Source organism: Zosterops lateralis (genome assembly GCF_965231275.1).
Source record: "Zosterops lateralis genome assembly, chromosome: 2".
NCBI lineage: Eukaryota > Metazoa > Chordata > Aves > Passeriformes > Zosteropidae > Zosterops > Zosterops lateralis.
Genome location: NC_139763.1, coordinates 5,631,914 through 5,704,002, shown reverse-complemented (window position 1 = coordinate 5,704,002; position 72,089 = coordinate 5,631,914). Strand labels below are relative to the sequence as shown.

General features: G+C 44.2%; 1 protein-coding gene across 3 annotated transcripts; it reads right to left on the bottom strand.

Annotated features, from left to right (window-relative positions):
- Positions 1-33,100: 33,100 nt before the first annotated feature.
- PKNOX1 (PBX/knotted 1 homeobox 1) lies at positions 33,101-69,432 on the bottom strand. 3 transcript variants are annotated; one of them, XM_083854659.1, is made up of 12 exons: positions 69,353-69,432; positions 58,635-58,714; positions 54,244-54,345; positions 52,018-52,145; positions 50,640-50,811; positions 43,221-43,391; positions 41,724-41,823; positions 40,803-40,900; positions 38,530-38,658; positions 37,449-37,525; positions 35,782-35,954; positions 33,101-34,824 (listed from the first exon to the last, which is right to left on the bottom strand). In XM_083854659.1, the coding sequence occupies exons 3-12, from the start codon at positions 54,292-54,294 to the stop codon at positions 34,613-34,615; spliced, it is 1,311 nt and encodes a 436-aa protein (XP_083710785.1). In that variant the 5' UTR covers positions 54,295-54,345; positions 58,635-58,714; positions 69,353-69,432; the 3' UTR covers positions 33,101-34,612. The 3 variants fall into 3 exon arrangements, with proteins under 3 accessions (XP_083710785.1, XP_083710786.1, XP_083710787.1); XM_083854660.1 differs by lacking the exon at positions 69,353-69,432 and adding an exon at positions 59,929-60,125; XM_083854661.1 differs by lacking the exon at positions 69,353-69,432 and adding an exon at positions 58,979-59,002.
- Between the last annotated feature and the right edge of the window lie 2,657 nt (positions 69,433-72,089).

Genomic DNA, 72,089 nt, shown 5'->3' with positions numbered 1-72,089 from the left:
CGAGAGGCCTGGAGAGCAGCAGAGATGTGGAGATGGCACCGCAGCCCAGGGCACAGGAGTCTCGTCCCTGTGCCCAGGCCAGGCACAGGAGGCTGCAGCCCGGGAGGGGCCAGGGCAGGAGGCAGCTGGGCCCCCTCCCAGAGATCCACCAGAATCACACAAACGCTCACCTTCGCTACCTGCTGCTTCTCTTCATGGCAGTGCAGGAAGAGGGGGAGCAGGCTCTGGCTCACAATTCTCTCCAGGGGCTCTTTTCCCTCCTTCACTACCAACTCCATGATCTTTTGAAAAAGTTGCATGGAGAGCAGCTGCACGTGGCTGTTGTCCTGGAGGAAAGGAAGAGTGAAAGATCTAGAAGCACCAAATTCACCAGCCCACATGGGCAAAGGTGTGAAAATCCACCAAGGCCAAACTTTGCAGGCAGCAGCCAGTGCCCGTGGCTGGAGGCACAGAGCCTTACATTTTCAAAGAGTTGCAGGAGTGGCTTAGCAAGCTTTGGGGCAGCACTGCTGGCTATCAGGCTGTACTTGTTTTGCAGCACATTTATGAGCACAGAGAGGCTCATGCTGACCACCTCTCCATCTGCATCCCCCAGCAGCTCCACAAGGCGTTGAGACAGGCTGCGTTCAGGTCGGGCCTGTGTGGAACACAAGGCTGTGCTGTGAAGCCATGAACGGCTGCAGCACCAACAGCGCCCTGGCCCTGCAAGGCCAGCCTGCTGCCACAGGGCCCAGGGGCCAAAGGCCTGTCCTGAAGCACTTGGGCAGCTGAGCTGGGAGGCAGGAGAGCTGGGAGCAGCTGCCTCAGCTGCCAAAAGGCCAGCCAGCCCCAAGGGCTGCTTTCCCCAGGGCAGCTTCAGCCACTGCCACCTTCTTACCATGGCTGGATCCTTGCTGAGCACCACAAGGCCTCTGAGCGCCAGGCGCTGCCTCTGCCTGCACTGGCTGTGCAGGTACCTCGACATGACCTTCATGATGCTGTCACCCCATTCAGTCAATTCCAGGAAATCCAGGACCTGGAAAGGCACAGGGCAGTGACAGGGGATCCAGCCAGCAGGAGCCCAGAAGCGCACAGGGCTGGCCCCAGGCAGCAGCACAAGGTGTGGCCACTGTCCCAGACAGCTGCAGCTCCAAGAGGGCAGAGAGCTGGGAAGCAGCTCAGCAAGGTAGTGCTGGCCATCATGCTCACCTCCACAAGGTATGCCAGGAAGGGCAGATCCCAGTGTGGATCCTCCTCCATCCTGAGCAGCTGGATCAGGTGGTTGGCGATGTGGGAACAGAGGGGGATCAAGTCATGACGCATCTCCCTGGCAGGGGGAAAAAGACAGCAAGACGCTGAGGTGGGAGGGGAAAACTTCTCCCAGGACTGACTTCAAGAGGCACAGTTTTTTCTCAGCCCCCATAGAAGGGATGTGAGCGCTTTGGAAGGCGGCCCTTTCTGGGCACCCTCCTCTCCCAAACTTTTCCAGTCTGATGTTCGGCCATCATCCCTCTGGCCCATGAGCACAGAGACTTGTGGGGCACAGGGCACAAATGCCAGGGGCGGAGATAAAAAAGGAAGGGGGTGTCACCTGGCCAGCAGACCCACGGCATAGTGCTGGGTGTCGGCACAGAGCAGGGTGTCCCAGCCACGCTTGAGCTCCATTGCCATCACCTCTTGGTCACGCTGCTGTTGGTAGAGCAGGGCCTTCATGGCCTGCACTGCAAACCTGTGTGCACAGCAAAGCTCAGGTCACACTGCCAGCACTGGTGCTGGCCACAAGGGCACGGGAAGGACAGGACAAGTGAGACCTGTTGGGGTTGCTGCTCAGGTGGTGCTCCTCCTGGCATGCTCTCCAGAAGTTATTGACTTCCTCCGGTGGCATCTGCTGAGTGGTCATGACAACAAGGTAGAGCAGAGCCACAAACAGGTAGGGTAAATAAACCATGACGGCCTTGCGGCACTCGGGCATCTGGACAATCACCCAGAGCACCAGAGTTGCCTGCAAAAGAAGGAGCCCAAGAGAGCGCTCAGTGCCGAGGTGTCCATGCGGCAGGGCCCAGGGGAGATGCAGGGGGAGAAGCGGGCGTGGTGCCCCCTGAGCCTGTCCCTAGCCCAGCTTTCAGCCCAGTGCCTGAGGCAGGGAGAGGATGCAGAGTTGCTGAAGAGGTGACCTGGGGTTACACAAACTCACAGCCAGGGCAAAAACGTCCTTGTTGTCCCCATCGGAGGTGCTCATCCTGCACACTGGCCAGTGCTCCATGACACGGAGCAGTGTTAGCAGCACCTTTTCCATGGTGGAAGCCGACGAGCCTATGGCTCTCCACATCATTGCAGCAGCTCTGTGAGATCAGAGTTCTGTGTCAGGGGCGTGTCAGTCACGGCACCATGCCCTGTGCAGCTCTGGGGGCTCAGGTGACAGAGCCCCAGTGCCCTGAAGGGCATGGAGGGAGCATGGCAGCAGGGGCCCAAGGGTGATGCACCTCTCTGCCTGTCTGGCAGAGCCCATTGCACAGGCTGTGCAGGGCCATGGCCCTAAAGGCTGGTGAGCCCTGAGCTCTCAAGGCAGCTGGGGCCCATACCTGTCACACGTTGAGGCACAGCGCAGGAGGGTCAGCACCACGTCAGCTGGGTGTTCTCCAGCCAGCCTCAGAATGTCCATGTGCAGCCTGACATCCACATTTGCATGGGATGCCAGACTCTGGTGAATGTTCCTTACAAGGGCTGGCACCTGGAGGAGGAATGGGGAAGACTTGGAGCGCTGTCCAAGGGAGCAACTTGCCCAGCTTCCCCCCAGAAGTGCTTCCCTTCCCGCCACACTCTGCTGGCCTCAGAGGCTGACAGGGCCCAGTGTCTTGAGGGGACACGCAATCCTGGGAAGCCTCCAGGCCTGGCCTCAGGCTGTTTACCTCCTTCTGAGAAGAGACAACATTCTCCTGGAAAAAATCCAGACTGGGAGCAGGAGTCATGAGAGTGGACATGGTGTCAGGATTTGCCATGCCCTGAGTCTCTTCGCTTTCGGCGTTGGTGATGGCCATGTCCTCACTCACTGCCATGTCAGCCTTTGTCCTGGCATCATTCCCTGCAGCCTCAGAGGCTTCTGAGGGCTCAGCCAAAAGTGGGCAGACATCAGGCTCTGCGTGGACCTCAGCCACCACACAGACAGTCCTAACACCATTCCCTGCAGCCTCCGAGTCTTCTGAGGGCTCAGCCAAAAGTGGGCAGACATCAGGCTCTGCGTGGACCTCAGCCACCACACAGACAGTCCTGACATCATTCACTGCAGCCTCCAAGTCTTCTGAGGGCTCAGCCAAAACTGAGCTGACATCAGGCTCTGCGTGGAGCTCAATCACCCCACAGTCAGGCTCAGCTGTGCCCTCAGTTGCAGTGGTGCGGGTCTTTCTACACCCAATGGGCACAAACCTCCGCAGCGTCTGCAGGAGAACAAGGGACAGGCATGTGAGGGATGCTCCAAGCGTGCTGCTGGGCTGAGCAGTGACAGCAGGCCCAGCCCAGGTGGGGATGGCTGCAGGTACCTTCAGGGCTCTGCGGAAGCGGCCACGGGCGGGCTTCTGCCCTTGCGTCTGGTCCGTGACTGCATCTGGCAAAGAGTGAGAGCAGCCAGAGCTGAGGGGCTGCAGGAGAGGCTGGAGAACACAGCCCAGCCCTGCAGTCCCCAGGCTGGAACTGCCCCAGGATGCCCCAGAGGATGGAGCATGGCCACTGCAGAGGGCAGCCCCAGCTCCTTTTCCATCCTGTCTGGGGATATGTTGACATTGGAAGGGATGGGACAGGATGGGAGGGAGCCAATCTGGCTGCAGCCCTCAGCCCTGTGGCCTGATTCTGCCACTCACCATCCTGCAGTGGCTGGACCTGCTGCGGCTCTTCAGGCTCCTGTGCTGGGACAGCTCCAGTGCCTTTCTTTTTTTTCCCTCGGAAGGCTTTGAAGAGGCTGAAAATTCTGCCCACCATGCCGCAGTCTGGCCTGGAGGGCACCTTCTAGAGAGATGCCTCAGGACAACTCGGAGTCCACAAGTCGGGCAGTTGTGCCTTGAAGGCACCTGCGACACAGAAGCCTCAGGAAGGCTGCAGGACAGAAAGTCCTGCACTCTGGTCTTGAGGGCTCCTGTCACAATGACAGGAGATTCCTCGTAAACCGTTCAGGTGACCAAATCCCTCAGTCTGGCCTGGAAGGCACAGGACACAGGGATAGGAGATGCCTCGGAAAGGATCCGAGTCACCGAGTCGCGCAGTCTGGCCGCGAGGTCAGCTGCAGGAACAACACCTCGGAAAAGCTCCGGGTCAGCAAGGAACGAGTGTGCTGTGTGGGAGCTCCTCACAGCACCGCTCTGTCCCGTCCTCTCCCGTCGCAGGCACCGAGCGGTGTGGCGTGCTGTGGCTGCGTCACCGCCAGCACCTGTGTCAGCAGATGTCACAAAGGGCCCTGTGACACCCTGTCCCATCTCATGTCACGGTGACCGTGCTGCACCGTGTCACAAAGGCCCAATGCACACACTGCCCCCTGCCCTGGGGCCACCCCCAGCCCACCCAAAGTGGCCCAGCTTGGAAGGAATCCCTCACCCTAAGTGTCTCCCTGACATCCCGACAGGATCTTTAGGAATGGTTCAAACCATCAGCAAATGCTGCCCTGTCCTGTTCTGCAGGCTCAGAGACAGCCAAAGCCAGCATGCACTGGGGACTGTGCTCCTTCCTACAGGGGCTGTTGGCAAGAGCACCTGGAGCAACTGCTGGCACCACTCTTGGTCTCTGTCAGGAGCTCTTACCCCATGCTGGAATTCTTTTCTCATTGAAGTCATTTCCTGCAGCACAAAAACATCTTTGTCGTGAAGGGACACAAGAACCTGGCATTTAAGAATCCTCAGTTCAGGAAAGCTTTACTTCCCATTGCTCAATTCAAGAAGTTCCAAAAAGTTGCAAACTTCCCAAATTAATGGGAATGCCCTGAGAATGTGAAAGATTTGCAAGTTTGCTTCTCAAAGTAGCAACACATTTGCCCTAACTACATCCACTGAGAGTCACTTTACAAAACAGAACACTACACAGAGGCAAAAAAGGCCATTCTTTGGTTTACAAACATTTTTTTAGGAAGGGACAATAATATCCTGAGGTGGTGCCAGAGTTCTTCAGCCCAGCCATCTCCCAGCACCAATGCCAAGAGTGGATCACCCCCCGGAAAGCCACTCAATCCGGGGGGCGGCCGTAGGGCACAACTGCTCAACGGCCCAGGTGCTGTTGGAGTCCAGGGCACGGGGAAAAGCCCTCAAATTGCCCTGGAGGGTCCAAGACCCTTGCTGGGAGCCCAGGAAAGCATTGCCTTTGACCTTAGTCTGTCCCAGTGCACTGGTTTCCTCAGCCCAGCTAGCCCTGGCACCATGGCAAGTGAGGTGTATCTTCTGGTGGGCACAGCACCTTCCAAAGAACCCTGTGAGTCTGGGCTGGTCTTCAGGCTCTTCAGGCTGAGGGCAACGATGGCAAAGGAATGAAAGAGGGACACTGCTAAGGTGAACCAAACAGGGTGTATTGTCCCACAGGGGGAGCAACTAAATCCCAGGGTGGCAGCCTCGGCAATGCCAAGGAGCACCCTTCTGCAGGAACCTTTCTTTGGGGCTGCTACAGAGGGATGGGTTCAGTGAGGATCCAATTCGTGGTAAACTGGGAATGGCCTGGAACATAACTGATGGATACGGTAACCGATCAGGGTAATATGGGAGGGGGAAGCTGGGATCCTGTCCAATCACTCGACGCTCTCCCTGGAACTTTCCAGGCCCAGGGAGAGGCTCCAGAGTGATGGACAGGAGCCAGGAGTTCTAGAACATAAGACTGAGGACTAACTGGAACAAGGGAGAAACCAAAGGGGAGTAGTGGGAGGGGGGTACATGGAATAAACCAACTTACAAGGAAACACAACAGAATTACAGACAACGAACAGAAAACTGTAAAAATGCACCACCACATCAGCCCATGGGAAAGACTGCCAACACTTAGGGATGAAATAAGAGCAACAAAAATTTAAATTAGATAGTAGTTTTATTTGTCACAGGGTGAAAATTTGTAGGTTTGGGTTTTTAGAATGAAAGTAGATAGAGGCAAGATGGATTACTTTGGGTGGTGTCTTAAGTTCTTCTACTACTCCATCTTTTGCTGTGACAGTGGCAGAATTCTACCAAAGACATTGGTAGAATGTAGGTGACGTAGAAAATGTGTCTAGAATTAGTAGTAATTATTGGTACAGAATTTTAAATGTAGTACATTTGAAGAGTTAATTGGATTAGAAACCATCAAGAGACCTCGAATGCCAGGTCTTGTGCTCTAGAAGACCCCCCCCCATTTAATTAGAACGTCCTCAGTGTTGGTAATGGACTGACTACATGTCCCTAGAAATAGTTTTTCTTTGAAACTTGGGGGAAGGGAGAGAGGGAACATTGGACACTTTTCAGTGTCTTCATTCTAGGAAATTTGAAGCTGCCCTGACACGCCAAAGGTGCACTGCATTTATTAACCAGCAAACGGCACAAGGATGAGAGCCACACACGCAAGTGGATTTGGCATTTGATGATTTAATAGGGAGTGCTCTGGACCAAGTGGGAATCAGTGAAAGGTTGGGCTCCAAGATCTTGGAGCTCTTTGCAACTTCATTGATTCTGTGATTTGGTTCTATGGTTTAGCTTCGACACTGTGCACCTACACTAAAACCAGCTTTTTAAAAATCATCCTGATACTGCATCCACAGCAGCACCCACAACTCAGTTCTCCAAGGCAATGCCCAGGAGGGAGCAGAAGACGACGGGTCAGCTGGATCACCCTCACTAGTTCCCACCAAAACCATGGAATGATGGCATTCCGGGCATTGGGAATTTGCACTCCTCCAGTTCCCCTTCCATATTCCCACCAAAATCACGGAATTTGGCATTTCTGGTGTCAGGGATTTTGAATCCTCCAGCTCCCCTCACAAGTTCCCATAGAATAACAGCATTCTGAGTGTTGGGAATATAGAATCTTCCAGCTCCCCCCACCCCAAATTCCACCAAAAGCATGGAATAACAGCATTCCAGGCACTGAGAATTTTGCATCCTCCCATTCCCATCCCAAAGTCCCAACAAAACCATGGACTAATGTTATTCCTGGCATCAGGAATTTAAAATCCGTCTACTCCCTGCCCAAATTCCCGTGGAACAACAGTATACAAGGCATTGGGAATTTTGAATCCTCCAGTTCCCCTCCTGAATTCCCACTGAAACCATAGAATAATGGCATTCCTGGCATTGGGAATTTAGAATCCTCCAGTTCCCTTCCCAAATTCCCATGGAATAATGGCATTCCAGGAACTGGGAATTTTGAATCCTCCAGTTTCCCTCACAAGTTCCCACCAAAACCATGGAATAATGGCATTTTTGCCATCAGCAATTTCAAATCCTCCCACTCCCTGCCCAAATTTCCATGGAATACCAGCATTCCAGGCATCGGGAATTTTGAATCCTCCAGTTCCCTTCCCAAATTCCCATGGAATAACGGCATTCCAGGCATTGGGTATTTTGCATCCTCCTCTTCCCCTCCCAAAGTCCCACCAAAACATGGAATAGAATGGCTTTCTTGTCATCAGGAATTTAAAATCCTCCAGTTCCCATCCCAAATTCCCATGGAATAACAGCCCTCCAGACGTTGGGAATTTAGAATCCTCCAGTTCTCTCCCAGATTTTGCATGGAATACCGGCATTCAGGGCATTGGGAATTTTGGATCCTCCAGTTCCCCTCACTAGTTCCCACCAAAACCATGGAATGATGGCATTCCGGGCATTGGGAATTTGCACTCCTCCAGTTCCCCTTCCATATTCCCACCAAAACCACGGAATTTGGCATTTCTGGTGTCAGGGGTTTGGAATCCTCCAGCTCCCCTCACAAGTTCCCATAGAATAACAGCATTCCAGGTGTTGGGAATTTTGCATTCTCTCGTTCCCCTCCCAAAGTCCCACCAAAACATGGAATAATGGCATTCCTGGATCAGGAACTTAAAATCCTTTTACTCCCTGCAAAAATTCCCATGGAACAACAGTATACGAGGCTTTGGGAATTTCGAATCCTGCAATTCCCCTTCTAAACTCCCACAAAAACCCTGGAATAACGGCATTGCTGGCGTTGGGCATATCAAATGCTCCCATTCCCTGCCCAAACTCCCAAGGAATAACAGTACTCCTGGTGCTGGGAATTTTGATCCTCCTGTTCCTCTCCAAATCCCCATGGAATAATGCCATTCCTGGCATCAGGAATCTGGAATCCTCCAGCCCCCCTCCCAAATCCCCATGGAGAAACAGCATTCTGAGCATTGGGAATTTGGAATCCTCCAGCTCCCCTCCCATATTCCCACCAAACCCATGGAATCTGGCATTCCTGGCATCCTGGATTTTGAATCCTTCAGCTCCCCTCCCAGATTCCCGTGGAAAAATGACATTCACGGTGTTATCGCCAGCCCCCCAAAATCCTCAAAAAATTCCCAAAAACGCTCAGAAGGCTGAATCAGCACAAGTTGCATCAGCACTCTCATTGGAGTGTTCCTAGAGAAATGCGCAGAAAATTTGGGAGGAGCATTCCCTATCCAGCAGACCCATGAATTCCTGCAATGTGGAGGTGGAAAAAGGTGCTAAAACCTTGTCAACGTGCACAAGAGCAGAGCAAATACAGCAGGGCCTTAGGCACGACTTTGCTCCCTGACACACGGGCTCCTTGTCCCTCTACTGCCTTCAGTGTGTTCAGCAAGACCTTGAACTCCACAGTGCTGTAGAACTGGACCTTCAGCCCAGGGAACTTTCCAGCCTGATCTGGCCTCGTTCCTCTGTGTCTCTGCACAAAACACGGGGCAGAAGAGAACAGCAGCAGGGGCCTGTGTGTCCTAGGGCTCAGCTTTTGTGCTGCTTCAGCTCCACAGAGATGCAAGCAAAATCAAGAAGCCAAAGTGTTTATTAACAAAAGGTGAAGCAAAGGGATAAACTGGGAGGGGAAAAAAACAGGGTGGGCAAGGTCTGAGAGCTGGAGGGAGGGAGCTATTTACAGGCAGGAAAAGCGCTGAAGCCACAGCAGCTTCCCACAGTCTCGGCTGTGGGAACCAGTCATCAACTCTGGCCCTGGAATTGGTGTCCTCTTCATTGTCTCCTGGTGCTGTTCTTGGCACACTGGTTTGCTGGATCCAGAAGACAACACTACTTCTTCAGCCCTTAGTAAAGCATTAATTTCAAAGAAATTAAAATAGGTATTGCTGACATAAGATAGATAAGCTTCCCTTTAGTTAACAGAAGCCAGATTTTAGGAACTAAAAGATCATGGAGTCTGTCAAACTAGGCTTTTGCATCCTGAAGAATCAATAGACTCCAGGAATACAATACAATCATAAATCAAACAGTCCTGAAAAACCAGGATGCAGTGGTCACGTAACACTAAAAGGTTAAAAAGTCAAGTGAGGAAGACCCATTTTACTTTGTCATTTTTGGGAGCCCACCCCATCAAAGGACCACTGACCCATTTCAAAGAACAAACTCTGGCTGTTTAATAGCTTTTTGGCTAATTACCATATGAAGCAAGGAATGGGATGTACCAGAATTATGAATATGCATTTGTGTTTTGGGTATTCAATACTCCTGTAGATAAAAAGACCCTGTGATCATCTGTAACTTGTGGGGTGTATTTGGGAGAGATCCCACATATTGCCCGGCGTCGTAATAAACACAGACTTTCTGACTTTAAACTGTTAGCGAGTCTTTGCCCATCACAGTTGGATATTGGTATTAGATCAAAATCCATATTTTTAAAATAATTCCTTAGGACTAAGTGAGCTGGAAAATTCAGGATGGACTCCCGTCTTTGGGGTTTTAAGGGCTGAAAGAGAGAGGAACAGAGGCACGCTTAGAGCGCAGATCTACGGGAATCCAAGGGGACCCTCCTGCCAGGGTCATCCCAGCCAGCTCTTGCAATGCAGAAGACAAGAGATCAGCTGGAAGGGGCTGGCCACAAATCCCCACCGCGTCCCTGAAATCTCTGTGTGCTCTGCCCACACCACTCCTCGTCCACACGAGGAGCGAAGTCCTCCAGAGCCGGGGCAGGGACTGCAGCTCTCCCTGACAGCCCCCGCTGCCCTCACTCACCCTCACTTCGAGCTGCAAGTCTCTTTTCCGCTCGACAACAAGAGCCCGGCGGTCCCTGGGAACAAGCACAGAGGCTGTCAGGGCCCCAGCGGCGCTGCCAGAGCCCTGTGGGCACACGGCCTCCTGCCCCGGCAGGGCTCGGCCCGGGCCCTTTGCCGCCCTTTGCCGCCCCAGGGCACGGCTGGGAGACGGCGGTGACAGCCCCGAGGGCAGGCGGGGCAGAGCCGGGGCCGGGGAGGGAGCCCGGGCTCGTAGCTCACCCGTGAAGCTGATGGCCGCCTCTCGCAGGGCCTCCTGTGCGTTGTCCACGTACTCCAGGGCCTGGCGGAGGTGCTCGGCCGCTCGGCTCTCGTCCAGTGCCAGCTGCAGAGAGCGGCAGGAGGGTGCGCTGGGTGCGGGCTCAGCCCCTCGAGGGGCCGCGCTCTCCCCGCGCCCAGCCCCGGCCTCCCCTGCCCGCACAGCCCCGAGGCCCGGGCTCTGCAGGGGACACAGGCCCGGGGGCTGCCCGGGGAGCCAAGGGGCTGTCCTGCCCCGCAGCCCCGCCGGGCCGGGGCTCCATCGCACCTGGCTCGGGGCCCTGCGCAGGAGCCTGGAGAAGAGCCCTGGCGGCCCAGGGGAAGGGAGGGAGCGGCGTGTGGGGCCAGGCCGAAGCCCCGGGGTGCGGCCCTGGGCAGGGGCCACGGCTGTCAGCCCCACACACCGAGCGCCGGGGGCTGGGGCTTCTCCGGGCTGAGGCTCGGGCTTCTCCAGCCCGTCCTTACCAGATATTCGGCGATTTGCAGTGGCGCCTCTGCCCTCAGCACCTTCTGGAGATGGGTCTTCTTCAAGAAGCCGGCTGCACAATACAGCGTTTCCCGAGAGGCCTGGAGAGCAGCAGAGATGTGGAGATGGCACCGCAGCCCAGGGCACAGGAGTCTCGTCCCTGTGCCCAGGCCAGGCACAGGAGGCTGCAGCCCTGGAGGGGCCAGGGCAGGAGGCAGCTGGGCCCCCTCCCAGAGATCCACCAGAATCACACAAACGCTCACCTTCGCTACCTGCTGCTTCTCTTCATGGCAGTGCAGGAAGAGGGGGAGCAGGCTCTGGCTCACAATTCTCTCCAGGGGCTCTTTTCCCTCCTTCACTACCAACTCCATGATCTTTTGAAAAAGTTGCATGGAGAGCAGCTGCACGTGGCTGTTGTCCTGGAGGAAAGGAAGAGTGAAAGATCTAGAAGCACCAAATTCACCAGCCCACATGGGCAAAGGTGTGAAAATCCACCAAGGCCAAACTTTGCAGGCAGCAGCCAGTGCCCGTGGCTGGAGGCACAGAGCCTTACATTTTCAAAGAGTTGCAGGAGTGGCTTAGCAAGCTTTGGGGCAGCACTGCTGGCTATCAGGCTGTACTTGTTTTGCAGCACATTTATGAGCACAGAGAGGCTCATGCTGACCACCTCTCCATCTGCATCCCCCAGCAGCTCCACAAGGCGTTGAGACAGGCTGCGTTCAGGTCGGGCCTGTGTGGAACACAAGGCTGTGCTGTGAAGCCATGAACGGCTGCACCACCAACAGCGCCCTGGCCCTGCAAGGCCAGCCTGCTGCCACAGGGCCCAGGGGCCAAAGGCCTGTCCTGAAGCACTTGGGCAGCTGAGCTGGGAGGCAGGAGAGCTGGGAGCAGCTGCCTCAGCTGCCAAAAGGCCAGCCAGCCCAAAGGGCTGCTTTCCCCAGGGCAGCTTCAGCCACTGCCACCTTCTTACCATCGCTGGATCCTTGCTGAGCACCACAAGGCCTCTGAGCGCCAGGCGCTGCCTCTGCCTGCACTGGCTGTGCAGGTACCTCGACATGACCTTCATGATGCTGTCACCCCATTCAGTCAGCTCCAGGAAATCCAGGACCTGGAAAGGCACAGGGCAGTGACAGGGGATCCAGCCAGCAGGAGCCCAGAAGCGCACAGGGCTGGCCCCAGGCAGCAGCACAAGGTGTGGCCACTGTCCCAGACAGCTGCAGCTCCAAGAGGGCAGAGAGCTGGGAAGCAGCTCAGCAAGGTAGTGCTGGCCATCACGCTCACCTCCACAAGGTATGCCAGGAAGGGCAGATCCCAGTGTGGATCCTCCTCCATCCTGAGCAGCTGGATCAGGTGGTTGGCGATGTGGGAACAGAGGGGGATCAAGTCATGACGCATCTCCCTGGCAGGGGGAAAAAGACAGCAAGACCCTGAGGCGGGAGGGGAAAACTTCTGCCAGGACTGACTTCAAGAGGCACAGTTTTTTCTCAGCACCCATAGAAGGGATGTGAGCGCTTTGGAAGGCGGCCCTTTCTGGGCACCCTCCTCTCCCAAACTTTTCCAGTCTGTTGGGCCATCATCCCTCTGGCCCATGAGCACAGAGACTTGTGGGGCACAGGGCACAAATGCCAGGGGCGGAGATAAAAAAGGAAGGGGGTGTCACCTGGCCAGCAGACCCACGGCATAGTGCTGGGTGTCGGCACAGAGCAGGGTGTCCCAGCCACGCTTGAGCTCCATTGCCATCACCTCTTGGTCACGCTGCTGTTGGTAGAGCAGGGCCTTCATGGCCTGCACTGCAAACCTGTGTGCACAGCAAAGCTCAGGTCACACTGCCAGCACTGGTGCTGGCCACAAGGGCACGGGAAGGACAGGACAAGTGGGACCTGTTGGGGTTGCTGCTCAGGTGGTGCTCCTCCTGGCATGCTCTCCAGAAGTTATTGACTTCCTCCGGTGGCATCTGCTGAGTGGTCATGACAACAAGGTAGAGCAGAGCCACAAACAGGTAGGGTAAATAAACCATGACGGCCTTGCGGCACTCGGGCATCTGGACAATCACCCAGAGCACCAGAGTTGCCTGCAAAAGAAGGAGCCCAAGAGAGCGCTCAGTGCCGAGGTGTCCATGTGGCAGGGCCCAGGGGAGATGCAGGGGGAGAAGCGGGCGTGGTGCCCCCTGAGCCTGTCCCTAGCCCAGCTTTCAGCCCAGTGCCTGAGGCAGGGAGAGGATGCAGAGTTGCTGAAGAGGTGACCTGGGGTTACAGAAACTCACAGCCAGGGCAAAAACGTCCTTGTTGTCCCCATCGGAGGTGCTCATCCTGCACACTGGCCAGTGCTCCATGACACGGAGCAGTGTTAGCAGCACCTTTTCCATGGTGGAAGCCGACGAGCCTATGGCTCTCCACATCATTGCAGCAGCTCTGTGAGATCAGAGTTCTGTGTCAGGGGCGTGTCAGTCACGGCACCATGCCCTGTGCAGCTCTGGGGGCTCAGGTGACAGAGCCCCAGTGGCGTGAAGGGCATGGAGGGAGCATGGCAGCAGGGGCCCAAGGGTGATGCACCTCTCTGCCTGTCTGGCAGAGCCCATTGCACAGGCTGTGCAGGGCCATGGCCCTAAAGGCTGGTGAGCCCTGAGCTCTCAAGGCAGCTGGGGCCCATACCTGTCACACGTTGGGGCACAGCGCAGGAGGGTCAGCACCACGTCAGCTGGGTGTTCTCCAGCCAGCCTCAGAATGTCCATGTGCAGCCTGACATCCACATTTGCATGGGATGCCAGACTCTGGTGAATGTTCCTTACAAGGGCTGGCACCTGGAGGAGGAATGGGGAAGACTTGGAGCGCTGTCCAAGGGAGCAACTTGCCCAGCTTCCCCCCAGAAGTGCTTCCCTTCCCGCCACACTCTGCTGGCCTCAGAGGCTGACAGGGCCCAGTGTCTTGAGGGGACACGCAATCCTGGGAAGCCTCCAGGCCTGGCCTCAGGCTGTTTACCTCCTTCTCAGAAGAGACAACATTCTCCTGGAAAAAATCCAGACTGGGAGCAGGAGTCATGAGAGTGGACATGGTGTCAGGATTTGCCATGCCCTGAGTCTCTTCGCTTTCGGCGTTGGTGATGGCCATGTCCTCACTCACTGCCATGTCAGCCTTTGTCCTGGCATCATTCCCTGCAGCCTCAGAGGCTTCTGAGGGCTCAGCCAAAACTGGGCAGACACCAGGCTCTGCGTGGACCTCAGCCACCACATAGACAGTCCTAACACCATTCCCTGCAGCCTCCGAGTCTTCTGAGGGCTCAGCCAAAAGTGGGCAGACATCAGGCTCTGCGTGGACCTCAGCCACCACACAGACAGTCCTGACATCGTTCACTGCAGCCTCCGAGTCTTCTGAGGGCTCAGCCAAAACTGAGCTGACATCAGGCTCTGCGTGGAGCTCAATCACCCCACAGTCAGGCTCAGCTGTGCCCTCAGTTGCAGTGGTGCGGGTCTTTCTACACCCAGTGGGCACAAACCTCCGCAGCATCTGCAGGAGAACAAGGGACAGGCATGTGAGGGATGCTCCAAGCGTGCTGCTGGGCTGAGCAGTGACAGCAGGCCCAGCCCAGGTGGGGATGGCTGCAGGTACCTTCAGGGCTCTGCGGAAGCGGCCACGGGCGGGCTTCTGCTCTTGCGTCTGGTCCGTGACTGCATCTGGCAAAGAGTGAGAGCAGCCAGAGCTGAGGGACTGCAGGAGAGGCTGGAGAACACAGCCCAGCCCTGCAGTCCTCAAGCTGGGACTGCCCCAGGATGCCACAGGGGATGGAGCATGGCCACTGCAGAGGGCAGCCCCAGCTCCTTTTCCATCCTGTCTGGGGATATGTTGACATTGGAAGGGATGGGACAGGATGGGAGGGAGCCAATCTGGCTGCAGCCCTCAGCCCTGTAGCCCAGTTCTGCCACTCACCATCCTGCAGTGGCTGGACCTGCTGCGGCTCTTCAGGCTCCTGTGCTGGGACAGCTCCAGGGCCTTTCTTTTTTTTCCCTCTGAAGGCTTTGAAGAGGCTGAAAATTCTGCCCACCATGCCGCAATCTGGCCTGGAGGGCACCTTCTAGAGAGATGTCTCAGGACAACTCAGAGTCCACAAGTCGGGCAGTTGTGCCTTGAAGGCACCTGCGACACGGAAGCCTCAGGAAGGCTGCAGGACAGAAAGTCCTGCACTCTGGTCTTGAGGGCTCCTGCCACAATGACAGGAGATTCCTCGTAAATCGTTCAGGTGACCAAATCCCTCGGTCTGGCCTGGAAGGCACAGGACACAGGGATAGGAGATGCCTCGGAAAGGATCCGAGTCACCGAGTCCCACAGTCTGGCCGCGAGGTCAGCTGCAGGAACAACACCTCGGAAAAGCTCCGGGTCAGCAAGGAACGAGTGTGCTGTGTGGGAGCTCCTCACAGCACCGCTCTGTCCCGTCCTCTCCCGTCGCAGGCACCGAGCGGTGTGGCGTGCTGTGGCTGCGTCACCGCCAGCACCTGTGTCAGCAGATGTCACAAAGAGCCCTGTGACACCCTGTCCCATCTCATGTCCCAGTGACCGTGCTGCATTGTGTCACAAAGGCCCAATGCACACACTGCCCCCTGCCCTGGGGCCACCCCCAGCCCACCCAAAGTGGCCCAGCTTGGAAGGAATCCCTCACCCCAAGTGTCTCAGACATCCCGACAGGATCTTTAGGAACGGTTCAAACCATCAGCAAATGCTGCCCTGTCCTGTTCTGCAGGCTCAGAGACAGTCAAAGGCAGCATGCACTGGGGACTGTGCTCCTTCCTACAGGGGCTGTTGGCAAGAGCACCTGGAGCAACTGCTGGCACCACTCTTGGTCTCTGTCAGGAGCTCTTACCCCATGCTGGAATTCTTTTCTCATTGAAGTCATTTCCTGCAGCCCAAAAACATCTTTGTCGTGAAGGGACACAAGAACCTGGCATTTAAGAATCCTTAGTTCAGGAAAGCTTTACTTCCCATTGCTCAATTCAAGAAGTTCCAAAAAGTTGCAAACTTCCCAAATTAATGGGAATGCCCTGAGAATGTGAAAGATTTGGAAGTTTGCTTCTCAAAGTAGCAACACATTTGTCTTAACTACATCCACTGAGAGTCACTTTACAAAACAGAACACTACACAGAGGCAAAAAAAAAGGCCATTCTTTGGTTTACAATCATTTTTTTAGGAAGGGACAATAATATCCTGAGGTGGTGCCAGAGTTCTTCAGCCCAGCCAGCTCCTGGCACCAATGCCAAGAGTGGATCACCCCCCGGAAAGCCACTCAATCCGGGGGGCGGCCGTAGGGCACAACTGCTCTATGGCACAGGTGGAATGTGTCAAGGGCAGGGACAAGGAACAGGGAGAGACCTTCTTTGGGATTTCCAAAGGTGTTTATTCCCAGCAGGCTCAGGGACAGAAAAAGGCACAGAACCTGGGCTCACAGAGGCTTATAAGCAGGGGAGGTCTTGGGACAGGATACAATTTCCAACCAATAAGGGTTACATCGGGGAGGCACATAAGGCGGGGAGTACAATACACAGACCAATGAAAGAACCCAAGGGGAGGGAACAATTTAAATTAACCACTAGGGCATCGAGAATTGAGGGATTGATAGGGAACAGTCTAGAGCAATGGGAAGTGTTAGGGAAGTGTTACCCCTGCCTTAGAGGACCCTCACAGAGGACAGCAGGCAGCAGCAGGGTCAAACATAGAAGGTTCTTTATTATCTGACTCCAGTTCTGCTTATATACATTTTGTACAGAGGGCCCAGATTGGCCCAAGGAGGTTACAACCTCCTGACTCCATTGGTAACTATGACCATCAGTCAAATTCTCTCTCAGAGAACAACTATACAAAACATACTGATAAATTCTAAGAATACAATATTGTTTACATGAAGCAGCGTGAGAATGGTGCTGCAAAGACTCTAACACTTGAAAGCAAGAAAGTCAGGGGTGACAGGGAAGGATTGACAATTGTGTAGGAGGTGGGAAGGGCAGGTCCACGGAAGACAGACAACCAGGGCAAAACCAACAATATACGGGGAAAGGAGCAATCCATTAGGGAAAAAAATACATCCTAATAATACAAAATGGTGGGGGGGAGGGGGAACAGGTTATAAAACAGACCGTTGAAACTGAGCTGTAATTGAAAACACAATAAAAACACACCACAACAATATCCTAATTCTCCTAAGGAATAAAAGTATACTCGGTGTTACAAAAGTACCCCAAACAAATGAGTAGACAGCAAAAGTGCTAACCTCTCCCTGATATAGATAATCTAAGTGGCCACTAAAGTAGATCTTTCCCCTTTCCTTCCCTGCAGAAGAATCAGGACCACTAACAGAATCAGGACCACAAACAGATATTCCTTCTGCCCTCCATAACCAAAGCTGTGCCAAACCACAGATGCTGCCTTCAAACTGACTCCAGTTCCAGCCTAGACCTCTCACCTTCCAGACAACTCCTTCCCCAACATGCCCACCAGCACCCCCATAGCACCCCCACAGAAGCCCTCTGTTAAGAATGGGCCAGGAGACCTTCTTCTCCTTTAAAATGGACTTTATTAGAACAGCTGGGGATGGGGACTTTGAGAGCGCATGCACACCACCGCTGCTCCTGAAACAACACGCCGGAGGAGGAGTCTTCAGCTCTGTCCTCTGGAGAGCAGGCAGATCTGGGCCTTCCATCCTCACAGGAGTCCTCTAGAAGGCTCTAACTAGGAGGCTGTCAGGCTAGAATGCCAAAATGCCACCCATTGTCCTTCAGACACTGGGGGTGCCAATCTTTTCGACCCAGGGTTAACTTATGGTGAGCGACTGAAGTATGGGCCTTGAGAGCCTGGAGTTCCTCTGTGTCGCCGACCAGGATGGTCAGTTTTGGACTTCCACTCTATCTTGGCTCGTTGCTAGGGGCAGTTGTTTGGTGCTGGAGCTTCCTCACCCGAATATACAAATGTCCACATGTCTTCATAGGAGCAGTGGAAGTGCCTTACCCGATGCAGGGGAAGTAGGAAGTAGGAACTGGGGAGGTAGAGGAACTACTGGAGAAAACATTGCAATGAAACATGACAGGTTAGAAACGCAGGTTACATATCCTCAATTAACAATCAATCAACAGAGAACTCTATTAAGGCTTAACAATGAGGAAGGGTATTTCAAATTCTATTTCCCACAGTCCCCCCTCATTATTTTTGATTTGGCTTATGCTCACATCAACTTGTAACTTTCTCTTCTTTGAAATAGAATTTGCTTACGTTTTGGTATTGGTCATATGCTCTTTTTGCAATCTTTTGTTCTTTTTCTTGACTTTCAACTATCATAATTTTTGCTTTTTCTTGGTTAATTGATTCTGAGAGCTGGGTACTTGCTTGGAAGGTGGAATGTACAATTCGAATAAGACAGGGAAGTAAACAAGGTAGAAACAATAGGCTGGAGATGGCTGCAACTGCCAAGAACACTACCTTTTCCCACCATTTTCCTTTTAGTGAAAAGAAATTATCCCACCAGCTGGTGTCCATTAATGGGGTCCACTCTTGAGTACCAACATATTCAATCTTTCAGATCTCTTTTGAGATATTTCTAATGACTGAGCTTTTATCATCTATTTCCAAACAGCATTTGGATGAATTAAACTTGCCACATATGCCCCCTTCATCAGCTAGCAAATAGTCTACTGCAAGTCGAATTTGATATATCACCGATCTGGTTTGTGCTAATTGAGTACTTATATGATTGAGGGCAAGGGCGGTATTATGTGATACAGTCTTGAGCACTGCTTGGAGCCTGATAATTCTATTTAACATGTAGATTGGGGTGCAGTATCCCCAGGACCCATCTTGGGCCCAGGTGGCTGATCCATATGTTTTTATGATTTCTTGTGGCGTCCAGGTTTTAATTTTCCACGCTTATGTACTCCCCATGTTAATAATGTCTCTTTTCTTCCGGTGGGTTTTTCTGAGATCATCATAGAGGGAGATTCCTATCTCTGATCCTGCTTCTTTAGGGAGTAAAAAGAAGGATGGTTTAATAATACCAATTGTGCAACTTCCAGTCCAATTTCCAGGAAGATGTGTATAAGCTGTGTTACCACATATCCAAAATAAACAATCAAGGGCCTCCCAAAAACTATCTCTTGTTTCCCATGGGTACTCCCAGTATTTTGATATTGACCTTAGTCCACAAAAAGGGTTTACTCCTTTTTCAGCACAGTCATGTAAACCATATCCTTTGTGATATATACAACCTCTTTCCTTTTTACTAGTTGACCAATATCTATTTGATTCTTGAGGGCCCCACTTGGTGGTTAGGTCTTTTATGATTAAGTATCTTTTGCAAGCCATCTTTCCTACTGCAGTAGTGTAGCTTTTACCAGATCTCATTATACATTCTTCTCCAATTACTTTTGCTTTCAAATCCCATTTTTCTTTTACCCTTTGTCTAAATGTTTCACAGGGGGAGACCCAGGTCGGCACGTGGCCTAGTTCTCATGTGCAGTAGGGCTAATGGTAGACACTTTAACCAATTTGATTGAATTTCTTCTACCAACTTAGTGATTACATTTTTGATTGTCTTGTTCATACGCTCTACTCTTCCTGAACTTTGGGGGTGCCACGGGGTGTGTAATCTCCATTTGATGCCAAGGGCTTTGACTACTTGGTGTAGTATTTGAGCGGTGAAATGCAGTCCTCGGTCTGAATCTGTGGTATTTATTAGTACATATCGGGGGATAACTTGTTCTAACAGTATTTTTACTACTACATCCGCAGTTTCCTTTGTAGTAGGAAAGGCTTCCACCCAGTGAGTAAGGTGATCTATTATGACTAAAAAATGTTTAAATTTTTGCACTGGGGGCATCTTGGTGAAGTCAATTTGGACATTTTGGAAAGGTCTTAGAGCCAATTCCCTTCCCCCAGGTTCTATTTTTCTTGCAGTTTTCTGATTTACCTTTTGGCATAACACACACCCCTTTGTCACTACCCTGGCCAGATCATACACCCCTAGGCACAAATTTTCCCTCAAGAAATGGTCACACAATCCCAGTGTGTGTCAGCTTCCCCAGTGTGTCAGCTGATGTATTTCTTCTAACATTGTTCGGGCTAAGGCCTTGTTTAAGAATTTCCTCCCATCCTTAGTTACCCATTCCCCCCTTTCCCTATAGTTCTTCTATAGCTTTTAATTCTTTCTCACTGAAAACCTGCTCAACCTTTCTTCCTTTGTTGTTGGAAATGTCTCTTAGTTTTAGGACTCTTATGGGTTTGCTTCGGTCTGACACTGCTTCTTTTGCTGCTTGGTCTGCTATTTGATTGCCTTTTCCTTCTAGGGTGGTCAGCTTCTGGTGGCCTTTAATGTGCACTACTGCAATTTCTAATGGTTTGAATACAGAGTCTAATACAGATTTTATCAACTCTTTATGGATCAGGTCTTTTCCTTTTGAATTTAAGTATCCTCTCTCTTCCCAGATTTTACCAAACGTGTGCACAAATCCAAAAGCCTATTTAGAGTCTGTATAGATAGTTCCTTGGTCTCCCTCCAGAAGGTTCAATCCTCTGTCTAGATCATATACTTCACAGTGTTGCGCTGACCAGTTTGAAGGCAATCTCCCTTTTTCTAAAGTGTCTGTTTTCTCTTGGTTGGTTGCTTCGATCACGGCATAACCAGAAGCTCTTACTCCTTCAATAACTCTTGAGGACCCATCAACAAACAAATTCCTTCCATGAGGTAGGGGGGTGTCGCCACCCCACCATGACCACCAGCTAGGTGTTCTTGAGGGCAGTGACCTTCCCTAGTGAGTTGCCTTTAACAAGGCAGCCTCAGTCCAGGTGGTGCTAAGCACCTCGATGAAGCGATTTCAAGCTGAATTGTGACAGAAAAAACCTGTCAGCTCTGATTAGGCTTTTGTGCCGAGGTGGCCCTTCTTGGTGGAGGTGATCTCAGGTGATGTGGAAGAATAACTCGAGAGCCAAAGATGATCCCCGAGAGGCTTCTTTATTCTACCTCCGCTGAGACTCGAAGACCCCGAGGCGCTCAGTCAGTGGGGTTTTATACACTTACATAAAGGGGTGGGGTTTCATAAGCAACCAATGGGATCAAGGATTGAGAAAAGGAACCAATCAGAGAGTACATTAATAAACAAATTAGGGGATTGAAGCTTGGACCAATGAGGGAAAAGACCCGAAACCACTCAGTCGGGGAGTAGAACTAGGATACACTGCATTAACCAATCTATAACTAAGCAATTAACATCTAAAGGAAAACCTTTCAACTGTGCTAATGGCAAAATTACTCAAGCACTTCTGGTTCTCCAAGGGAGCACAAGGCACACGTCCCTTTACAGGTCTTCTGTGGAGGCAGAGGCTTCCACAGGGGGGTGTCCTCTAAGTCTTCTCTGACTTTAGTTTGTAGGGTTATTTGTTCTAGGCAGTTATGCTCTAGATCAGGAGCAGGGTTTCCAGACAGAAACTGCTCTGGGTTGAGACCCTTTGATGTCACTAATTCTAATCCATTAGTGTTGATGAGGGCAATCTCATACCTTAGGATTCTGGAATCAGTCAACCAGCACTGGGCTTTTTGACTAAGGATAGTCCTCAGATAGTGGGGAGTATGTACCTTAATTTTTCCTTGTAAGGTTATCTTTTGTGCTTCTTCTGCTAAAACTGCGGTGGCTGCGATGGCCTGTAAGCATGTAGGCCACCCTCTGGCAATGGGATCTAAAAATTTTGATAGGAAACCCAAGAGGTTCCTACATCCTCCCCATTCTTGGGTTAGAACTCCATAAGCGATTCTCTCCTCAGTGTTAACAAATAGTTCAAAGTCCTTGTTAAGGTCAGGCAGGCTAAGGACAGGTGCTGAAGATAACTGGGTTTTCAAGTTTTCTAACTTACTCTCATCTTCACTGGTCCAATTGATGGGGTCCTGATCTACTAGTTTCTCATGCAAGAACTTAATTGTCTGGGAATACCGATCTATCCATTGTTTACAATAGCCAAATAGACCTAATAATTTTCTGATGTCTCTTTTTGTCTTCGGTGCTGGGACTGCAAGAATTCCTGAAATTCTTTCGGGGCTTAATTTTTTATATCCTTTCCCGATAATATGTCCTAAATAGGTGACCTCTTCTTCTATGAACTGCAACTTTTCACGGGACATTTTTAGCCCTTTATCTCCTAGAAAATTTAATAATCTAATGCTGGTTCTTTTTACTGATTCTTGTTCTTCGCCTGATAAGAATAGATCATTGACATATTGCAGCATTTTATTTCCATCCTCAGGAGTAAACTGTTCTAATATACTTTCTAAGGCCTGTCCGAATAGATTAGGGGACTCAGTGAAGCCTTGTGGTAGGCGTGTCCACCTTAATTGCTGTTTCCTTCTTTTCCCTAGATCTTCCCATTCAAAAGTAAACCATCCCTGCATTCCTCTGCTAGGGGACAGACCAAAAGGGCATCTTTAAGATCGATGGTAGTGAACCAAGCATGCTCCCTAGGAATTTGGCTCAGAAGAGTATAAGGGTTAGGTACTATGGGATGCCTAGTAACAGTTCTTTCATTGACTTCTCTTAGATCTTGAACTAGCCTATACTTCCCTTCAGACTTCTTCACCGCAAGGATAGGGGTGTTATGGGGGGAATGCATGGTTTGAGTATACTTTCTGTTAATAGTCTCTTGATGACGAGCTAGTCCTTGCCTGGCTTCTTGGGACATAGGATACTGCTTCACCCGGATATTTGTGGTCCCTTCTTTCATTTCAACTTTTATGGGAGGGATATCTAAGTTTGCAGTTTCTCCTTCTCTGGCCCATAGTCTAAGGTCGATCTCTTTTATGTCTATTTCTGTCGATCGCATGATCTTAACAACCATTTTTCCTCCTTCTGGGATAATACCTACTCCTAGTTGGACGTGTAAGTCTCGCACTAAAAGGTTGCTCTCTACATCTGGTTGGTATATGAAATCCACTACACACCTCCTAGAGTTACCTTTTATTTCGACTAAAGAAGCCTTAAACGGCCTTCTCTCTGCTCCCATCACCTCACAGGTTTTCTTTCCTAAATTCAATCCAATGGGTTTCCTAAATTCAATCCTTAATACTAGAATGGTCAGCTCCAGTGTCAACAAGAAATTCAAATTCCTCACTTTGGGGACCCACTTCAAAGTTTACTAGGGGCTCATGTTTCATGGGGTTCCCTAACTTATAAAGCCCCTGACACCCCTAGTCCTCTCCTTTCAGGATCCTTTCTAATTTTTCTTGTTCTTTCCAAATGGCATCATCAAAGGACAATTTTTTGCAATTCCTTTTAATGTGTCCTTTCTTCCCACAATAGTAGCATTCTCTATTATCTCCAGGGGTGTTTTGTTCTTTTTCTTCATTAACCCATGGAGACAGGATTGGCCTTCCCTTAGGTCCACCCAAAGAGGGGCCTGGCTTATCTGTGTCCACTCTATTGGAGGGTTCTGTGAGGTCTCTGCTTGCTTTGATACTCTCTATTGCCACAGCTACCATTACTCTCGCCTTGGCTTTTGACTTCTCCTCTTCCCTCCTTAGATATACTCTCAAAGCCTCGTTTAGTAGCTCATTTATAATCTTTCTTTGCCACTCCTCTATTTTCTCTAGCTTCCTTCGAATGTCTGGCCAGGAGTTGGTTACAAATTGTACTTTCAACAGGACCTGTCTCTCCAGGCTCTCTGGGTCTGTTGTAGAATATAGCTGGGTATTTTGTTTCAGTCTACTTAACCATGCTGCTGGAGTCTCATCTTTCTCTTGCATTTAGTCAAAGGCTAATTTGGTATTGTTTTGTCGCAGTGCCTCCTCTTCCTGCTCACCACGGCCAGCCCTGACACTGCGGCAACACCAGGGCTCCTGGTGCTCAGAGCAAGATTGCAACGACGGCACGGAATAGACGAGAGACGGGACTCTCTTGATGGTTAACCAGACTGGGTTTATTGCAGGGGACCTGCTCCCAGAGTGGTGCCTCAGGAGAGACCCTGAACCACTGGGTGCAGCAAAGGGGCGTGGATCTCAGGGCAGGGTAGAATATGGAACCAATAGGAACAAACCAGGGAGTGGCTCAGGGGGTGACAATCAGGAGAGACAACAAATAGGGTAGAACTGGGAGGGGGACCCTCAGATCCTGACCAATCACCTGAAGCCTCTCCTGGAACTTTCCAGGCATGGGCTGAGGCCCCAGAATGACTGGCAGGACCAGTGGGTTATATAACACATGATTGACATATAACAGAAAGTGGGGAAAGACCATCAGGGACTAACAGGAGGGGGTACAAAGAACAAACCATTTGAAATCGAAATTACTGGAAACATTGCCAAACAACCCAAACTTGTCTCAAACTCCCACATTGTTTCCCCTAGGTATTGACTGTTTTATACCTTTTATCATTAGGGACTGATATTCCTCCATATTTCTTCTCCCTTCCTCCTGATTTGGATCCCATTCGGGATCCATGGTGGGCAGCTTTAGTTCTCCTGGAGGCCCTGCTCTTTTCTCTCTCTCCCATATTTTCATCCCAGCTACCCGGATCATTCTAACCTCCTCTGCATCAAACAAGATGTTCAATATGGAATTTAACTCTGCACACATATAAGTATTTGGGCTAAGGAATTGATCTACTTGTTTAGAAACTCCTATGGGGTCTTCTACCAAACTTCTCATTTCCTTTTTGAAGCCCCTGACCTCCAAAGCAGTGGAGTGGGGCGTTAACAAAGCCTACTCCCCTGGCTACCCCACCTATAGGTACTTCCCTTAAAGGAAGGAGTCTCTCCACTTTAAGGGTTTTTGATCTGGTATTTTGGTATGGCCCTTCATGGGGGTCATCAACTTGAGAAGAAGCTGACCCAGAGGTGATAGCAGCTTCCACCAAGTAAGAGGCAGATGCATATTGCCAAGAGTTGAAACACAGTAGAAAGGTAAGATGTGAAAAGTGTGTGCATAAAAGCCTTTTATTTAATTCACAGCTCTCAAAGACAGCTTTGGGGCTCACAGCTGGACAGAGCCCCAAAGAGTCTCCTGCTCACACCTCTGTCCAAAGGGGGGTAACACACTCTGCTGCAGGTGCTTGCCTTGGTCTCTGCAGGTCCAGGTGGATTCCAAACCTGCTCTTCACAGCCTTTTCCCTTCCCCTGCCCTTCTTCCAAGTGCAACAGGCCTCAAGAACTGAAAGGACCACAGAAAGCTAAAGGGGAACACCTTTGGTATCTTTGCACCTACCTCACTGGGAGCTCCTTGGAATGCACTTTCCTTGAGAAGCAAGCCCCTTTCCCCCAAAGGCCTTTCCCCAAATGTGTAGCTTTCCTGGGGAACACACTCTTAAAAGAAGACTAGCAAGGCTGAGTTACTTCTGGTCCTTTCTGGACAGGCACTCCAGCTCTAGCTCATATTCCCCCCAGTGTGATTCCAGGTGGAGGTTCAGACATGCAGCCCTACAAATACAAGCTGCCTGCTGCCTCTTCACCTGCCTCAAGTCCTGCCTGGTCTCAGCAGCAAAACCAGGCTGTTCCCAGCCAGAGCCCAGAGCCCAGAGCCCTATTCCCACAGGATGCTCTTGCCAGCACCTTCCAGAATTCTCCACTGTGCCTGCAGCACTTTCCATGCCCGCTCTCCACAGCCTTTGGAGCACAGAGCACAGCCTGGCTGGCGCTGCCATCAGCACACCCCAAACACAGGTGGAGGAAGGCGAAGCAGGGGCTGGTTTGTGGCCATGCCCAAGAGAGACTGGAAGGGTGCCCTCCCTGTGGTCTCCCTTGGGTGGCTTTCTGACTGGGTCTGAGGCAGGGGCTGTGATTCCTCAGTTGTGGGGACCAGAACTGCAGCTGGGATCTCGGCACTGCCTGCCGGTGCTCCGGGCACAGCACAGTCGCGTGTCTGAGTCTTGGCTACTGTGCTGCTGCTTCCCTCACCATGAGGAACACCCAGAGCTCCCTGTGAAGCCCTGATGGCCTCTGGTTCTGCCCACTTCCTGATCCTGTGTAGGGATGGAGCACTTCTCTGCTTTCTGGAAGCTGTTCTTGAAAGCCTCAGGCATTCCAAGCACTTTTGCCCTCTGTGGGTGCTTGCCATGGAATTAATTTTTTTTTTTTTTTTTTTTTTTTTTTCCCAATTTCTGTGTGCTTGTTTCCACTGCATTCTCCTCATTTCCTGTGCTATACGGGATTTTTCTGGATCCAGATTGCGTCCCGCCTCTCTCCCCCCCTCCCAGCCCCCTGAAATTCCAAAAGAAAATCCCAAAAAACTTCAGAAGATTGAATCAGCACAATCTGTTGGGCTTTTTCCAGCAGTTGGCTTTGAATCCTAGAGTGATTTGCAGTGTCATTATTCATGGCTATTCACAGTTCAGAAGTTCAAGAGACACAAAAAAAGTCCAGGGTTTATAATCAAGGATGAATTGTTGCCAGTTTCCAAAGAAAGGAAGGAGGAAGGAAGAAAAAAAAAAAAAAAATAGGAATACAAACCTGGTTGTTTGAAAGCAGAATGGTGGATCTTAGAGGAAAATTATTATTTCTGTAGCTGCTGAAAGTGTCCCTGTGAGTACAAGTGAGCCGGGAGCAGTTTCCCCCCAGCATATGAAAAGCTGGGAGAGCAGCATAGGCATTACCTAACAAATGCCTTCCCAGTTCCTCAAAATCTCTGGAATTTTGCCATTCTGAGTTTCATTTGATGATGATGCTTAAAATTTTCAAAACTTTTCAGGTCATGATCCAGCTACAGTACTGAGTTAAGAAACTTAATCAGAATCAGCTGTAAAAAATAGTCCTTTTGTGTGTTAAGAAAAAAAAAAAAGCACCAGAAATATCCTCTCTCCTTCCTGGTCTTAATTGGGATTCTGCTCATGGAACAATATATAGTGCTAAGTATTTTAGAGAAAATCAGTACCTGCACAGGAATTGAATTTGTAATTATTGTAATTGCACATATCAATAAGTCCCCTTGTCTTTTCTGTGTGCCAGCCTTTGCTGAGAGCAGGGAGTCTAAATCTTAAAGACCAAACAGGGCCATGAACTGAGCTGTGCAGAGACATGAGGAAACAGAATTAGTTGAATGTTAAGAAATTAAGGAAAGTGTCCATAGTTTGTAGCTGATAGTGAGAGGTTGCAGGAGGAGGGACACACACAACCCTCAAGATAAAAATGCCATAGAAATCAATCATTGTTTTCTTAATCACAGAACCATTCAGGCTGGAAAAATCATCTGAGTCCAACCTGTGCCCAATGTCCACCTTTTCCCCAGCCCAGAGCACTGACTGCCACCTCAGGTGACACCTCCAGCCATGGGCACTCCAAAGCTCCTCGGGCAGCTCCTGCCAAGGCCTGAGCACCCTTTCCATGGGGAAATTCCTGCTGCTGGCCGAGCTGAGCCTCCCCTGGCCCAGCCTGAGGCCGTTCCCTCTCCTCCTGTCCCTGTTCCCTGGGAGCAGAGCCCGACCCCCCCGGCTGTCCCCTCCTGGCAGGGACTTGTGCAGAGCCACAAGGTCCCCCCTGAGCCTCCTTTTCTCCAGGCTCAGCCCCTTGCCCAGCTCCCTCAGCCCCTCCTGGGGCTCCAGCCCCTTCCCCAGCTCCCTTCCCTGCCCTGGACACGCTCCAGCCCCTCCAGGGCTCTCCTGCAGGAGCCACAACTGGACACAACCCTCGAGGGGCTTTTCTCAGTGTCCAGCACAGAGGGACACTCACTGCCCAGTATGATCTCTGTATTTCTTCATGACTACTAAAAATCTAACTTGAAAAATTCATGGCTCTTAGCAAAAAATTATCTAAATTAGTTTTTATTACCACAGTCACATTTAGTATATGCATCGGTTTATATTTAGGACTCAGGATCAACTTAATGAAAAATGTGCAAGGAATAACTTTCCGGAGTAGGTCCAAGAGCCTCAGCTCCTGCTTTGTGCCAGTGGTGACACCAAAGTCCAGCAGAGAAGGTAAATACCGACAGATTTTCCCTGATTTACTTCACAAGCCCCAGATCACACCTCAGTCGCATCAGGAAGACAAACCAAACTTCACCTGCAAAGGTCATGCTGCTTTCAGATTTGAGGAGGGTATCTAAATGGTGGTTTTTCATTTTGTGTTTTAAATACATGACAGATGTAATCCCACATACCTCACATACTCTGAACTTGCATGAATTTATATATGGATAAATAAATACTTAACGTATGTCCCAACCATATTGTTGGGTTGTTTTTGCAGAATCCTTATTTCACACTCTGTGTGTAGTTTATTTTTCCTTGTTTTAGCTTTGAGGATGTTTCTCTGGTTTTTACAAAGAGAGTTTTTTAGGAACAGCCCTAAGTTGCAGACTAAAGGACTTTGTAAACTGATGCTCCACAAAAGCAAACCAGCTCACCAGTTATTTACAACTAAGCTGCTGATTCCTGTAATGGCTTATTGAAGAGGGAATTTATCTCTCAGAGGAATTTTAAACCATCCAACTAAAAATACTGAATATAGGACTTAATTTAGTTGATGTAATCCATATAATCACAGAATGGTTTGGGTTGAAATGGACCTTAAAGATCATGCAATTCCAACATCCCCTGCCATGAGCAGGGACACCTTCCACCCTCCCAGGTTGCTCAGAGCCACATTCAGCCTGGCCTTGGACACTTCCAGAGATCCAGGGGCATCCACAGCTTCTCTGGGAAACCTGTGCCAGGCCTTCACCACCCTCACAAGGAAGAATTTTTTCTAGTATCTAATCTAACCCTACTCTCTCAGTCTGAAGCCATTCCCCTTTGTACTTTACAGGTGAGGGATTTTTGGTTAGGTTGTTTATTCATTTCAGATTAAGGAAAAAATTGGTCCCTGGCAGCAGTGGAGTTAAAATTATTTCCAGTTATATCTCCAGGAGTTATTGGCACTACTCTCAGACACTCTTCTAATGCCAGACAAGGAAATGATAAATACTCTTTTGTCTAGAACACAAACTACTCAGCTCTCCACAGATTAACCCTCTAACCACAACATACGATCCAAAATCTGCCCTCTTCCCTTCTGGAGGCACTCACGGGTGACACCGTGCCAGATGCTGGGGAAGAGACAGCAGGAATAAATAATGCTTCAGCAGGAATAAATAATGCTCAAAGTAAGTACTCAGCAGAAGTAAATCCAAGAGTACCCACATCTGATTTAATCTCTGCTCAGCAGGACTCTCATGCTGGATATGAAATGAGTTTGAAATTCTTGCTTGAGAAGAATCTTGTAATAAAGGAGCTGCTCATTTCCTGAAGATTTCTGTTTTGGTAGAACATTGTGATTTTAGAAATGTATTAGAGTCTGGCTAAACAAGTTAACACACGGGATTTGCAGAGATGAAATGTTTTCAAATAAGTCACTACTATATATGCTTGGAACCATCACTTGAAGTTTGATGTCCATGCCATTTTAATTAATTATTGCAAAACAACAACAACAAAAACAAAAAAACCCCACCCAAAGTCACAAACATTATGGGCTATTTACCTGCTGATTCTTTCTTTCATCAAAGCTCCTCCTGCATTACAAAAGTTTAATAAAAATCCCCACACTAGTAAGAACTAGTAAACATTTGTCTTCATTTGCATAAACAAGAAACCCCAAACAAATACAAGGGCCAAGGACTTTCCCTGGCCAAGAACTGGTTAAATAGTTTGAAACTATGCTCAAGACATCCTGAAAATGTATTTGTCTTTCAGCCAAACAATACTGTTAAAGCAATGTAAATGCTTTGCTTCCAAAATGTGCTTTTCCTGTTCACAGAGAGCAGCAATGTAAAAATAAATCATCCATGAAGCATATTCTCATTTTTAATTTCGTCCCTTGATAGATCAGTTGCTTCAAAATCCTTTAACAACCAAGGAAAGAAAAGTTACAGGGCTCACATTAAAAAGATTGTCAATTGTACAGACCCAGTGCTGCTAATCCATGGGCAGGTTATGGGCCGCTTCTGTCACCACCTGAAACACTGGATTTTATTTTCACCAACTATGAATATTTATGGGTGTCTACAAGGTTGGAAAGGCATTTCTAACACCTTGCTTTTCTCTGGCAAAACCAACTGTGATCACTCAGCAGACTCTAAAGAACTAAGTCACAGAAAAGGAACCGATTTTGTATTTCCAGGTGACAGGAATGAACAAATTACCTGATTTGGGCAATCACCAAAAAGCACATCACTGCCAATTTCACTGCCCTTTGCACTGGACCATCAGGTTACTGTAGGACTTGAAAATTAAACAACCCAAGAAGGTCTTTGAAGGAGTTTAGCATGCCAAGGGCAGGGGAGGGAAGGAATCCATGCTGAGTTTGAGTTTGGCAGAGTGAACCTGCTTTTGTCCTCAGCTCCATTGCAGAGGGAAGAGCAAAGTGCATCCAGCTGATGGTTGGATGGTTTGCACACCACAGTCAAACGTGCATGTTCATGGATATGCTGTTTTCAGGAGGTGGTGAGAGTTTGAATTTATTATTAGGAAACCAAAACATTTCACTTAGTTGTTTAACATGCGAGATTTTCATGAGGGAACGAAGGTTAGTTACATTTCCAACAGGATTTCAAAACTACACTTTGCCTGTTCAACTCTAAGCCAAATGTGAGGCTGAAAGGTTGAAGAGACTAATCAAAAGAACAGAAGTCAGAAAGACAATAACAATACAGTACCTAAAAATGGGTAATTCACACATTTTTGACATTTGTGTCTTGCATAGACAAATACTTATTCATTTTTTTCCTCCCAAGACGACTCAACTTCAGAAAATAAAATGTTAAATCAACTTTAATTACAATTAAATGCATGTGTTCTAATTTTTCCAAACACCAGGGTGTTCTGGATTTTTGTTTAAGTGCAACTATCATCCCTTGGAAAGGCTTTGTTTTATCCCATGGGCTGCCAAGTTCCTAAAATCAGGAAGGTGGACTTCTGATTCTTCCAGAAAACAAATCCATGTTGTATTTCCCAGAACACTCTGAGGTGGAAGGGGCCCACGACGAGTCCCAGTCCCCAGTGAATGGCCCACACGGGGATCAAAGCTGTGCCCTGGGTGTCACTGGCACCATTCTCTGACCAACTGAGCTGGGCTTTGAGCCACGTGTGCTCCTAATTCCACTCCAACATCCATAAACCTAAAGCTGCTTTGGAAGCACAGGCACTGGGAGCTGCAATTCCTCACTGCGGGTCTGGCTCCTGGCTGCATTTTGAACATGAAAAACAAAATATTTGTTGCACCCCACATCACCATGAAATCCTGCCCTGCCAAGCCCTTCATCCATACCCAGGTTTCCAGTGGAAGAAGAGCCAGGTATGCAGGCAAGGTAGAGCTGGAGGGCTCTCCAAAAGATTCCTGACAGAGATCAGGTACCAGGAAAAGGTAAATCCTGACATGGATCCGTATGGAGCATCCCTGAGGTCAGCAGGACTCCACTGTCACACAATATCCAGATGTAGAAAACCTTCTGCACAGCCAGAGTTGATTCTGAGCCTTTTCCAACGTGATTATTTCTCTGTAACAGTCACTCAGAAACTTATCCTGATCGTTTTGGAATTGATTTACTGAACTGTAATGCTTCCAAAGTTAAAAAAAAAAAAAAAACAACAGAAAATTGCCTTGCCTGTTCCAGGAATATTGAAAAAAATTGGACTAAGAACCCTGTTTTGGGTTAGATTGAAAAAAAAAATATAGAAGTTTCAATAATGGTATTTGCAGAAGAATCACATTGATTTGAAAACCAAATTAGTTCTATTGCATACGAATATGACTTTAATTGGGGGCAGGGGGGGAATTATACACGATTTGAAGTTAGGTCCCCTCTAAAGACCTTTTAACTAATGTAAACATGTACCTTTCCTGAATGGTGATGCTTTGCTGAAACCAGCAATCTTTCCTACACAACAAAAAAAAAAAAAAGAAAAGAAAAAAAGGACTACTTGCTTTTTTCTTCTTTTAAATCATGAAAAGAACAAGTACTTCCCTGCAGTTCACACCTGCTACAGTATTCTCACTGAATTGAAAGAAAAGGTTTGAGTTTCATATGTTAAGCAATACTTTCACATTGGTGAAGCCTCTTCACTTTTAGGAATTCACGTCCCTATATTTTTTTTGTTTCTGATCTGACAGCGAAACTATTCCATATACCCCTTTCACAGTAAACTCTTGTCAACTTCAGTCTCCAGGAATTGATAAAGTAGCTGAAGATAAGGTCATGTTTTGGAAGAACAGAACTTCTTCTCCATGTAAGGTGGGGGAAATAATAATTTTAAAAAACCAAAACTAACTAGAAAATGGCTTCTTTCTGAAAAATAAACTTTCAGAAGTTTGCAAACCCTGAGGCCTGTTTTTTTCCAATAAAAACCCCAAACAAACCAACAAATAGAACCTGCTATTGAATGGAGACAGTGGGGGTGATGAAGCACTCTTGGAGTGAAAAACAATTAAAAACAAAAATACAGAATCTGGGTTCCAGTAATCTAAGCTACCTTTTGTAGGGACAGTAGGCTGAATGCTTCCAAAGGAGCAAGATTTTTACATGGTTTGTCTTTTAAAGTGTTTTGGGGTCAAACTGGATTTGACAACAGCCTTTGAGACAGTCCCGCTATGTCAAAGCCTTCATAATTACATCTTTCATAATTCCTTTACTGTGCTTTTTAACAAACATGGCACATTAGTGGCAAAGCAGAGAAGTCAGAAGAAAACAAACTCTTTAGAAATCACCAGTCCAGTGGAGCAGATCATTACAGCACTGGAACTAAGGAAGATCCTCAGCCAGGACTCAGTGAGAGCCAGAGCAGAAACATCTCTTGTGTTGAGTAAAAACCATTAAAAGAAAAAAAGTAACTCCCAGTGACAGGAAACTCCTGTTATGCTCCATGTATGCATGGTAATGCCACTGGTATTTTTTCCTGAAGCTTTTCTTCCTACCAACTCAGCCTTGCCTTGGAAGACAATCTGCCATGACCAGCTTCCAACCATTTTAAGCATGTCCAGCAGCACATTCCTTCATCCTCCTGAAATCAAGGGAACATCAGCATGTGCCTGAGTGTTCTGAGAAGCAGAAATTAAGTGTTCAATTAAATGTTTTCATCTGCCAAAGGGCTTTGTTCAAATACAGTGTCTGAAGATTCTGAAGGCTACCACCTGTCTCCCTGTTAGAAACACACCCAGATTTGGTCAAAATCAGAAGGAAGTTCTGGCTTTGATCTAAGCCAACACTGTGACAAATGGACAGGGACAAGAGAAGGTGTTGATCATACCATGAGGCTCTTGAGTCTCTTATTTGTACTCAACAACGGGAAATACAAAGTTCCAAAAGCAAATGTTCATGGATAGACAATCATAGACTTCAAACTTTGGGAAAACAAAAGAAATGAACTGTTACCACAACAACAACAAAAAAAATTAAAAATCCCAAAACAAAACCAAACCAAAACCCAGCTGTTTTCATCACCAGCTCTTCGTTTCTTAAATGACACACAAGGATTTCCTACTCTAACAAAGCCTGCTATATATTCTGGTAGTAAACTTCAGATCTGAAGAAATTTTATATAAATCCATGTTATATTTTTCTTTTTGCATTAGGGGAAAATATTTCAAATGCAATAAAATAGCAGAATTCATGACTGTATAGTAGGCAACTTTTCATTTTTTTTTTTTTAGATTCAGTTGTACAAACTATAAATTGTTAAATTTCTCTAATAATTGGAAAAGTTGTGGGTATTTGAACTTACTTACCTGAATACTCATTTAGCAAATATTTTCAGATACAAGTCTAGATACAGAGTTATGCAATTTGAATATTAGTTTACACATAATATAAATCAATGTTTGACAATATCAAAATCCCATCAAACACTGGGCCCTTCTTATGCTATTATCAAATATAGTATATCACTGTGGGATAGCTGAGAATCATAGAATGCTACTGTAGGCTTGTTTATTAAATTGGGTCAATTTTCAGACCTTCCAAATAGGAATACTAAACATTTATTTTTCCCCTCTGGAAATTCTTTTTTTTTTTTTTTTCTTTTTTTCCTCCTGCTTAATACAGTTGTCATCCCAATTTCTAGTGAATTTATAAAAATATTTTTTTATCCAATAACCCCAGCAAGGTAAAAATAGGAGTTTTTATAGCAAATGATAAACAGGCTCACGGACTATGAGAGAAACTAAACTTATTTAAATTGCCATACATTCTCTACTGAATCACACATCAACAGTTTCTTTTTTATGTGTGTTGCTGTCCACCTCAGACTAGCAGTTTTTAAGGTGCAGAAGCATCTTTCAAATATATGCATCTAACTCAATAATCAAGTTTCACACACTAGTGTCACATGCTTTAAATTTACATCACCTGCCCATCAAAAGCTGTGTTAAATAACAGCACTAATTGAAACTGCATAATTCATCAGAAACTGCAGCACTTCCAATTCAGAGAACAAAGGGGTGCTTACGTGGTTCTTTATATTACTAGATATAATTTTCTGAAATAAGGAAAGGAAAAAAAATGGAAAAAAAAAAACCAACAAAACCAAAAAACCAAACACATTTGAAAGAAGTTGCTGCACCTGCAAAAACACTCTTTAAGCTTACTATGAAATACAAAAAAGTGCACCCTTCTATATCTACATATAAAACATATTAGAAATAAAACTTGTGTAAAATGTTTGCTGTGCAAACTATAAAAAGTCAGTCAGTCAGTCCATTCTTTTTTTTTCCTAAGTGTTTTTTTTTCTTTTTCTCCAGGCTCTCCTGCTTCCTACTGCAGGGAATCACTGTTATCCAAGACCAGCCCACTGATGTTGGCTGTCGAGAGGTCGCCGCCGTCGTCGTCGCCGCTGTCCACGGACTCGTCCTCGCTCTGCCCTGCCATCATCACCTGCTGCACGGCCAGGGTGGCACCATCCGAGGACAAGGACTGCAGACTGTCCACATTCATGTTCACTGGGGCTGTGATGGTCACGACAGCACCTGCAGGGGCACAATCACGGCACTGTCAGCACCTCTCCTGCCTTCGTAACACAGCTTGTTTCTAATCAAGGAAACTTAAGGGACTACCTTGAAGTAGAAGATATTTAATATATCAGGAAATGCCAGAATTGGGTTGGTCAGGAATTCCTAAACTTTGTGTTGTGAATCTTAAATTTGTGCTATGGACACCCATTACAGCAATTCTCCAATCGAGTCTGTGCTACAGACACCCATTACAGCAATTCTCCAGTCAAGTCATCACAAGGTCATTTCTGCAAAGTATTCCAGCCTTAATTCATTGCAGAAAAAGAGGAGTGTTCAGATTCAAGATAATTTCAATGGATAAAGCTGTTTTCAGATCCAGCAGAGGCTGAAGGAAAATTTGTTACGAACTGGAAAGAATAAAGCACCAGGTAGCAGGACAGGAAGGATGATCCTGGCATTAAGGCAGTTATTTATCTTTCTTAAATTGAATTTTTTTGTTTGTTCTGACACTGAGGAAGTTACTTCAGTCAAAGTCTGTGGAGACTTTATGACATTTTTCTGCCTCTCTCATCGTTCATCTTGAAGCACTGAGGCAGATGTGGAATTGCATCTGCTCAGCCATGAAGCTGAAGCTGCAGCCCCGTGCTGCTCATCCAACAGGACACTCCTGTCGTGCACACAGAGAGAACTCAGCTGTGCATCTCAGGTTTCCATCTTTTATTCTGTCATTTCATAACTTTTGAAACAAAAGCAAGTTTCTCAACATGAATTCCAATATAATACCCTTGCTTAAACCACAGAAAACTGTTAAAGAGAGGAGAAGTGACACATTTCTGTTATGCTTTCCCAGATTAAAACCACGTTTATACTGAAATATCCAGAAGTTTCCCTCCCACCACAGGCATCAAACCCTCCATTTCCCTGTCAGAGAGGAATTAACTTTATTATCCACGTTTAGGCAGCTCTCCTCACCATCTGACATCGTGAGCTCATTCGACTGCTGCTGAGCAACTCCTGAGGCAATGGAGTCAGGCCAGAACCTCTGCACTGGTCGGTTCTGGGCTGTTTTCTTCTTTGTTTTTGGAGTTTCAGAACAACTGGAATCCAGCATTGGCTGAAGAATTCGCCTTCTAGCATTGATAAACCTAAATACAATTGAGGGCAAGGTGAACTTAGGACCAACTGGCAGTAAATTCTGTCTCATTCTCAGATTCACAAAGTATGCAGCAGGAAAAAAAAATTCGGAATATGAAATCTTCTGTCAGCTTCTTTTTAAAGTGTAGAACCACTCCTAGAACACCAGCATCCTTCAGTTTTGCCAAACTAGCTAAGAAAGCACTTCCATCATTTTGCAGCTAACAGCATTTTTCCCCCACCTCAGAAGGAAAAATTCTCCAGACAGCACAACAGATGTACACTTCAGGATCTTATTAAAAACTAAGCACCAGAAAACCTGCTGACAGCCCAGATCAGAAAGCTGATACTCCTCTCATCAGGGTTCACCTAAAATCTAGCCCCTGCCTAACCTGCTTTGTTTGGTCTGGTTTCATTTACTCCCTTTAAGCTTCTGCATTACTTATTTTATTTAAAGCTCCCTGGCTTTCCAAGGGCTGTCTCCTCATCCAGGAGATGACAGCAAACACATTTGTCAGATCTGTCCTGACTCCTTTTAGTCCTCTGAGTTTCACTTGCTTACTTTAACATGCTAATTGCTGCCCTTCCCCTTCCTGCTAGTGAACAAGAAAACAGTTAAACTGAATCAACTTCAACATGGTGAGCTATGGCAGGGAGTTGTGACTGAAGACATCATCCCTAAATGTCACAAAATCCATCCACGTCCTGAGTTTACCTGCAATGGGAAGCAGGTTCCTAAGTTGTAATACAATGCTCTGCACAGACAGCAGTCAGGTCCCAGTGCACAGAGCTCCATGGCCACATGTCACATCTTCCACTTTTGGAACCAGTGTTCTGTCACTATCTGGACTATTTCCCCCCTGGACCCCTCCACAGCCTCACAGCCAGTGTCGTCTTTGAAATCTGAGGCAGATCCCTGTGGGATTTTGCTGCAGCAATTTTAGGAACCGATGCCACAAGGCAAATAGGACAGAAATCAGCACCTTCCCTCCTCCCTTCTGCAGGGCAGGTGTCTTATCTTACACCTCCAGGACAGATCAGACATGACAAGACATGCTGAACCATGAACTGGTGAAGAACTGCTTCTCCATTCAGACATCAGTGCTCAGGAGAGCATCCTTTGATAAAAGAATAGAATCTGTTAACAGTAACTTCTTAAACATCTCCAGCCACCAGGGCACTAAATGCCTTTAAACTTCAATTTCTTTACTTGCAGAAGAGACATGAGAGAACTTCCATTTCTCTCAGCAGTGGAACAGAAGACAATTCCTTAATGCTGCAATGTTTTCTGGAGTCCTTATATAATTTAAATGACATGAGTATTATTGTATCTTATAAAAATAACGTGCTTGTGTGCCAGTGCATAACTCTTGTATTTCTATACTTGTTTTGTAACATATGTAGAATATTTAAGTTCAATTCCAGATGTCCAAGTTATCCTCCTCACTATTTCTGAGCTGTTAGAACATGGAGACAAGGACAGATATTAAGGGCTTTGCTCTTACCAATTGTTAACCTGGAGTAGTGTCAGATTTGTTTGTGCTGCAATCTGCTTCTTCTCATCCTCTGTTGGATATGGATGCTACAGAGGCCAGAAAAGCAAACAAAAAAAGGCATAAGCTTGTTTTTCATCTCCTCATCAAAAATAAGAACTCCTTTATTACATCTGATTAAAGAGGGTGGATTAAGGCCATCTGACTCATTAAAACACAAACCTTAGAAACCTCACCAACTTTTACAGATGAAAATAATTCAACAAAGAGTGCTTTACTACACAAAAACCTGATTCTATCCTTAAGAGTGTCTGTGGCACCAGGAAGCTGCTGCTGTGTAATTCAGAAGAAAAAGCTTCTCATGGCTGACAGTCTTTATTAAAGAGCGTGATCCCTGGGCAGCACAGCATGTGAGCAGCTCTGATTAGTTCTGCTGGCCAGGGCAGTGTCATATGAGAGAAGTGAGGAGCACTCTGCAGTTAAATAAAGCTGCTCTAAGCAGATGAGGACGGGGCATGTAACACAAGAAGTGCACACGCAGCTTCCCTGGATCAGTTCTCTGCTGCAAAACAGTTGTAAAAGGCAAAGTATCAATCAAGTCAACATTGTAATAGCTTGAGAGCCATTTATCCTTTCAGAGTATTCATGCAAAGGGAAGACAATTGAAAGCACAAGCAGATAGTGAGGTGCTTGGTACACATCAGAAGGATTGGAAAGAAGATAAAGACAGAAAATTTGACATTTTCCTCGGTCAAAAATGCCTCTAAAACACAGCAAAGTACAGGTAGAATTATTTTTCCTTGTGCTGTGAATCAGGTGTAGAGAGCATTAGGTTCTCAACACAGTGAAATGAAGAAAGGTTCCTTGTAACAACACTTATTGAGACCATGCAGTACAAATGTTACACATTTATTAAAATATTAATAAAAGTCAACCAGCATTTGTCTGTGGAACTACTCTAAATGACTCCAGGGGAAACTGAACTGAGATTCTATAATTGACAACACAATAAATTCACCTTGTTTATGAAGAAAAATCGTTAAGAGACCACATGAAAGAGCTACATAAAAAACTGACCATGCTCACTCCTTACCCCTATGTGCTGAAAAAGCCAAGATCTCATCACATTTGTAGCGTGCTTGGGAAGGACTCCTCTCTTATTTTTTGATGAGCCATCATCTTGATGCAAGATGCCTAGATCTTGGTTTAATTGCAACTGGAGCTGCACATGTAATTTCAGGAGAAATAAAGCACTTAACATAGTAATGGCAGTTCTGTATCAGTGAATGAACAACTCATTTATAGAAGGAATGAAAAGAAATTAGGCGTGAATATCTTGAATATACTCACTGTGTGCAAACATAAACAACTATGGAAGCCGTAAAATATTACTGATTTAAGACTTAAATGAAGGATAAAGTAAAATTAATTATTATGCTGCAGTTGCAAACAAAGATGCTAAAGGTCCTGCTAAATAAATGCATTAAATTCTCAGAGAGCATTAAGATCTATACAGTAAAACCTATAATTCATTTTACAACATTCATATGACTTCCTAAATATTCATATTTCTTTCTCTTTGTTTTTCACTTCCCATAGATTCATCAAATCATTTCCACATTGGTTATCTGAACATTTGGGAATACATTCTTAAATGCTTATGCAGAAATCAAAAGAAACAGCACATAAATTGCATATAAGATTCTATTTCAGACAATTGTAACCAAAATAATTCTAAATCAGGTTTTCCAGACAAATTGGAGCAATTTCTTAAGCCAATCAATATGTAGGAAATGAGTTTTAAACAAGATTTAGGCTATCAAATTACTACAAATATATATTTGGAGCACATTTTAATTTCCAAAGTAATGTCTTACTTTCTAAATAACCTGCTGGCTTATGGAGACTTTATAATGAACTTTCAGTAGCTTTTCTGCAGTGTTTTTCCCTACCTCCACAGCATTCTGAAACACTGAAAAAGAAGACATTGAAGAAGGATTTTCTATGGGTGACCTTTGCATAGATGGGTTTGGAGACTCCTATCAACATCAAGAGTAGTCACAGATGTATACAGAAGGTCAAGTCCTTTTTTTATTTATAGCCTAGAGACATTATTTTACTCTCAGTATTTTATTTTTTTCATAAAAGGTAAAAAAAACCCCCCATTTTTCATAATCCCTGCAGTCCAGGAGAGTAATTTTACACATTTCTGCCTGAGAGGTGTGTGAGGACAGAGCTGTCTGTGTTCTAGGGGAGAACATGGCTGAGTACAGATATGCTCCTGCCAATTCAAAGAACACTCTGTGCATGCTTTTTTTTGGTTGGAAGGCCAGAAAAAGGGGGGAAAAAAAGCCAGTGAGTCAGTGATTACCAGCAGATTTTATGCTGTGGAGATGGGAGCTCCTCATTCACATTTCTAATTAAATCCAGATTCCAGGAAGATTTGGTTTACCACTTCCAGAGAAAGCTAGCAAGGTTTTCTGTACCAGAAGATGGTCTAGTTTTTACGTTTCTTTTTCTTTAGTTGTTTCTCTGAACTCTTCAGATCCAACTCTTAAGAGCCTCCCACAAAAGAGTGCTGGCCCTTATGTTTTAGGGTATAAGAAGACAAAATTGAGGCCTTCCCAGAGTCTCAACCAAATATTATGAAGGTTTTATAGAAAAATGCTTCTCACAATAGATAAACTCTGAAATACATACAGCTTCACAGTACTAGTGTAAAACTAGTGGTTGGCACTGTGATAAAAAGATCAAATTTCTCACAATTGCAGTGTGGCACCTTAATGCAATACATTAAATCTATCCAGCCATAAACACAGTTCAATGATTAGAAAAGTTAAAATTATTGAACAAGTGTTCATTTAATTCAGAGAGGGTTTTGGTTTGCACTGGTGGGTTTTTTTGGGGGGGAGGAGTTTTTTTTTTTTTTTTTTTTTTTTTTTTTTTTTTTTTTTGTTTTTTGTTTTGGTTTTGGTTTTGTTTTTTGTTTTTTTTTTGTTTTGTTTTTTGTTTTTTGTGGTTTTTTTGTTTTTGTTTTGTTTTGTTTTTGTTTTTTGTTTTTAATTGGGTATAGGGGTGGGGTTTTTTTAAATTTTAGTTGTTTATTTTTTAATTTCATGTTCCTATACTCTTCTGGCATCAGTAAAGGATGACAACAGGCAGGAACTCTGGTGAGCTGTTGTGGCAAAGAGGACCTTATGACATTATACAACCTCTAACTCCCACAGCAGTGGCTGCACCAATTTACAATTAATTACTCTGTGTGTACACAGAGTTCATTCTGCCAGTGTGTCAAATCAAAACTCCTAAATCCCCTGAGATGTATTTCCACCCAGAAAACAATTCTGTGGAGCTTATGAAACCAACCTGAGAGTTCTGGATCCGAATAGTCCCAGGTGACAGTGCCTGTGTCACCACCTGTCCTTGTGGAGTGACCACAGTGACTGGCTGATACACTGTCCCCCCTTGAAGCAAAACAGAAACACAGATTATGGGGAAGAAAAAGCCCTTCAAGTATTATTCGCCTTAAACACATCAGCACTGCACACCATACAAGGCTTTTGATAATATATCAATTATTCTTTTCTAAGTCAGCATGCAAAATGTGCTCTTTGCTACATTAAAATTTTCATCCATTCACAAAAAATCTGTACAAAATTGGATTATATTTCCATGTATTTTAGGCATTCTAAATCTATTTTCAAAGGAAAATACCATGATTATCAGGCTATAAAACACTTCCTCATGTTGTTTTAAGTGAGCTGAGTCTTCAACCAAAATCACACCTCTGTGTGGCCAGTGCTTAGAGCAGGTGGGTTTGATTTAAAACCCTTGAGAAGCAAGACTCAACATTTCATCTCAAATGTGATTTCCCTATAACAAGGACATCAAGGATTTCACAGACTTGTAGATGTGGCTCCAAACTCCAAGGAGCACGAGGCAGCCAAGTGCAATGGTTTAGCTAATGCAGGTTTTTGTCAAATAGAATTCTTCTTTTTAAAGGGAGAAAAAAAAAGTAGAACACCACAGTCTGTGGAAATGTCTTTTAACAAATGTAGTGTTGCACATTAAGATCTCTTAATATTATATATGTAAATACCACTCCCATAGACATACTTGGAAAACATATAAATTAAACATTCATAAACTAGTAAAGCACTTGACTGTACTTCAACAACTTTTCAGTTATTAAAACACATTTTTTTAAGTATTTGTGTGGTTTTTGTAAAAACCATAAAGGAAACCAAGATTAAGAGCAAGGTGCCAGTTGTTTTTAGTGTGTCATACCTGCTACTGTTGCCATAGTTACATTTCCCTGCTGCAATGCTGATGCTGGCACCACGATCCCTTGGGGACTGAGTGTGCCTGCAATGGCACTTGGAATTTGCTAGAAAAATAAAACAATTAGTTGCTTACATTTTTTAAACTTTTTTTTTTCATTTTTTTTTAATGTAAGAAGATCAAGCATGCTTGTGTATTTTTGCAATTTGCATTCTGTGTTTTTGGCTCTAAAATATGTTTGGAGTTTAATCACAGGATTACCTTCAAAGAGAAAGATCCTTCATTAGGGGTTCATCATTACCTACATTAACTTCCTCATTATCACCAACCATTACCTTTGAAAACCCTCATGAAAGCAACTGCTAGGAAAAATGTAAATTTTGAGAATTTTTAGTTCTAGGTATATAAAGAATAAGAAACAGTTTCCAAAGGCAAGAGGGAAAGAGGACAAATGAAATGACCCTTGATGCTCTTATTACAAGCATCAAAGCTTTAGAATTTTAGTTATTACCTTAATTCCTTCAATTTGAACATAATGTATTAAATATTCAATATGCTTTATTCTGCTCAAGATAGCTCTTACTCAACCCTGAACATGCAAACTCTTACACATTTCCATACTATGTATGAATAATCTCTTTTGATAGCAAATGCAAAATGGGTCCCTTGTGTGTCTACAGAAAACTGTAAGAGAGATACAGAAAAAATCTTTTAAAAGCTGTTTTTGCCACACTTCCAGACATCAAAACCTAAATAAGAAGTCTAGAAAGTGAAGTTTAAAACTTATTTGGGCTTTTTTTTAATACAGAGCATCAGAGACATGAGTAATTCAGAGAAGGGCCATGCCCTAAGACTCAGGATCAAGTGGCAGAGCTCACTCTGCAGCCTCTGACAGCAAAAAACATCAACCATAACCTATTAACTGGCGTCCATTTAATACAGAAAATGCAATATTGCAACTTTAATCCATCAAATATTGTCTGTTTATTCCAGAATACAGGTTGTGTATAAAATGTACCAGCCATCTCAATATTTTAATGAAGGAGGCAGACTAAGGAGGCCTTAACAAGCAAAATTTTTCTTCTTTGTTTATTTTGTTTCCTAACCTCCTTCCAACCAAATAGCAAATCCAGGCTATTCTGAATATCTCCACTTGCTGAACTGAGAGAAAATCATAAAAAGAAGACAAGACAATTAAAAATTGACCGTGTGCTCTGGCACATTTTGACAAATCTGTCCATCTCGCAGTGGCACAAAAGAAAAAAAAAAAACCAAAAAACCACGAAAAACCAAAACAACAACAACAAAAAACATAACTAAACAAAAAACACACAGAAAAACCCCACAAAACACACAAAAAACTCCCTCTTTCTACTCTTAATAAGTGATTTGAAGGAATACAGGAAACTGCAGAAACTCTGCAAACTGATAGTGAAAGAAGCGTAGCTGTAACTTCCTAAGGAAACTTAAACCAAAATCCACTGAATAATATTTGAAACGCACCTGAGATTGCACAGGTGAATAAGGACTTCCAGGCTCTCCACTTAATAGAGTTTCACTATTCATTTTTGTCTTCAGGCAGGCAATGTAACGACTACAGAAATCCTTGCAGAGTTCATTAACCTTTTCTAGCTCAAGCAGGTGGATACGCAGAACTTGGATTGCTTTTACCATCTGAGGGAGAGAATTGGGGAAAAAAAATCAGAAACAAAATAATTGTTCATGAAAAGAAATCTGAGATTTAAGCAAACATTACTTTCCAGTAATGAAGATCACCCAATTAAAGCAGAGGTACTAACTGCTAAATCCTGGAATGTGAAAGGAACACAAGTAAAATGTCACACAGGGGAAACAAAACAGGACAACGAAGTGATCTTTGTCACATGTGACACTTCAGGAAGACAGAGCAGTTCAGGTGTCACAGGGCACAGGATGAGCCTGGACATCCACATGGTCTTTAACCCCCTGGTACAGCTCTGGGTCACAAACCACACAAGACTGGAAGTGATGGAAAGCAATCCCATCTCCATCACTTATTTGGAAAGCAGGGCTGGGACAGGCCTGGCCAGCAGCAGTTCTCTGGAGCTCTAGAAAGCAGAAACACCAGGTTCAGCTCCAAGTTACACCCTGACACAAGGAAACCAGAAGGGTACAGATGAGTTTGACATACAGTGAGAAAGAAGACACTCCTGTGATTAAACATAAATTTGTCCCACAGATTGCTAAGGAGGATGAAAGGTTTTATTTTTCAATAAAATCAGAATAAAGAGGTCCCAAATTTAGTCACACTGCTCAACAAAGCTTAAAGTAATCAAACAGCTCTTCACTGCTACAGCTTTTAAAGTTCCTGTGATTGTATGTCAAAGATGAACAACTCTCAGGGAAAAATCTTGTGAGAACTTTCAGGTGAGGAGATTGATTCTGAAATACAAAACATTAAATACAAAGCACTAAACCAAATTAAAAAAAATAAATCCATGTTTAAGCTAAAATCCAAGTACAGGAGATATGTATGTGAGGAGAATACTTGTCATGCTCACTGTGAGAAAAACACTGTAAGCCTGGATAACCAGTGGTATTACATTCTGCATAAAAATAGCTTAGGTGATTGTAAGGGTCATGGCAGAAGATCAGAAGCTAAAACCAAATCCAGATGGTCTAAAAGCAGTAGGAAATCCAGGATATTCAAATATGTACACAATACACCAGCAAAGTAATTATTTTTTATACAACATGCCATCGCCAAACATTTCTGTGCTGTGCTGGATCCCTGAGACAAATATCCTTCAGTTTTATGAAACTGAACAGTTGTAATTTTGAAGCATAGTGCAGAGCTTGACTTTACAATTTTTCTGGAAAAATCTGTCCTATATGAGGGGTTATTTACCTGGGCAGAGCACTGAATCCAGTGTACAGAAATTATTCCCTCCAAACTAACCTATCTCTTACTTCCACCTCAAGAAGCCAACTGGGAGCTGAAGATGCTTTTGCTCAAGTCACCCAAAGGAGATCAAGGCAGGAGAACTCTTGAGTGTGCTCCCCTCTCCATCATGACATTTTAGCTTTCATTGAGACAGATCTTTTCCCTGTTTTTTCAGCAAAAGGTTCTAGGACACTCACTCTGTGTAGACAACTGTGTGTTAAACAAGATGAAAAAAAAAATAGGAAATTAAGTGATTTAAAAAATATATTTCTTCTCAGGAATAAAAAGAAAAAAAAGGCAAACATACATCTTTTAAAAAAACAGCTGCAGAAAAACCTGAGCTGTAGATTTGAGAGAGTTGATCCAAATCAATATCTGGTAACAACTGAAAGCCTTTGAAACACTGAGTGCAGTGACCCAGCACTGAGACACAAACCAGTGATTTTCTAACCCAGCCCAGGTTGCTGTTTAAACTGTGCTTAAGCACCTTTAAACACAACAAAGTTGAAGCATGCAAATGTAACTAAATTTTAACACAAAACAAAGGTCATCTGTGTTTCAAGAAATTCTGTCTCTGTTTCAGAGACAAAAAGGCTTAAAATAGAAAATTCTTCATGTGTGACTGACTAACAAATTGCACATCATATTAGTGAGTGCAATTTAAACACTCAGCTAAACTGAGGTAGCAAAGTATGCTTTTGGACACATAATATTTGACCATATTAGAGATTAGTTTATTTTTGCTCCGTCAAGAGAGCTGGGTTTTTTTAAACATTAGCCAAATTTGTACTATTTATTTATCAGCATGTGCTTGGAGGAAAAATGAAAGTCCTTTCCTCAGTTTAGACTTAGTTTAAAATTGATGGTTGATACTTGAGGTGGAAATTGAATTAAAGTCAAAACTAACCACAAACCCAGGCTCAGTAACACTGCCCAGGTGTCTGCAGAGCCCCTCTCCATCACACCACTCCTGCAGGAAGCTGTGCTGCTGTGGTTAGGAGGAAAACAAAACTTTGTAAATGTGCCATGCCTGTCACCAGGACTTATGAATTCATTTACAGCTACATTAATTGTGGCCATATGGCTCTTGCTCTCTTGCAGAACAGGTGGACCAAACATAATGTTAGCAGAACTTCACTTCTTCCTTAAAACTACAAAAATCAAGAACTCCTGATAAAATAACTCAAGTTGGACAAAAGTAATACAAAGAAGTGCTTTCAGACAGGTCACAGCAGCAGTAATATTTCATTTATTCAGTGCTACTGCATAGAATATGCCACAGAAAAATGAAATTTTCTAATTGATTCAGTCTTTTCAGCTGTAGCAATAAAACTGGAGTATCACTTCAGAGAAATGCACAAAGATGAAGTAACCATGAGATATATTCACAGAATCCTAGAATGGTTTGGCGTGGAAGGGACCTTATAAATCATCCTGTTCCAACCCCTGCCATGGGCAGGGACACCTTCCACTATTGTTGAAATTGTTTTAAATAAAGAAAATGGTAAACTATTAGAAGAAGAAAAGTTATAGAAAAAGCTTCAAGTTCTTGCTATCCAGAGCCTATTCATGTATCAGTCTGTCTCCAAATTTAAGAAATTGTATCTTCACACTCACAGCTCACCTACCTCCCTGACCCAAATCCTCCTGCAATTTAGATCTTCAGTGGAAGAACACAAACTCTGGAAGAAAAGCTATTTTGCTTTAACTTGTTTTGATTTGATAAGCTCTCTCCTCTATTTTGAGTCCCCAGCTAGGAGACATAGCTAGAAAAGGTGTAACTAGAGGTTTATGGGACAGTTCTGCACGTTAAAACAGCAAAAGCACTATTCAGAAAGGCTTTGTTAGCCAATATTCAAATTACACCAGCTGGCTGCACCACTACAACTCGGGGTCCTGACACAACTAAGAATTCAAGAGAATTGAGAAGAGGGTACTGAACCAAAAATCCTTACCCCAAACGAAACAAAAAACTCGGGGGTCTTCAAAAAAGGCAGTGTCCTGTTCAAATACAAAAGGGAGAGTATATTTTACACTCCTTGTTTTGTATTTTGCCTAGACTTGACAAAGCCATAAGTAACCTGCTCTGACTTCACAGCTGACCCTACTGTGTGCAGGAGCTTGACTACAAACCTCTTGAGCTTGTAGCCCAGCCCAAACCATTTCATGGTGCTATAAATGTGGGGAAATTAAAAAAATCCACCCATGTGTGGGAAGAGTTTACTCTGAACAGAAGCTACACGAGAGGCAGAAAACAACACCCTGAGGCAAGTGGTATTTCTGTAGCATTTGGGTTAGCAGTGAGCAACAAATAAAGTGTTAAGCAATGAATGTCTTAAAACATAAAATAATCTGTGAAAGGTCTAGAAAAGCTCTGCAAGCAGCCATGCTGAACAACTTCTTAGACATGGAGGAGTCTGTCTGTGCACGAAAGGAGACTAATGGAGAACAAAGAGCAGTTGGTGCCTTGGTTCATTCCAGGATCTGTTTTATCTGTAAAAATGAAGCAGGGATAGCAAAGGGTGAGGGGAAAAAGGTGTGGAGATCCAACAGATGATACTGCAAGTTATGTGGAGTACTTCCTTAACTTATTACTTCCAGAAAGCAGCAACAGAGACCACCAAAATCTGGTTATTGACAGCAAACACACGTCTTCAGACACTGATGTTTGGTAAAAGGACTAAGGGGATGCAAATAACATTCCAAGAAGATACAGAGGAGGTTAAAGTTCTAAGAAAGCACATTTCCAGTCTAGTAAGAACATGAGCACAACCTTCAGCTTCCACTTCCTTCCCACAGGATTTGAAAACAGGAGATCTGCAGGACAGAAACATGGGGTCATCCCAGAACACGTGGCCCAGGATTGCACCCAGAACTGGGAAAGACTGCAAAAGTAAAAAAAAGCCTGGTAACAATTCTCCTGGATTGACTATGATCCTTTGCCCTGCTGATTCAAGATCATCAACTGATGCTGGAGAGCTTAACTGGGAAGAACAGAATCCTTAGAACAGAATCCCTCCATCTAGATAGTAACAAGGGTTTGAAACCTGGTTTACAGGCAATTTAGCAATTTATGAGTATCCTTAAAATTAAGTTTCAGGTGGAAGCTACCCACATGTCCCAATGCTGAAATCCTTTTTAATACTAAAGCAGGAAGCCACCAATTAATTTAGAATGGCAATTTTAATACCAAAGTAACAAGATAATCTAGGCCATAACTTAGTAAGAGCTACTCAAATTGGAACAAGCATCCACTGCTCTTCATGAACTTCCTTTCTGGTCAAACTGATCTAATGCCTGTGCCACCCAGATTAACATTCTGTGCTCCTCTGGATGAACTCCAAACTCCTCTTGTGGAGTATTCAAGGCACTTCAAGTGAGTGCACAATGTGGAACATTGCCAGGACTGTAAGTGACCCTACAATCACTATCTTTGACCCTTCATCATTTCTGTTATCTACTTAATTAGTCCACAGGCAGCATGGAGCATGGAATTATATTCTGCTGCTTTGGAGCTGTCTGTCGAAGCTCTGTCACAGAAAAACTGCAGTCTGCCTGAGTTCTACATGCCACATCTCAAAGACGTAAAAGGAAAAAAAAAAAAGAAACAGCTGACCAATTTCCTTACTGTAACAGGCCTGTGATTCTCAGATAGGACTTGAATTTGGCTTTTTAGTTCATCTCAGTTTAGCTCTGGCTCCCAGTTGATCCTACTGAGCAAACATTTACACCTTATTTGTTTGACTCTGCTCCACCCTTCTAGCCCAGTGTAATTATCAGTCTTAACAGCTTCTCCTTTCAGAGGAATGGTTGAATTAGAATTGGAGTTAAAAAGTGAAGGACAGCATGAGCAGAAGATGAAACAAAGGTGCACAATTTCTTGCCACTAAAGAGAGACTTTTAAATCTCTATTAAAAGTATATATGTGACACGAGGCAGAAAAAACTGCCTGTCTACAGCCTTTCCTGTGGCAAGCACCAATATTTCAAGCTGAAAAGAGACGGAAAGCCATGGTAGCCAGTTCACAACTTGACAGAAACTTGTGCTCACTGCTCCATACCAGATGAGGAGCCTGTCAGAACGTCAGCTGCTCAGAGCTCCCAGCCTCCAGGACAGGCAGAGGACAAGCTGCACTCAGGTTTCATTTGGTGTCCAGTAACAGAAAGTCACAGCTAACAATACGACCACAGCACAGGAGTTCAATGCCAAGGATTCTTGATTTTGCAACGTGGTTCCAGTTTAAGCCGCTACTGACCTCAGCAGCCATGGAATCCAGGACATAAACAAGTAATTCCTCACCCACCTCAAGCAAAACCAGCCAGATTTGTGCAGCCCATCAGCAAAGGGGAACACCACATAAACTAAGAGACTTTGTCACTAGAACCAGAAACTAAAGCCATAAACAGGTCAATGACAGGAAGGACTATTTGAACACACCAGACCCAACTACAACCAAAACAAGCTGGATCTGAGAGTGTTTATGTACGACCAGAAGCACAGGGAACAGGCCAAGGCAAGCAGGATCTTTGGGAAACCAATCTTTGAAGGCTCACAGAAACCACAGAATAGCTGAGGTTGGAAGGGACCTCTGGAGATTGTTTAATCCAACCCCCCTGCTCAAAGCAAGGTCAGGTAGGGCAGGTTCCTCAGGGTCAAGTCCAGCTGAGTTTGATTGTCCCCAGGGATGGAGACTCCACAACCCTCTGGGCAATTTGCAGTATTCAATCACCCTCACAGTAAAAAGGTGTAATGGAACCTCCTGTGTTTCAATTCATGCCCATTTCCTCTTGCCCTTTTACTGAGCACCACTGAGAAGAGCCAGTCTGTCTTTTACCCCTGTTAGGACCTGGCATTTCCCTCTGCTGAATTCCATGAGATTCCCATTTCTCTGCCTCTCCAAAAGCAGTGCAGTACCTCTGAATGGTGGCAGAGCCATGTGTGGATCAGCCCCTCCTTCCACACCTGCAAACCTGCTGAGGGTTCAGTCTGCCCCATCACCCCAGTCACCAATGGAGATGTTAAACAGTTCTGGTTTCACAATCAGTCCCTGGAGAACAGCCCTTATGAGCAGTCCTCAACTGCACTTCCTGCTGCTGACCAGAATCCCTGGAGCCCAGGGGTTCACCCATTTCCCAGTCCACCTCACTGCTCATTTATCTCATCCATGTCCTGTCAGTTTGTCTATGAGAACATTGTAAGAGACATCAAAAGTCAGGATAAACCACATAAAAGTCAAGATAAACCACAACCACTGCTCTTTCCCCATCCACTGAACCACAGCTCCTACATTCCAACTACTAGATTTCAGAGGTCCTTCTGAAAATAAATTGGGATTAGAGAGATATGAGGAAACAGTGATTCTGTGTTGGATTCAGAGAGTTACAAATTAAGAAAATAACCTGAGGCTTACAAGTCAGCAGACCTGCTTCATGCAGAACAGAACTAACTCTCATTTTTCAGTAAAATATTGAAGGCAGGTATATTCAAAATAGGGAAATCACAGCTTCATCATGGGAATGACTTTCAGAAAGCCTAAAGGAGCCAATGACATGAAAGAAAAAAATTGTATATGTTAAAGACTTTCTAAGATCATCTTAAAACAGCTCTTCTCTCACATTAACTAGGTGAACCATGATTTACATACAACTGGAAAAAATTTACATCAATTACATGTTTTTGATAAATACGTTAAATACCCAACGCTCTAAAATTGATTTTCAGAGTCAATCTGGCTATGGAAATGATTTGTTTTTGTCTCCAATACACTCACGTCAGCTGAGAATAGGAAAAAATGTGAAGAGCCCCCAATGTAAATTTACAGCTAAAAGGGAAAAAGGGGTCAAAAGGAATTTTAAAAATATTTTCAGTCATTAACATAAAGAAGAATCTCTCACAGGCAGAAAAATGTGAGAAGAAACTCTAAGGACCAGTTGAGATCACAAATTAGGAGGAAGCTGCAAATGTGATGATTGTTTCAGAAATAAACATTTAATACTTACCAAATTATCCGTTTCTGGATCTTCACAGAAAAAAGGTTTTCCTTCTTTCTCCTGCTTCCTTACAAAGTTTTCAATATCTACATCAAAACTGGCAGAAGTTGTGCCTTCTGAGCCTTGTGTAGATTGTTCACATTTTTCAAATAATAGTGCTAACAAGGGAAATAGTGGGTGCCTGGAAAAAGGAAGTTTAAATACATGACTGAGTAGTTTCACTAACATGAAAATTAAGACATCAAGCTCAGAAAAGCTCGCAGTCACTGACGTGAGTGTGACAGATTCTAGAAAAGACTGTATATAACACCACTGGCTGGAGCAAAATAAGATAAAAGTTTATTTTCATTTTGATTTACCACACCCCAGAGGCAAATAGAGCAGTAGAATATGTATATATTTAATTAAAGAGAACAATCACATGCAAAAAAGCTCTGACTGTTTATTTCACTGTAATTGAGTGGCACTGAGACAGATTAACGCAGTGCATTAGAAATGAGATTCAGGATTTACAAAGAGGATGAATGCAGATTTAAATGAAGCCTGATAAAATTAATTTATTCTCCAATGTGGGCCATACTTATACATCACAAAATAACTTTAAAAAATGGAGAAGGGTATTCAGGCTGTGCTCAGAGGCCTCCTGTGAAATCATGCTCTGAAGAGAAGATTAGGTTAGCACAAGTCTGTAAATGAATGGATACATCTTTTCTGCCTTAGGTTGAGGTTTTCTTGGTGTTTTGTTTGGCTTTTTCTTGTTTTGGTGGCTGTTTTTTTGGGTTTTGTTTTTGTGGGTTTTTTGTTTTTTTTTTTTTTTTTTTTTTTTTTTTTTTTGGAACCTGAAAACCAGTAATAATTCTGGTCTTTATAAAGTAGTTGAAGTAAAAGAACACTTAACCCCATGAAAACTGAGCAAACTGCTTAGCACAGCACTTTTTCACTGAAAAATCTCAAATTAGTGTGTTCACACATCAATATTTAATCCTTTTTGAGCTAATTACTGGGGAATAGATTGTTACCCTGAAAGAAAAAGCAGTAAAGATTGACCTAATTACAATAAAAGTAAAAACTCGTATTAAAGATAAAAAACCACAGTATGACAAATAGTGACCACAGTTTAAAGTCTAAGGCAGCTTTCTAAATTTGGCAGCCACCCTCAGAAAACCCTTTAAAACTGCTGAAATTGAAAAATCCCTCAAGCTCAGGAGGTTTGATGACTGAGTGAAGCCTATTTAAGCCTCATTTTGGTCTCATTCTTTCCCTACAAACTATGGAGACAGCCAACCTGATTTTAAACTACTTCTTATTTATTTATTAAAAAAGACCCCAAATAATCCTGTACCCTATCCTACGCCCTTCAAAAGACAGAACACGATTCCATCACTACCTGTAAATGGCCTGCTTGTCTGCATCCATTGGAGTCTGAGATTCTACAGGGGCAGGACTCACCCCTTCGGCATCAGTTTCAGAGCAGTTGGGATCTTGTTCAGTTTTTAACTCTGTTACCACTTGCATCTGCAGGGAAAAAAAAAAAAAAAAAAAGAAAAAAAGAGTAAATGTGTAGCCCTGACGTAAAAGAAGGATGCTGTGTTCTAAGGGAAGAGCAGTGCAAAGGGCTCCTAAATTGCCAGGAGGTTGGTGTGACTTGGCAGTGACACAAGAAATCGTAGCAGCAACAAAACCCCTCTTTTTAATCCCTGACACTTTTTGATGGATAAAGGTCACTTCCAAGTTTTAGCATTTTGGCTTTAAAATGGGAATGTCAGATATCAGGAAATTGTTGAAGCATTTTGTCTCTGAAGTGGCTGTTTTTGGAACAACCTACAGTACATTGCTCCAAAAAGTTCATGGGAATGTCTGCATAAAAATCCTTTTAGGATGAAATCAATGTAAAGAAAAGTTTATCCTCTTAAGTTTTCTTTCTTATTTTTACTGTATAAGGGTGCTGAAGAGAAGGATCTTCTAGAAGTTTTTGTCCATTAAAATGCACATTTGCTTAAAAAGATCTGAAGTATTCTGTGTCACTCCAGTCCTTTAATTATAGGAGCATAACCTCCCATGACCTTTAGCACTCCATTTTACATATTGTAAGAACCAAGTATTTTAGGGCTATCAAACTACAGGAGAACAGCAGCAACTCCTTCTGCACATCCATTTAACACACATTTATACCATGGAAAAGCAGCACAGAGTCACAGCTCCACCTGAGCATTTCCTAAATTGCATTAGGAGGCTGGGCACACCTTTGGGGTGCTTTGAAGTTGTTCCAAGTGTTTTTCCATCACCTCCAGCTAAATATCTTTTGGACTAAAAGGTCTTCCAGGAACCTGAACTGTGAAATTCACAGTTTCCATCCCTCAGCCCAAACTCTTTGGTTTTCTCCTATTTGAGCATCTGCACAAAGACACAGGGAACCACTGAAATCTTTTCTCTTACTTCTCTTTTATCTCAAGTAGAGGACAGACACTGTTCTAGGTATCTCCAGGCAGCTGCAGAGATTAAGGCATCCAGAAACTATTAGAGAACCAGACTTTAAAAGAATTTATTTTATTTCCATATAACAGCAGCAGAAAAAAATATAGTATTCTTAACAGTCTGCAGAGAACCAAAAGGTTTGTGCTTTATTACCTGTTGGGGCCAAGCCATCTCCTAGAAAAATCAGAAACTGAGAAAATTCAGCATCTCCCACCCAACAGAGCAGCCTGCCTTGCAGAGAGCTCCCTCAGCAAGCAGAAATGATTTTCAAGGCAGAATGCTTGCAGAAAAAAAAAACAAAAAAGTAACTGATGGACTAATTTCTTGGCTAATGACAGGAAGGAGGAGCAAATTAAAAGGGGATGACTCAGATAAGTGATTATAAATGCTGGCCATACATCTTCAGAGTTTGAAGGGAGAAAGTGTGTTCAGTTAGGATTCTATCTCCCTAGGAGGAGGAAACAGCTCATTTAAACCTGCAATTTTCTTTCTGTGGGCCATTTCCAATCTAGAAAAACAGCAGGCACCTGAATTACCTGTCTACCTTGGACACTGAGAGCTTGAAATACAAACAAATACGAAGAAAAAGCTCTCTCCCAATCTGTTATTTAGAAAAAAGCATATTTTACTTTCACTGCCACAGAATGTTATGTATTTGCTGGGGGAATAAAGTCAAATATGTAAAGTAGGTGAGAGGAGAGGGACAAATTAGAATTGCAATTAAAAAAAAACCCAATAAAACTAAAAATCAAAAATCTGTCTGCGTTCAGATGAACATTTTATAGGAGATGTGGAAAGTTGCTGTTTTTTCCTTACTGTTCCCCATTGTTGCCATCTGCTGACAGAAGTACTTGTATTTATTGCTTAGGGCTGACACAGAGTAACAGCAAAATGAGTCTTCAGAGTAGAGGCCACCTCACAACTTGCCTCTAGTTAACAGCATTTTAATTTAGCAATTTAAAGTGTAAAACTACACAGCCTGTTGTACAAAAGAGAAACATCATGACCAGATATACATGATCATGTGTCATTATTCCAGCTTAAACAATGTCAAAGCAGGCATTTAGGACAAAGCCACTATTTTTTTCCCCCTCTTCCTAAGTATATTTAGTTTCTCGAGAAAGGAGAACACACCTACCTGTTGTCCATCTTGATAGTTGTCTATACTTAATGTCTGTGTTGCCATCATGGTTATTAAGACATTAATTGTGTCAAATCATCATAAGCTTCAACAAATATTCTTTAAAGAAAAAAAAAATAGTTAGTTAAAAAAGTGGCCCCTTAGAATCCAGTTCTAAAGGGTGAAGAAAAAATAAAGGTAGAAATTCAGATTTATGCCCCACCTCTCAGAGAGTTTATTGACAACAATGGCCACGTGCAAATTCAAACAATAAATAAGTTCAGTTTGGAAATATATCAGGTTTTATCAGCAAAAAGTTCATTGTATCTTTTTATACTCTAAAGTATAATTTTTAATAAGAGGCTGAGGTTTTTTTATACTGACAACCTTCAAGTGAACTTTCGCACATTCATCTCTGCACTACTTAACTGACATTCTAAGGTAATACATGAAATCTAGAAATGGGCAGGTTTGTGTTTCTGTGTTTTGAAAAGGCTCCCAACCCACTGAGCATCACTGTAACTGAAATACTTACAGTTAAAAATGAAGAACCAAATGTAAAATGTTAAGGAATACCCTGTTCACTTTTGGGTGTGAATCCCAGCTTTTAAAGTAGGGCCTGAAACTACTTTCAGAGACCAAGCCTCAAACCACTTCTGACATCAGGAATTTGTCATAGTTTAAGTCATTTAAGGCTCAACAAAGAAGGGAACAATATCTAACAACTTTTAAACAATTGAGCCCACGTTATTATAAAGTTTCAAAAGGGACCTAGGAATTCAGAAGTCTCGATTTCAGAGACATTTGATACTTTGGCAAATATTAATTACAATAGGATTTAAACACAAGTAAAGGCATCATGTTAATCTCTCCAGGCATTAGCTGGAGTTTGGTGCCCAAATGAGTTAAACATTTTTAAGTTAAGACATATAGTAATTTAAAAAAAATAATTAGCCAAGCACCACCACCAGATAGAGTGCACCCAACAAATTACTACTTCACATTTCATTTTCTTGTCAGATTTGCAGCCATTACAACTGAAATCATGTAACTCATTAAGCTATTACCAGTAACTATTAACACAGAAGTCAATTTTCCTTGACACAAAGGAGTACTAATGTTTAGCTACTCTTGAAAAAATCCATACTAAAAAAGAAGTCAGAGCTCATGTCTCATTACATCCAGGTAATAATTCCAGGTTTTCTGCTCTTTTTCACTTATGTCAGTATTGAAGAACTAAGTTTTTAAATTTTCACCAGTTTAAGATCTGAAACAGAATCTTTTTTTTTTTTTTTTTTTTGCAATGTGTTCAATCACTACAAATTTTTGAAATAAGTCCTTCCCTTATTGCATACTACTCCTGCATATGACCATTTTAAAGAGCAATTTTTACATTTCTGGATAGTTTCCCCTATAGGTTATAACAGTCTCAAGTGAGTGTTTCATTTTGCAAACCCAGGACAAATTTCAAGGTTCCCTTCTTTGACAGCAGTTCCAGGCACAGAGACAAACCAAACTCCTCAGGAGATATCTCAAGCCTTACTTTGCATCAAATTCACTCAGTGTAATTCCTAAGTATGACCACAATTTTTTTTTTTTTTTTTTAATTAAATTAAAGAGAACAATCAAACTTTGGTGAGCTTCAAAACCGAGAGAAGTTCACCAGGATGATATAAGGGTGGCTTTCTCTACAAACTAGGTTATATCTGTTTTTACAGAACATCAGTATTCTTTCTTTGAAACTCCAAAAACATTACTGATTTCCCTACCAAAAAATACAATTAAAAATATAAAGGGAACAACCTAAGTGCTCTCACTGATAGAAGTACTTTAGATTTATTTTTTTTTACAGTTACAAATCATTTAGTGTTGAAAGTTAAATCAGCATTTGTCACAATATGTGAGATATCTCTCAAAATACTTTAAGGGAACACATTCTAAAGCATCAGCCCTGTAAGCATTTGCCTGATGTTTAAACATTTATTTTGCTTCATAAATGGCAGCGGAGAGCCAATGCAAGTGCCTGTCTGCATTGACAGAGTGAACAGACACATAGAAAACGCTGCTTTTCTTTCTTCTCAAAAGACACGCATTTAATTTATGACTGTGACATCCAAAGCATGGGCCAGGCTACCCCCAAAATGAAAGCAGAACAGTTGAAATGATCAACAAAGAAAGAGCAAATACTATTTAATGATTATTTTAAAGCTAAATCCCACAGAAAACACTGCTAAAGAAATGGTTTGACTGTGGGAGAAAGATGAAATTCTTAGGCAAAAATGAGAAAATAAAATAGTTGTAGAAGAGGAAGAAAGTCTTAAGAGTTCACAGGGATGTGGCATGAAGAAAAACCTGGAGAGGGAGTCCACAAAGATAATACATGTAAACTGGTAAAGACAGTAGGACAGTGCAAGGATTTTTGGAGAACAAGACAAGCTGGACTAACCCCTCCTTCCAGATTTCCATAATGAAGAGACGTTCCACATCTGGAAGGCCCTCAGGCCACACAAAAGAAGAAAGGAGGTGCACAGCTTTGAGCTAGATCCATAGATTATTTCATCTAGAGGGACTTTTGCCATATTTTCTCCCAGGGGAAGGACTGGAAAGAATTCTACATGGGTATATCCTTTATTTCCCACAAGAGCTTCCCCTCTGACTTATAATTACAGTAGAAAAAGATTAAGCTATTAGGCAAGATAGGAACAGATGAGATTTAGGGAAGACAACCACTGCAAATCAAGAAGAACAAATTGAGCTAATCACACACTTAAACTGAGGCAATTAACTGAGGAATTACTTCTGTTCACTAAAAAGAAACATTTCCTCATTACTCAGAAAGAGGCAAGAAACAAACTATGCTAAACTTTAAGGAAAGTAACTGAGAAGGTATTTACAGATTTGGCTTTTATAACCTCATTTGGGATGCAGCACCCAGGGCTCGTTAGCAGACACAGCCTCAGCAGATGCTCAGGCTGCAGACAGCGATGGGGCTGCTATCACTCCCAGATGTTTATCACTGCCACAGCTAATTGCTTCCACAGCTCCTCCACACATGGATGGTTTCTGATCCTTTTTACACCGAGTCAGGCAGGCTGGTTCATGCCTCTCTCTCCCTGCTGAAGGTGGCTATGATGGAAAGCAGCTGACTCGGTCTGGAGCAGTTGTGGTGCACTCGAACAACCCCCTGCTCTTGGCTGACCTACTGGTGTGGTAATTTCTGGCTCATGTGTGTCCGTTCTCAGCTCACAGCAGGACCATCTCCAACCAGCACACTCTACCTCAGGGCACAGAGTATTTGGGTACCTGAGGTGAAGCCAAGAATATATGATTTCTGGACATCTTAGCTCTCAAAATGCCAATTATTCTCTGTGAAAGAAATGGAGAGTAGAGAGGAAACTGTGTTTGTGTTACATTCAAAGACTTACAAATAACAAAAATAACCTGAGGGTGAATCTGCTGGGTCTGCTTCACACAGAACAGAATTAACTCTCATTCTATTTGAAAGCAAAGCATGTGGAAAACCCAAGGAAAAACTTAAGATCGTGTAACTGGAAGCTGATGCATGACCTGCAATCAGAAACTCCACTGATACCTGTGGAGAAAGGGAATTCATAAAAGATCATGGTCTACAAAGAAAAGGGAAAAAAAAAAAAAAAAAAAAAAAAAAAAAAAAAAAAAAAAAAAAAAAAAAAAAAAAAAAAGTCTTTTATAAAATGAGGTATGAAGGGAAAATGTAAAGCAGAAAGGAGGCTAAATGAAGAGGGGTAATAATCATAATTAGAAATGTGGAGACTTTGTGCAAGTTGAGTAAGAGAAGAGATTAAATGTGAGCTGAAACAGACACACAAAGTGATCACTTAACATTCATCACTCCACTCCTCACTTGTTCCACTTACTCCTCCATAATTAAGGGCACAGGGACCACCCAGTAACGTTAACAGAAGGTGCAAGTGAGCTGCTGGAGATCAGTGGTATCATTTTTAACATACACAAGCTACAACAGATGTTTGTAAGAGATATAAATAGTTATGCTTCAGGCTACGACCTAAGCACCAGCCCTCTTAGGGTTGTGAAGGAACTACCCAACAGACTTGTTAACAAGTAATCATTCCTTCTAATTTTCCCTCATACATGTTTCTTTGAAGTCCTTCAGAAAGAAATGCATGACTGGCAGATTCGGCATGGCTCTTTGTTCATTCTGATTTAACTTTAGTCCTGGCACTTGCTATGTAACATTAGATCCTTACATTCAAACACCAAGTTAAAAAGAAACAAAAATCAATTCTCTTTGACACATGAAAAGCATCTAGAACTGGCTTCCTTTTCAACACAATACAGGATGATATTTATTTCCACGGCATGTTCTTTTCTAAAGCAGATAAAATATTGGCCAGGAGAAAGCTGCTCACCCCTTCCCTTCAATGAGTTGAAGACATTATCTTGTTCCAGCACAGAGATCCCACTGATGTACAACGTGGAAGACAGAAACCTAAAAACCAACAGAGAAACAATCAGAAGAAAACACCATCAGAGAACACACATTCTAAGACTCAATATGATTAAAAAAAAAAAAAAATGTTTTATTGTGTGGTTCTGTCATCAAGTTTAATGAACAGACAGGATTTTTTTTTCATATTTTGCAAGTTTTTGCGTTGTTAATAATCTCTGATCACACCCATTATCCCACGCTTGAACTTCTTATCCCATTATTTGATCTCTCTCTCATCTTATTCCATTCATTCTCTACATTCACCTTTGTCTCTGCTGACACCTCTAACAGAAGGCTCCATTTGGATAATAACTCCCTCGCTGTTCAACCTTCATATTTTCCTCCTTGGATCGGTGTCTGTCTGCCAAGACTAGACAAGACACATCCCAAAAATAAAACCATGAAATGCAAATAGGAATAACTCACCACTGTTGTGAAAATTAAGCGTGAAATCAAAAAAGGTGAGAGATTTTTTTCTCCCTATTTAAATCTCCTTCATAATAATTTGTAAACAATCTATGGTAAAATCAAAGCATGATGCTAGAAATGGCCCAGTGTTAGTTTAGGATCCTGTGTTCTGTGAAGACAGGTTCTGCTACAGGATTATTCAGCAATTTCAAAAAGCTTTCCAAAAATTACCACTTAAAATTACTTTAATTACATTTAATAGCACCCATTTGATACATTGAAGCTACTTTTAAAAAGCAGTAAGGATTGTGAAAGCAAAGATTGTGAAAACAGAAAACACAACTGCTGAAAAGCATTAAAAAACCATCTCAAGGGAAGTTCCAGACACTGGGATTGCACAGAGACCACCAGAAATTAAATTATGAGATCTTGAATCTGATTATCTCTGTTTCTCACACAGACAAAGTTCACAATAAGAACCAGAGAGAAAAGTAACTGCAACATTTTTGAAAGCAAGATTAAATTGGTCTTTGAATTGGTCTTTAAATTTATTAAAATTTATGCATGTGTTGTTTTCCAAGAAATGATGGTTTTCAGACAAGTTCACAGAAAAACAAAATGTGAAGGGCCACTCAATGTAGATGACATATCTGGTTCAGAAAACAGGGAAGGTATTTGAGGAGTTTTAAGGCAATTTAAATTTCAGCCATTGGTTAGAGACTGAACACTGAGCAAGAAGTTTCAGTCAACGTGATACACCTGGTCTTGAAGGTTCAAGGAGCAGATGGCACATTAAAAGTTCTTACCACTTTTCCTTAAACTGTCACAGATCTATGCCTTCAGAAAATGGGCTTCTCTTATTTTTGCAGCTTCTAAATTCTGTTCTGAAGATAGTGTAACCCTCTTACTCCCTTCTTCACATGCCATGCATTTTGGTACTCATTCTCACTTCAATTTACTGGGCTAATTTCAAATAAAAGACTTCTCAGTATTCATGGCATCTTCAGAATGGAGGTCACTGACAGATAAATCAGAATAGATAAATAGATAAATTATCCATTCCTTCTCTCTGGTCAGACATAAGGAGGACTACTGCAAATCTGAAAGTCTTGCTCTTCCATTCAGAAATAACTGCTGCCAGATCTGGTTGGTCAAATATTCAGTGTATGAAGAAGTAGCCCTTGCCTGCAAAGCCTTCAGCTGAAACTCTGGAACTAGCAAATTTCTAGACAGCTCATGAGATATTTGAGGGCAGGAACAAAGAGATGCTGAAGAAATGCAGGTGAAAGATGCTGCAGAGGGAAGGATGTGGCTGAGAAGGAGCCAGAGGATGTTGCAGTGGTATTGCCCTCTTCTAAGAGACACTGCACAACATTTAATACTGCTGTCCACCCCTAAACATATCAGACAAGAGAGATCTGAGCCTGCAGATGATGATGTCTTCGTGCACATTTCAGTGGGGGCAAGAGGGAGCAGATACATCTGTTACAGGGTGGACACAACACCAAGACACTGTGGAGTCTTAACCTGGGCTTGCTATTGCCAATTCTTATTTTCCTTTTATTCCTCAAGCAGACAAGCTTTTAAGTAATGCCATCATACTAAAAATACCTAACTATGAAACCAAAACAAAGGGCAACTTCCTTTGTCTCTCAGAAAGTGAATCACCACTGAGGTTTTAACTACAAAGTAAAATAGGAACTTGTTCATTCAAGCATTGAAGAGCCCTCCTTTGAGTCATCCCCTCATTCTGCATTTCAGGTACAGGAAGCAAAGACCTGTGCACACATTCACATACACAAACATGAGCAGACATTAAGATCCATGTATTTTTATAGATTCAAATAATGATAGCAATAAGTGATTCAAATGATGAAGCAATAAGTAGAGCCCACATGCCAACACCCAGGACTCATTCCACCTTTGCTGCAGTCCATCTCCATCTCCACCAACCTGCCCACGCAGAGCCATTCACAGAAATTAAGACAAACAAATCAATATGAAGTTGATGCAGACGAGTTTATTAAAACTGTGCTCAGTCAGAATGTTCTCCTCATTCAGCACCAAGGCGGCTTCCATTTCCTCTGTCGCATGTACTTAAAAAGTACAGTCATTATTTAGAATATTACACTTTTAAGAAAGACAATGTTCCTGTTCAGGAACATAATACCAGCCCCAGGGAGTCCCATCACACAGATACAGCCACTCAGTTACTCTACAACAGCTATGCTGTCAATTGCCCTGGGAGTCAAGTCCTAAAAAGCCACAAAACCAATTTTTGGCTGCAGTAAAATGAGATTTATTTTGTGTCACTTTGTTCCCTTTATTGTTTGGTGGTGCAATAGAGTTATTTATATGTTAATCTTGATGAATATGAGATTACATTTAAAGAAAGAATGCAAATTATACTTTAAGAAACTGAAAATTAAAAACAAATTAAAATCCACAACTAAAGTTGAATTTCTGCAGAAATACAGGCTACACTCCAAGCTACCATCAACCTTTCTTTACATGTAGGATTTTGATGCTATGTAATAGTGACTTTATTCAGCAAGACCTCTCCAACAGTGTATCTACTGCTTTGTTTTCCCATTAATCTTTCATAGCATCCTCTTTTCATATCCCTCCATCCAGATCTTGACAATCCATACAAAATATTCATACCACAGGCCACCTCCCAAGCACCACCACATTGTCACACAGCATGACCAACAACAAACCACCTCATTAAAAGATCTGTGTTCCTCTAGCAACTCACTCTTTGCTTAAACTCTGCTTTTGGTACATTTAATTCTATAAACTCTGCTATTTGCAAGCACCAGATAACAAAAAAAAAAAATGTTTAGAATGTGCCACTTTGTAAGCTAAAACTGCATATGCAGTTAACTGATAAAATGAATATTAAGGATGCATAGATCATAGGAATTCCTCCAGGCACAACAACAGAAATAAAACTGAGGGGATCTGATTCTTGTAGGAACTCCAGCTCCTAATTCTGCACACATCCTTGCTGTGTACACCAGCATATTTCTAGGGAAAGGTGCAAAATCATGGGTCATATCCCTGATTCCATGTCATCACCAATTTACCACAGTCCTTCTCAACAAGGATGAGAAAGATGAGGAATTCTACCCAATCCAGTCACAAAATGATATATGCCAGGTATCCTGCCCCCAGGTGGCTCTTGGAATTCTGGAAAGAAATCCTCAGGTTGGTCTCCTACATTCTGCAAAATAGAATTCTCATTCTTCTGACTATGGAAAGATCCACAAATTCAAGGAACTTCCTGCAGCATCTCATTTCTTCTACCCAATTCACACTGTAATTTGATCCTGCTTTATTAGCCCTATAAAGTAATAGTAAGGAATTTAGGGGACTAAACAGCAATTTTGGCAAGAGAAAAACAAAACTCGGGGGAAAAGAAACCTCCCTCTTTAATTGTTCCAAGACTCTTGAGGGATTAGGGTATGAGGGAATAAAAATATTTCCCATTGCTCCCTCATCCAGCACCAATATTCACATGATAAATGAAGATTCCTTTTTTTCCTGTATTCTTAATACTACAAACAGAAGTACTTTATGGGTCCAGCATGAGAATCCTCACACATATTTATTGTTACAGGATACAGAAGGATTTTTTGCCCTCAGTTTTCACCCCATGTGCTTTCATAATGGACCCAAAAATCAGGAAGATGGTGCCACATCTGCCTGGCTGCTCTCGTGGCAAGAGGGTGGCACTGAAAGGCTACAAACACTCCTTATATCCCAGAGGATGTGTATCAGCCCTCCCACAGCTGGAACTGATCCTGTACAACTCCTGCTTACTGATATTTAATTACTTTTTCAAACCAAATTTCATTGAAAAAATAGATCAATAAACAGAAAAAAGAAAGGTGAGAACTCCACCAGCCTCCCCATTTCCCTGGCATTCCCCACATGGATAAACAACGTTGCTTATGTCCTTGACACAAATCCATCCCTCTGCCACTGAAGCCTTAGGAATACTCACAGGAGCACGTCCCGAATTTCTTACTTTTGGAGACCCTGATGGAACCATCTCCTTCCAGGCAAATTAAACCAAAGCAACAGGAAATCCTATTTTAATCATGATTTGCATCAGCACCCAATAAACTATGACCAAAATGAATCTTGCTTTGTGTTTATACTTTGTGGTTTCATAAAGAAGACAGAGAATAACCACCGGTCTCTCTGCCTTTATTGCTATTGAATACTTTACAATGTGAGCAGTTTGTGTAAGCATATGTTACGTTTTCCAACATTTTTATTATAAAACCATAAAAGTTTCCAATTATTCTATGAAGGCACGAATTCCTGATGCTATTGAAGTACAGTTGAAGGGTGAATAGGAGTTTTATTTAAATAATAAATGCATTTAAAATGGACTTTGGATGTTGAATGGGTAAGAAAATGCCCTCTACACATTTTTGGCATTTAAACAACTCATCAAGCCTGAGATGTTCCCTTATCAATCATTTCATTTTTATATCTTTTATGATTTCTGGAATAACAAACCCATTAATGAATCAGGTATTAACTTGGACTAGCCAAAAAACCTGAAAGTGACACAAAATCCTGATCCTGCAACTGTCTGTGAAATCCAATTCCAACCCATCACTAATTTTTCCAGAATCCGTCCTGTTTTGACTCTAACATTTGGTCAAACCTGAACAACTAACTTTGTTCTGCTACTAAGTTTAGGTCTTAAAATGAACTGTTGTTTTGTTTTTTAAATGAGGATTAAATAAAAACTCTTCCCTTCCTGCTCCACTCTTGTTCCCCACCTCTCCCAAACACAAATCTCCATCCTTCCAGGAGTTATGACTGCTGCCTAATTGTTCTGAGGTAATGAAAAGACTATTTTTGATTAATCTTCCCCATCACCTACTGCTGTGAGCTGCATCATGCTGAACCACTTGGCCCAGGTGGTGACTGCACAGGCAGGTGACGTGCAAGGACCAACACACAGGAAGACACTCATGTTACACAGAATATTCAGGTAATTTAGTAAAATAATAATAAATAATTTGCCCAGTATCATATAAACCAGGTTTTCCAAGAGGTTATGCTCTGTTGGAGTTTCTCAAGAACAGCCATATGCTCCATGTGAATGTTTATGCTCCTTTCCCCTCTGCAACACTAAAATCCACAACTCAACTGCTGATGTGCTCTTAAATAAGAAGAATCCCACCTTTCCTATAAATTAACGTATTTACTTTCTCTTTGAGTCATTCTCAACATGCTGAGTCATTTTAAAGTTGGCAGAATAATCCTGCTCAAACATATTCATCCTGGCAAATTTCAGTCGGAATAAGAATTAAGCTGCTAAAATCAACACCTCAAAATAATAATAATAATAAAAAAGATATCCAGGTAATCTTGCTTTTGGTATGGCTACTATCATAGCCTAGACCACATAAAAATGGGCTAGAAAATATAAATTAAGGGATCACAGACTGACCCAGAAATTCTTTAGTTACAAAAACACACAACACAGCACACACATTTTCATTCCCCTGTTCTCTAGGCACGTTAAACACGGGTAAAGATCCAATTTCTGTTCTCTAATTGCCTCTGTTTCCTTGGAATATAAAAGGCTTGGACTTTACTTTTCAGCAAGTATGATAATATCCTTTTCCCTTTGCTTTGTTTGCTGTGTAACTCGTAAAAAGCCAAGCAGGATGTGAAGTATAGACACACTTCCTAGCCTCTTCTGCCCTCAGAAGAAAAAACACAGGCAATTCCAAAACCTCACCAATAAAATAAAAATTAGGATCTGGAGGTTTAAGAGAAATGGATCCCTCTTTCAGGGATCCAGAAGTAAGCTGCCATATTCTACTTTTTTGCCTGACTTTCCCATCAGCTGCAGAAGAGAGAGCTGCAGATCCCTGGGCACAGCAGGGTGAGGGACAGTCTGTCATCATCACGCTCGGCTCCCATTTTCAAAATTCACATTTTGACTCTCTGTGTACTTCAACAGCCCTCAAGTTTAACAACAAATACCTCTTATACACCAAGGTACTAAAAAATGAGAACAGCACAGCCTGGAGCAGCTGCCACATCAAACCCCAAACAAAGTGTTCCTGCGAAGGACGAGAACCAACCGAGCGAGAACAAGATCGAAGTTTTATTTCCCTTTCTAGCACCAACTTTTGCCTCTCGGTGCCATTCATGATGTGGTATCCCCTCGCTGCCGGCAGGGGAACCAAGTTACTGCCCCTCAACAACTCAATAAAAACATGCCACAGCTCCACGACAGCAAAACTGGCATTTCCAGATCCGTGGTGCCATTATTTTATTTTCTACCCCAGTCCCAGTTCTACCTGATGAATCCCGTGTTCCAACCTCTGGCAGGAAACCACTTCAGTGAACAAAGAGAAGAACCTGCTGCTAGTGTGAATATTTCAGTGTTCAGTTCCCTTGGGGAGCTCTAAAATGGTCTGGGTAAAAGATTTTGGCAACATCTGGCACCAAGTAAGCAAATGAAAGAGCTCCATCAGCAGCTTTTTCTCCTTGGTCTTGGAATCCTCCTGCTTAGAAGAGCAGTAAGTTGTTTTACATTTTGTACAGCACTGAGCTGTGGCAAAATAAACCCCTCTGAGACTTCTCATTTTTAAACCTACAGACTCTTTGAACAAGTGAGAAGTGAAGTAACCAGCTGCTGCCGCTGCAAGAGAAGAAACATTTGCAACATTTTTAATTTCACACACACACACACACACAAAAAAAATTGCATTTGGTCTTACTTAGACCAAAATAAGAATATTAATCTGCTTTACTGTAAGCTTTCACATATGTGCCAGTTTTGCAAAGGCAACATTTGGCTCCCAGAGCACGACATAATATTCTGAAATACAATTTGGACTGCCTCATTCAGGACATTAACACGGCCATTAGAACAGGCAGTTCCACTGCCACAGTGCTGGTTCCGTGATCATTCACCCTCGGCCACTAATACAAGGCTTAATTTCACCAAAGAGTTTGTCTTTTTCCAGGAAATTGAATTGCTCCTGAACACTCCCCAACTTGCTGTGGTAGCAATCAGAATTATTAGGGGTTTATTAGAGTAGTGCATTTACAGCACAGAAAAACACAGTTGGAAAGCAAAATTCTTTTTTTTTTGGAATTTTCTTTTGAAAGGAATCACAGCTTCCAGAAGACTATTGACTTTATAAGACTAAAGCATATAAAATAAATTAAATTTATATTTCATTCATTCTAAACTCCTTTCAGTCCTATGATGGATGACTCCAAGGACTTAGTTTTAAAATGTTATTTTTATTTAACCCAAATATTACAAAGTGTATTAAGAGTACAAATCAAAGCTGTAAGTACTTAATACCAGCTTGACATTTTACATGCCAAAGTGAAATTTCCAAATACAAAATAAAATCCCCACCAACCCTAACAACAATGTACTCAAAATGAGAAGAACTCTTGGGTTTTCTATCAGCACATGGGAAATGGTAACAAGAAAAAAATCAGCCCAGCAAAACACATAAGCACAGATAAAAAAGAAGATAATAAATGCATGGCCCAAACCCACTGGGGAGATCAATGAGAAATCACTTGAGCCTCCAGAATTTCAGTGCAGCCCTTACTTTACCCTGTGACTTCCCATTTGTACCCTGTGGCTGAAAGCACACTGAGCTGTCTTTCACTGAACTGGAGATTATGTAAAGAAAACACAGTAAAACCTGCACCTGAAATTTTCCTCTGGATACTTTAATTATGAGATGACAAGAAAATATGTCAAGTAGTCAAGAGTAAAAATATACTGTACAGTTCATACAATAAACTGAAGATAGGACATGCATGAGAAAAATAATTAGAATTATTTTGAATAGATTATGTGAAATGCTTGGGGGATTTTTTTTTCCTTCAGAAATGTGAATGTAATGATTCTATATGTGATTACACACAGACTCAGAAAAGGATAAATCTGCAATTTTACTTGGCAGAAAATCCACTCAGAATGCATTTGCTGTTGCTTGATACTGTAGCAATGACACAGTCTGGAAATACATGTAAGGATGATTTCTGATAAAATCACAACTTGTTTCCTGGTTCAGTGTAATCCATAAAACTCACACATGGAGCTAACAGGGACTGACCAGGACTCCATCCAGATGCAGAAACCATCTCACTTCAACCACACACACAAATTCAGCTAAAGGGACATAACCCCATAGCACAGGCAGCCCATAAACAGATTATATCCCATAGAGGAAGGGAACAAGCTGTGAGTGTATTCTCAGTACGAAGAACAGTAAGATGTGTGGATATCCTAAACCATAGTTGTTACAATTCTCCTCATCAATCTACACCAGTGAAATTCTGTACAAGAGCAGGCTCGAGAATAAAATTAGGAACTAACTAAATGTCCATGTTTTTTCTAAAAAATAAGAAAAGATTTAGTTAAAAAATATATAAAATTAAATGAGATATTTAGCATACTTTGAGAGTGACCTACACCCTCTTGCTGTTCTCCACAGGATCTTGGCCCAAGTGTTTTCCAACATCCAGAACATAATGCCCATGTTCCCTGTTCCTGGGATCTGTTTAATGGAATGCACACAACCTATTCCAAAGAGGGGCAAGGACAAAAAAATGAATGTTGCCTGGGCAGCTCTCAAGTGCATGCATTTAAAAAAAAAAAAAAAGCCAACAAAACAGTAATGCATTCATTTTTAAGGGTTTTATACCAGATATTGTGTCTTGTATTAGGAATAAATTATTTCCTGTGAGAATGGTGAGGTACTGGAATAAAGAGCCCAGAGAAGCTGTAACTGCCCCATCCCTGGCAGTGTCCAAGGCCAGGCTGGATGGAGCTCTGAGCAACCTGGGATAGTGGAAGGTGTCCCTGCCCATGGCAGAGGGTTGGAACAAAATGATCTTTTAAGTCCCCTAAACCACAGCAGTCATTTACTCAGACATAACTGCAAAAAGGAACTAAAAACTTCAGCATCAGCAGATTAAAAAAAAAAATAAATACTGAGACCTATCTCTAAAATTGCACTACATAACACCATTAAAGACAATATATATATATACTATAAATAATAAATAATAATAAATTATATATGTAAAAATAGCAATAAGCTACACAGAGAATTATCACAGAAAAGTGTTAACTACTTATATTGTTATATTGTGAACTGACAAACTCCGGCGTGGTGGGAACCAAGAGAAGCCATGGACTGACTGCTCCATGAGACCCTGGGACATGTGGCTCACTGAGGCAACACTTGGGGATAAAACCAGCGCTTGATTTATTATTGTTTACACACATCCCCAGCAGGGCCTCTGGGCAGTGTCAAGTCTCAGCTCCTAATTGCGGCCGCGTAAACACCCGGCAACCCTCGGCCGGGCTGTGGGGAAGGTGTCTGCTCACCGCCCAGCCGGGAGGACGAGGGGTCAGCACCCAAAATAAGCCAGAAACGAGGGAAAAACCCAAACCGGCCCTGCGCGCGCGGGCTCCGCTTTCTATGAACGCGGCAGGCGGGGGGAGCGCCCCCCACAGCGGCCGGGGACATCCCCTTATCCCCTTCCCGCTGTCCCCCCGGGGCCGGGCAGGTGTGCAGGGGACAGGGCTCTCAGGGGGGACAGCAGGAGGACAGGCCCAGCCCGCGGTCCGGCCCCGAGGGGCAGCGGCGGTGCCGGAGCCCCCGGAGCGCCCCCCGTTTTTCCCTCCCCGCCGCCGCCGCCTCCGAGGAGCGGCCAGCACGGCGCTGCCCCTTTAAGCATCGCGTCGCCTCCTCTCCTTCCTTCCCTCCCTCCTTTTTCTCCCCCTCCCGCTCCTTCCCCATCCCATCGCCCCCATCTCCTTCCTCCTCCTCTTCCTCCTCCTCCTCCTCCGCGCGGACCCGCGCGCGCTCCCGCGTCCCCTCCCCGCGCGCGCCCCCGCCGGGACACAACGGGCGCACGGCGGCCCTTCCAGAACCTTCCTCGCTTCCCTCCCCCGCCCTCCCCCCCCACCCCTCCCCGCTTCTCCCCTCCTTCCCCTCCCCGCGCCCGCCACCGCCCCTTAAATCCCCCGGTCCGTGCGAGCGGCGGCGGAGCGCGGGGGTGCCCCTTTCTCCCCTCGCCGCCGCCGCCCCGCTCGCCCCTTCCCCAGCCGCTCTCCCGCTTCCCCGGTGCGGCCGTGCCCGGGCGGCGGGCGCGCCGTGATGGACGGCGGGGCTGGAGCGGGGTTTGAGTGACAGCGCTTACCTCGGGTGCCAATCTTCGTCACACTGACAAGCGGCTGCAGCAATCGGGACCCGCACCGCCGCCGCGCGCGTCACCGCGCGCCGCCGCGCCCGGCCAATCGCCGCCCGCGCCGCCCCCGACGCCACGGCGCCCCTCATCAATATTCATAGATAGGGGCGGGGCTTGGGCGCACCGCCCCTCCGCATTGGGGCCGCCCGAATCCCCCTCATGAATATGGATGAGAGGGGCGGGGAAAGCTAGAAGGGAGAGGCCACGCCCCTCGCCGTGTATGAGGCGGGGGGGTGAAACCACTGCTGGGAGTGGGGGGAGGAGGGAGGTACTAAGTGACTCCGCCATGAGGGGAGAGGCGGCGGCCGCTATGGCGGGTTCGTGCCGCGTTCCCTCGGGCAGCGATTGATGCTCGGCCTGGGGTCGCTTCAGGGCGCTGCTCCTCGGGCTTGGAGGAGTCCCTTGTCTCGGTTGTTGGAGCTGCGAGTCCCCGCGCCTTGTGGGGGAGCCGCCTGGGGCGGGCCGGGGTCACCCCGAGTGCGGGAGCCGCGCTGGAGGCTCCTCACGGGCCGTCCCAGCAACTTCTCCTCCGGCCTGTGTGGGGTGAAACTGCCCGGCTGGTCCTTGGGACCCCTCCAGCTCCAAACCTGCGCCCCCTGCTCTCCCCAAACCCAAAAACTGCGGGATCTGAGCGAGGTCGGACCTGCACTGTCCCTCAGGATCCTGCCCATGGATCCGTGCTCAGGATCCTGCCCATGGATCATGTGCTGCTCGGGTCCTGCCGTGCCCTGAAATAAAGTTGCTGACCACACATGCGGTTTTTTTGTACTGAAACTCCACTTGTGAGGAACTAGTGCTGTCACAGTTTCTTCCCCCATGAGTTACCACTGTTAAAATCCCCCCTTTTCCCAAACCATTCCTATATAAGGGACAGGAAAGTGTCAGGAATGTGCTGTCAGAGGGGTGCCCTGTGTGGTGTGGCCGTTTTGCTGTTGGGATATTTAAAAAGTGTCTCTGTTCCAAAAGGGCTGGAATGCCTTTGAGTGATACACACCACAGGTGAATCAATTTGTCATTTCCACCTTGTTCCTCATTCTCAAGATTTCTGAAAGATCATCCCCACAGCCCCTCGCTGGCTTTGAGAGCAGAGGTTTGCATGGTGAGGAAAAAGGTGACAGGCAAAAAGCAAATCTCATTTTAGGAAGCTCAGTTTAAATCCAAAACGGTTTTACTTTTAGGTGTTGTAGTCCCTCTGCAAAGCCACCACTGGGAATCTCCTTGATTATCCTGTACCCAGTAAACTGGGAATACCCTACATTTTTTTTCATGGTCCATGTTTTTCTTCCTAGTTTAACAGTAGCAAGTAAGCTTTTTCTTTTCTCTTTTCTTTTTTTTTTTTTTTTTTTTTTTTTTTTTTTTTTTTTTTTTTCTTTTTCTTTTGCAGGGGGGGAGGGTGTTTGGGTTTTTTTGGTGCTTTTTGGTTTTTTTTTTTGTTTTATATAACACCTTCCTGGGCCAGGCCACTTTTTAAAGATCTGGCTAATAGTTTGGCAATAGAAACAGCTACTTAAATGTTCCTGAGGGCAAAACTAGGTCTGCTGCCCTCAGTCCTTTCTCTGCATGTCCTTGCTGTGTCAAGATCCTGCTCAGCCAACACAGTTGCTTCAGGAATCTTGTCACCCTGTGCACACTGCCACCATTTGTCCACTGACAAAACAGTTGCTCCATCCCCTCGCCAGACGGCCTGGAGCCTTCACAGGACTTCTTTTTCCAGCCATTTTTCCCTGCACAGTCCCAGCCACACGGACATCATCGGGCTTGTGAGCAGAGGGAGAACTTCTGCACCAAGAAGAGAGGGTGGAACTGAGCTGTGCTAATCCAGAGCACTCAGATGGGTAAATCGTGGCTCAGTGTTAATGGGAATGATTTATTTAAACAAGATTAAGGAAAAAAAAAAAAAAAGGCAACAAACCCGACCAACGCTTAGTTTGTCTCATTCACAAGAGCCTCTTTCTCTGTTTCCGCTCCTGTGCTGTGCAACAAACCTCTCATACGGTTCCTGTGGCCAGGTTGGCTGCTTCTACCACAAGTTTCAGCTCTCATTATCCCTGACACATTCATTAGTGACACATTCACTAAACAGTGCTTAAAATTAACTGCTTCCCATGTCCAGACCTGCCTCTTCTTCAAATTTGATTCTCCCTGCAACCCCTTTGTTCTCCTTCTGCCTCGCCTGCACTTCTTTGGATAGGAGTTCACTGATTTCTTCTGAGAACGAACAGATTAAATTAAAATTAATTTAGTTTCTGTTTAATCTCTCTTCCCAGTGATCTTCAAAGCCCTTCTGGATGCCTTTCCCAACTTGAATTTTCTTTTCTCCTCCTGTTTCCGTTTGCTTTTTCTTCCCTTCCTGCCTGCCACTCTCTATTCCTGAGCTCCCCCCTCACTCACAACAGGTGTAGAAATTCCTCATCTGCTGTTTCCCCCTCACCCCAGTAATTCCATATTTTGGTTGCCTTTGTAGTTAAAGTTACTCCATCCATTACTCTCCTCAGCCTCTTAATGTTTTTGTGATTTCAGTAGATGTTTTAACTGCCTTGATCTTAAAGCTTGTGATCAGAATGAAGAAAGCCTGGTTCCCCACACGTCTGTGCCTCGTGGTTTGTTAACTTCAGGGTGTAAAGTGCAAGTTTCAATTGAAATATCTTCCAAAGTTGTGATTTATTTAGGATTTCTCTTTAGTCAGTAC

Coding starts and splice junctions, on each gene's coding strand:
- PKNOX1 (XM_083854659.1), bottom strand. CDS start 54,294: ATGATGGCAACACAGACATTAAGTATAGACAACTATCAAGATGGACAA. Junction 50,812..52,017: donor GACAAGCAGGCCATTTACAG/GTAGTGATGGAA, acceptor TCCTTTTTCCAG/GCACCCACTATTTCCCTTGT. Junction 34,825..35,781: donor TGAGCTCACGATGTCAGATG/GTGAGGAGAGCT, acceptor GTGCCCCTGCAG/GTGCTGTCGTGACCATCACA.